General features: G+C 39.5%; 2 protein-coding genes across 4 annotated transcripts; one reads left to right on the top strand and one right to left on the bottom strand.

Annotated features, from left to right (window-relative positions):
- Positions 1 to 378: 378 nt before the first annotated feature.
- Positions 379 to 26,908, top strand: GPR137B (G protein-coupled receptor 137B). 2 transcript variants are annotated; one of them, XM_027750455.2, is made up of 7 exons: positions 379 to 885; positions 9,465 to 9,514; positions 15,314 to 15,536; positions 19,340 to 19,489; positions 21,536 to 21,664; positions 24,506 to 24,630; positions 26,187 to 26,908. In XM_027750455.2, the coding sequence occupies exons 1-7, from the start codon at positions 517 to 519 to the stop codon at positions 26,353 to 26,355; spliced, it is 1,215 nt and encodes a 404-aa protein (XP_027606256.1). In that variant the 5' UTR covers positions 379 to 516; the 3' UTR covers positions 26,356 to 26,908. The 2 variants fall into 2 exon arrangements, with proteins under 2 accessions (XP_027606256.1, XP_027606258.1); XM_027750457.2 differs by having other exon boundaries at positions 26,176 to 26,908.
- A 1,879-nt stretch (positions 26,909 to 28,787) lies between these two features.
- On the bottom strand, positions 28,788 to 57,857 carry ERO1B (endoplasmic reticulum oxidoreductase 1 beta). 2 transcript variants are annotated; one of them, XM_027750453.2, is made up of 16 exons: positions 57,530 to 57,856; positions 53,091 to 53,210; positions 50,057 to 50,140; positions 49,633 to 49,674; positions 45,470 to 45,552; positions 43,514 to 43,587; positions 40,793 to 40,913; positions 40,657 to 40,703; positions 39,559 to 39,570; positions 38,727 to 38,753; positions 37,229 to 37,321; positions 36,820 to 37,066; positions 35,952 to 36,021; positions 34,694 to 34,780; positions 33,158 to 33,291; positions 28,788 to 32,444 (listed from the first exon to the last, which is right to left on the bottom strand). In XM_027750453.2, exons 1-16 carry the CDS (start codon positions 57,632 to 57,634, stop codon positions 32,384 to 32,386), a joined length of 1,407 nt encoding a protein of 468 aa, XP_027606254.1. In that variant the 5' UTR covers positions 57,635 to 57,856; the 3' UTR covers positions 28,788 to 32,383. The 2 variants fall into 2 exon arrangements, with proteins under 2 accessions (XP_027606254.1, XP_027606255.1); XM_027750454.2 differs by lacking the exon at positions 39,559 to 39,570 and having other exon boundaries at positions 57,530 to 57,857.
- Between the last annotated feature and the right edge of the window lie 3,091 nt (positions 57,858 to 60,948).

Raw genomic sequence — 60,948 nt, 5'->3', positions numbered from 1 at the left:
TTTCATGAACACTTGAAGGTGCTTAAAATGATTTCTAACAAAATGCAGCTAAATGAAGTACTTGTTAAACAGAAGACAAGACAAAAAAAATACTACAAAGATACAGCGTGGCTGCCACTGGGAAAATGTCAGGTACTTGCTTCTTGTAGAAAATAGAACATTACTTAACTGATTTAAAATCCAGATAATTTTCCTTTGAAAAAAATCACCAGTAAGCTATTCAGGGGCCGGTGGATTTCTTTGTTTCTTAAGGATGGTAAAGATTTGTGCAGAGACATCAGCAAAGAGCAGCTTTCTGAGCTGTTCCCTGCCAATTGCTGACAAAGGCAGTCCTAATGAATCATTCTGAATTGTGATCATGTGCTACCAGCCCACAGTGAGCTGCCAAAGAGGAAGTGCAGCTTGTTTTCTTTCATTTTCTTGATTCCTATGCTGTAGGAAGATGAAAGGAGAAGGAGGAGGAGGCAACAGCGGCAGCCAAACTTAATAAATAATTCTGACGATTCCTGATATCAAATGGAGGCCCCAGAGTGGGACCCACTGAAAAATGACACCCTTCCGCCGACCCTGACGCCAGCTGTCCCTCCGTATGTGAAGCTGGGCCTGACCATTGTATATACTGTTTTTTATTCACTGCTTTTTGTGTTCATCTACGTTCAGCTCTGGCTGGTCCTTCACTACAGGCACAAGAGGTTCAGTTACCAAACTGTCTTTCTGTTTCTGTGCTTGTTTTGGGCCTCTCTTAGGACAGTGCTCTTTTCATTTTACTTCAAAGACTTTGTTACAGCAAATTCTCTCAGCCCCTTCATCTTCTGGCTTCTCTATTGCTTCCCAGTCTGCCTCCAGTTTTTCACCCTGACCCTGATGAATCTTTACTTCACACAGGTAAGCAATAGATATTTGATTGATTAAATCTGACAGAATGGTAAAGCAGTATTTTGTAAGAATCATGAGAAAAATGTAATTTACAAATCTACCTTGGCAATGCAAAAAGCACATTTCAGTTGTTTAGTAGTTTATTTTAACTTTTGATCTATTTGCAAGTGATCAATGTTACAATGAAACTGAAGCCTGAAGTGATCATTGCAGGAACGGCAATTAATATATCTACTGTCTATATAATGGGTGTCATTTAATTTAAAGGTTTAGGAAAAAATGTATAGGAGAGCTTGAAAGCTGGACACCCAAAATGCCGTTCTATTATTATGCTTTATTTTTGTTGTTGTTATCATTAGACTTTATAAACCTGCTGACTTACCAGACTTGATGTCTGTGTGCAGTCAGAATTGTAATTTCTAATTTTGCCAGCAACCCCCCTCCACATCCTAGTTTTAGTTAAGTTAGCTAGCAGGTTTCTGAGTGAGATTTCTATGTGTAGCACAATTAAAACTGTTGATCAAGTCTTACTGCAGACTCAAATTTCTGTAATTATCAGTATTATAAACAGATTTGAATCTGGACCCCACTAAGTGCTAAGTGCTGTACGGAGATACACCCTCTATTTCAAGGACTCTCTGATATAAAGGTAAATTAACTGTACAGTGGGGTAAAGGGATATAGTATCATCATTTCAGAAATAGCTCCTGAGAGTTTATCTGTGCCACTGACAGCTAAGGAGCCAGATGAATTAGGCTGCACAGTGCTCCAGGTTGCTGCAGTTAGAATTGCTTGGAAATATTTATGGTGAATTTGGATATCTTGCACTGGGCTGCAGGGTGGGATATTGACATGCTGAGGCAAAGAAAGCCTGCTGAGCTTGCCTAAGATCGCACAGGAAGCTTGCAGGAGGGCAGAGACTGGGTTCTCTATCTCCTCAATCCCACTATAGTGCCTGGAGCAGGATGCCAAGCCTGCACCCAGATGACCTTTGTCAAAGTCCACTTTCTCAGTGCAGGAGCAGTTGGTCGGGAGAGCATCAGCCAGCCCTGGAGCACACCAGGCAGTGCTCAGGATGCTCTGGGAGTTGCTGTGTGCCCCACTTGGAACCAGCTTGGTACCTAGGTCTGGATGCTTCTTTAGTCCCCATGGTGTTTAACAGTGCTCTGTGGTGATGACAGGCCGATCAATTCTGAACAGCCTGTCTGGAGAGATGAGCTGCTTGTAAGACCTGCCATCCCAGACCCGAAAAAGCAACAATGTAAGCATGACAGCTGTAAGAAGATCACTTGAGTTGTAGAGGGTATTAAATGCTTAGAACCACATACACAGTTTTGAGCTTAGGTTTAGTGTTCTGGATTCAGTGTCTGAAACACCTGTTAACTCACCCTGTTCCACTCCCTGAGACTTGAGATACATTAAGGGATTACAGAAACCTTTCATCTACATGCTACTCAAATCCAACGCAGGCATGTGGTGACCTTTGCTTTATCCCATAGCTATTGTGAGAGTTATTTGATAACTGCACAGTTTCCCAGGGCCAAACGTCCATCATCACACAGTCCATCTCCATCGTAGTGCTGGGATTAAGTCGTAGCCTTAAATCAGATCCTTCCCTCAGACACACTTGAAGGGCTGCCATGGAAGTCTGCAGGCAGAATGCAGCATTCTGGCTCTTGGCCAAGAGAAGCCGAGACCGGTGTGAGCACAGAGAGACACAGCAGTCTCTCATTAGAGTGTCAGCACTCAGGAGGCTTCGTGTTGTGGGTAACATTCATTTCGTCTGAGGAAGATCTAAAAAGAGAGCACACAGAATGCACACATATGTTCTTTCAACTTATTTTTAGCATTGCTGTCTGATAGTATTCAGGAAGCACAAGCCGGTGGTTGGAAACAGAAAAAATGCTTAGGCAAATGTTCTGCCTTTGAGACAATTCCTGCTTTGTCAGCCTGAGTCCTCATGATCTTCTTCTAAGCCCCTCTGCAAAAGAGTGTAATAGTTACCTATTTTGAAGGCTGTTGTGAGTCTTTTGAAACAATATTTGCAAGACACATTCAGAGTTTGTGATGTGCATCATAATCTTTAAATACTGTGGGCTAGTATAGATAGGTATAAGATTAGTATTGTTTACTCTAGAGCTGCTTGCTGTCAGTGAAATCTCATCTCAAATATCTCCCCAGATGAAACAAAGCTTTAAGAAATACAAGTACAGTCGTTGTAAAAATATAATATGACACAGAATAAGTGCACATATTTTTAATTCACTGCTATTAATTCTTTACTTCTAACCATTAAAAGGTGGTTTGGCTTGAAATTCAGCATCTTGTATTTAATGTGCATCTAGCTTTCCACAGTAGGCAAGCAAGAACTAGTGTGAAAGGGGTGGGGAGAGTAAATTTTGTTTTCAGTAATGGCTTATAACTTCACAGACCTGTTCAGAAACAACTTTTGTCCTTTCAGTCTCTAGAAGGCAGGCAAGAAGGGTCTGCAGCTGTGTCTCCTTGCATGAAAACCTTGCTATTTCACTGGTGCTTAACTATAGGGAAAGAAGTGAACTGTGTATAGGATAGGGATAGAGGACTGGAAGACACCCCATGGGTCTCTGGAATTTGCAGGTATTTATTATCTACTGTACAGCACCCACCATTTCTATATGTGGCACTGCTAGGGAAACTTTCAAACATAGATGTGAGAAGGAACAAAGTTATTAAAAAATACTGCAAATCCTCCTGGCCAAACAAAAACCCTCATTTGGCAAGTGCCTGAGGGTATTTTTCAGAATAATAAGCACCTTTGAACTTGACAGAAAGTTAGCCACAACTATTCTCTTTTTTAATAGGTATTCCAAAGCAATAGGGAAATTTTAACTGTGTTTTATGTGTAGCAAGACAAATAAGCCCTGATGACATCAGCACAGTGGAGTTTTGTTCCCAGACTTGAGCATCAGCAATTGCAGCAGAAGAAGCTGCAATGTGTTGAGGCAGGTTGCTAAAGCAGGGGACCTGTGGGCAAAAGGGAAGTTAGAATCAAAATAGATTTAACCCAGAACAAGGGACCTTTGGATTAAGAGCCAAGTTCAGGGTCTTTTGCTACAGTTTTAATGCCCTGCTTAAAGCAGAATAGAAAAGGTGCTGCAGATATAATATTAGTTCCTCTCAGAAATCCCATACTGGAGAAAATTAATGTGATTTCTAACGAAATAACTGAATATATTAGAATCTATTAATCCTGTGTCTGTATTCATTCTCTTCTAAAGAAAAAATAATAATGTGACCTATCTTCTCAAGGGGGTAGACCCTCTGTCTACTTGAAAATCATTAAAGTAAATCTCAACTGAAGGTGAGATCTGGTGGCACTTCTGTAAAACAATAGCACGACAACAGCAAGTGACTGCACTGTATCAAGCCACAGCAGCTCCGTGATCCTGATCCATCAGATAAGGAGTTGAAGTGTGAATTTCCACCTAGAGAGACCAAAAATCCCATAGATATATTTGCCTTACACGTGCAGCTTCCATGGGTTTATTTTGCTGCTTGATAACATATTTTTCATTTTAAAGTGGAAAAGACAATAAGGATCCTAGGACTCTTTCGTTTATCTTCCCTGCCCCTGACAAGAGGAGACAGAGTTTAGTCCTCAGACTTTACAGTTAGTGCTGTGGGCAAAAGAGTAAAGAGGCTCTGGGAAACAAAATTAGTTGCTTTTTTTGGTGCATGTGAGCGGTGGGCAGAAGGACTTGCTTCACTTTGTCCTGTTTGCTCAGACTTCGCATTTCCCTGGGGAACAGAATACAAATGAAGCAGGAGGGAGGCTAGGATGGGGGGTTACAGACTCAAAGAACAAGGTCACGGCCAAAGACCGTGAGCTATAGAGGACACTGAAAATCCCAGACCTCTGTTGTGGCCAGGCACAGCAAACAGTTTGCTGGACTGTAGATTTTATCATTAGGTTGGGAACTTCTCCAGGACCTAGAGAAAGTAGTGCTGAGCTAAAGAGGTGAGAGACTGTATGGGTGGAGAAGGGTTGGTAGGCAGATTTTACCCCTCCTTCCTCCTCCCTAACCACCTTCCCTTTTCTCTGGCATCCACATTGAGAAGCTTACCCTGCCTTCCAGGCAGAGCTGATAAAATCAGGGACTTTCAAATCAAGATAAATTGTACAGAATAAGACAGTTCAGAGGGGAGCTGGCCATGCCAAAACTGCCTGGCAGGGTGGGGTAGAAACAGCACAAGGCTTTCGGAGAGTTTACATGTATCTCAGTGGAACTGGGGTACATGTTAGCTCTGGGAGGAAAATTAAGGGAACTTCTCATACTCTAATTACTGAGGATAGCATTTCAAAAGTTCTCACCAGTGAGAGAACAGAGAGGTCTTTTTATTTAGAGAAATATTTATTTTTTTTAGTAGAAATGAGTAAACCGTGTATTATAAAGCTTATTATTAATTTAAAGCATGCTTTAGATGTACATAGAACTACACAGGAGTCTAACTACGCATGGTAAAGCATCAGCAAATATATTTGCTTTAAAATGTTGTCCTTATTATTGTATCTACAGAAGACAAATTGCAACTGCAGACTGGCTGGCTGTCAGCATCTGACATGAAGAATGAGATCATTTGACTTGGAAAATAATTTGATAGGAAAGCTATACATGAAAATTTACTGTGGCTGTCAGCCCCACAATCATCCCTGTCCTTTTAGGACTATTTTTACCAACTTACGGAAGAGCGAATGTGGTAGTGAGTCATGTTGCCTCTGTCTGTAGGCCTTACAAACTGTGCAGAGTTTAGAGAGCAGAGAGAAAACTTGCCTATTTTGGGAAATCTGAACCAAATGAAAGAATGAATATGGGAGAAAGAGAGAAAGGGGAAGGTGGGCCTTGGCCTGGAAGATACACAGCAGGAGAAAGGTACATGTGTTGTTGATGAGGGGCTCTGGGCCTGCATGAGGTTGTAGCAGATTTTCAAGGTTCAAAGAGAAGTCTGCATGGCCCATGAAAGAGGAAGAGAGGAACCATGTTGAAAGTAACTGGGAAGGAAAAGTACATGCTATGCTTCTTATAGGGTTTTTGAAATGAGAACTGGTGAATAAAGCTGAACTTCATTCCTGTGCAGAGGGCCAGCTTGAGACATATGCAAGTGCTTGTCACATACCTGAGGCTTTTTGGTAAGCTGAGCTGTGGTTCCTGTGAGTGTGACTTGATCAGCTCGTACTGGAGGTACTGTAGAGGTTTGTGCCATTGTCACTTCCACTAAATCAGAGCATGGACCTAAAATTTCTTCAGGGAGATTTTCTTTTTCTTTTGGGAATATCTGACTTGGCTTTGACACCAGTTTCATTGATACTTGTAGGGCCAAAGTGGCTCCTGATTGACGTTCATAACCGTAGCTGATACCCCATCAGCTAAAACAACCTGACCCTGTCCGCTTATTCTTCTGCCCAGCAGCTCTGCAGATCTCTGCAATCGAGCTGCTGATGGGCTCCCATGCCATCCCCACTGCTGGGGCCTGGCAAAATGCCTTTGAGGTCAGCTGTTTACATCAGTTCCTGCAATGGGAATTTTCCCTGGCTGTATGAAGGCTTTTTGGACTCCTTTTGAACTGCTGCAGTTTTCTATGCCAGACATATACCTCAGGGGAGTGGAGGAGGGAGTGTGAGAATCTCGTTTGAGGTTTCCAATCCTTTGGCAGAAACAAGGAGTCAAAACAGGATATTTCCCCTTCAAAAAACAAGCAAAGGGGGAAATACTTTTAAGAAGAAAAAGTAACCCTTTAGACATTAGAAAATTAGCAAGGATTTTCACTGAGTTTTCCATGTTACTGTTCATCTTCGGGCTCTCTGAAAGATTGCTTTAGAAGAGCCTGCCTTCTGCTTGCTGTTTATTCTATTCTTAGGAATAGTCTGGTTTGCTCTGGTTTGCTGGAAGACTTGCTTATATGACTCAGATATTGACTAGAAGCTTTCTCAACACTGCTGTGAGGAGGGGCCATTGAGCAACCAGTCTCTTGAGCTAAATGCCTGTTAAAAGCAAAAAGCTGCACCTACGCATGTAAGGTATATTGAGATCAGCTTCTGACATCCTTACTCCCACTGAACGGCCCTTTAATTTTTGACAATCACATTGCTTCTAGCAAGGCTGCTCATGAACTAAGGCCCCATCAGTGTTTAAGCAAAGGTGGCAGAAGTTGGCTGCCTGTGTTTCTGCCTAGCAGTGAATTGGTCAGAACTGTCCATATTGTAGCTTTCATTCTATACAACATTCATTTTTGGTACAGTGTTTATTTTCTTTCTTAATGGTCATTTTGCTCTGATAAAATTCAGAACATTTATGGTTGACAGGTCCACCAAATATAGAATCACAGTATCAGCTGTTTTGGTGATCTTGAATCTGGAGATCCTGCTGGATCTGCAGCAGGGTCGTAGTATTTCGTTTTAGCTAAGTTATCCATGGAGATTTTGCTGGGAAGTGTAGTCTTGGATTGGTTTATGTGATAGGACTGCTCTGTGACATTGTAGGGATGAGTGGATCATTTTTGGGGAACTACAGGAGATGGTATTTAGGAATTTGAAATTTTCTGTGTTTTTTGAACTCAGAACAAATCATTGCCCACTGGAAATTGCTTGTCTTTTGCGGTTCTTTGCAGGGGCACTGAACTCTTCTGTTCAGTGCAACTCCTGAAAGCTGTCAAAATTAACGGTACAACATATGTGAGTAAGTGCTACTCACAACAGGTGAGGATTGTGGAATGGGCCTAGAGACAAGTTTTACTTGTTTAGTTTCATTGAGGTCAGGGATCTGTTCCCTCCTGCTTGCTCACAGTCTCTTCCAGAATAAGCAGGGTAGGCATTAAGTCTTGTTCAAAAAGTAAGTGGAAAGTGTTTTGAACCCCATGTCTTCTCTAAAAGTGACAGCTACTCTTTATGCACAGCAAAAATGCAGAATGTTCACAAGGCTTCCTGAACTTACATACAACTTCCTGAACTCCTGTGAGATTTCATGACCCGGGAATTTGGAGAATGAATCACAAAAATCTTCCATAAGGGATACTGCCAGATCTATTTGAAAACAGTATCAATGGTTGCAGAATATTTTTAGAGATTTTTTCCCCCCAAGTTTTCAATTTTCTTCTCAGCCTGCTAAAAAGCTTAGTGTTCTTTGCTGCTTCAGCTAGTGCTAAGCAGGCTGATGCGTCACAAAAAAATTTCCGTGTCAAGGCAGCTGTTTATGGTGAATAGAAGTTAAATGACAAGTTGTTCCAGGAGCACTGGAACAAGTGGAGCCTGATTTTCTCCAGATCTATGTCTCATGATTGACTTTGTTTCCATAACTGGAGCATTTCTTACAATATTTTACTATGTGGACTCATACTGGGTGGTGTGTAGAACCATTATGCAGGGCTCTCCTCACTGAGATCATAAATCAGAAGCATTTATAGAGTTTCTTCTTTCTTTAGAGTGACTAATTTTTAGGAGGGTGATAAAGGATCATGCCTTTGATACTTCAAGTATTTTTCCATCAATTCTCTGACAAGAGTATTTTAAGATTAGTAAAGGACAGATAAACAGATTGACAGGCAGACACATGCCTACACATACATTGTGATCGTGTAAATCCTGTTTCCTTGGGAAAGCATCATAATCATAGCAAATATTATGCAAATGTTACTAAAGGGCATGCAAAACCAGGTTAAATGGATAAGGCAGGATAATTTGAGGAGAAAATGATTAGGAAACAACACAGAATAAGTCATACAGCATGGGGGTTTTGTAATACTAGCAGTCAGTGTGCTTTGGTGTTGTTTTAAATGAACATTTGTAAGCTGAGTTTGTTTGGAAACCATGTTAGCTTGTAAAAAAAGTGATGATGCTTTCCTGTAATTTTTTAATAAACAAGATATAAAATATGGTAGTATATTTTTGTCTAATTTGTGATGATGGTTAAACACCTGTGGCTGATATTACCTAGCTACAGAAAACATGTCAGTATTTTGTCTTTTCTGTTACATCAGGCTAACTGCTGGGCCTAGTCTATCTCTGTAAAAGCGCTATAGTGAAGAGGCAGTCAGCAGAAACCAAATAATACCTTGGAGTGAAATAATGAGTTTGGCTCTCAGTGGCATCTTTTTGGCAATCGAGATAGATACAAATGTATATATCTAATTTAAGGCCAGGGTACTGTGTTGGGCTCTACATGGAAACAGAGCATCGGACCTGGTATGAGTTGGTCTATGTGAGAGACATGGACTGCTAGGTTATGTAAGAGCCTATAATAATTTGCCTCTATAATTTTACTGGCATTGGTCCTCTTGTGAATACTGGTATAAAGGACCTTATTCCTAAGACAGAATAAGTGAAAATAATAGTGTAGATTATTTGTGCACAAGTACATCATGAACACTTGCTGAATGGTTTTAATACTTTACTTAAAGCTTGCCTGCCATGGGCAAGCAATCCATGCAAATCTGTTGTGTAATGAAACCTGTCATTACATTTCTTGTGACCTGTGAGACACGATTTCTGTGGATCACAGTATCTTTCTCTACTGACATATATGCTATGTTTGATGCAATATTTTTTTGTTTTGCAGGTGATTTTCAAAGCGAAGTCAAAATATTCCCCAGAGCTACTGAAATACAGGTAAAAACTCTGTAAACATTTAATGTGATATAGAAGAGTAGCCAAGCTCTTTGAGAAATGATACAACTTTTCTAATTTGTGACGCTCATGTCTGAGCTATTCATATTTCTATACTCATGTTTTACAATGGTGGTTCTGAGGTCAACTTCTCCCCGTGACATTTGGAAGACTGTGTCCTTTCCCAACACAAGGACTGTTTTAGATAGTCACGTATTTCAAAGGCAAATATTTCAAATGCAAGTGGAAAACACCCACCCTGGGGATTTGTTTACAGGTTCTTAACATTTGTATTGCCAGGTAAATTCAGATCCAGGGCTTTGGTAAAAGAAGCAGCGTGATGTATTTCTTTGACAGGAATGAGTAGGAGTGGGTATGTTTTAACACATAAGGTCAGTGGTAATAAGAGACTTAGAAGTTTTGGGAAGATGATAGAAGGATTGTGAAGGGAAAGAGGTAGAGAGAATGAATTCAAATTGATGGTGTGTTTGGGAGCTTACAGATAACCTCCCCTGACTTCATATAGTTGAGTTTATGGTAGCTTTGCATTTAGGTGGGGAGATTTGTTTGACATCTTGTTGAGCAGGAGGAACTCCCAGAAAGTACTTGAAAGTACACCAAATGTCCAGAAAGCTAAGGAAGAGCTCAGTAAATTAAAGTTTATTGTGGCAATGACTAAAAACCTCAGTTGGGCAATGTTGTTTAGGCAGAGGGGATGGAGAGAGGTTGTCACCATTCTAAAGGAAGAATTTACAATATGTATTCAGGATAGGAAAACAGAAGAATTTGAAACTGAAATCTGACTTGTTACTTGCTGACTGTTAGGAGAACATAAGTACTGTATCAACAGGACAAATATTAACGTTGTCCTTGCCCTAGAAAGTTTGTCATCCAATTGGTTTTGGTACAGCTGGAGGAGCAATCGTATGGAGCAAGTACTTCAGGAACCATGTCTGGTATAACGGCAGTACAAGTGAGAGCAGGCTTGGAGTGGGCTGTGCTTGGTCTGGTGAGGGCATGGGACATGCAGGGTGTGATGGCTGCCTCAGGAGTGTGTACTTTAGGCTGAACCACATCTTTGAACCCCCCTTTGCACTCTGGTTTCTATGGGCAGGAAATCCAGGAATATGGGCTGGGTGACAAGCACAGTACTCACTGAACAGGTCCCAGCCAGCTCCCAGGGCAAGTGTGCCAGCCCCTGATGGTGCACACAGGCAAGAGAAACAGAGCATCGCTTTGCACAAAACCTGGGCTGCAGGTCAGGGTGGTATAGGACTGTGTGGACGTGTTCCTGGATGGCTTTAGAGGTGAGAGCTAGAAGCTTTGAACCTCATCCATTACCAATACTTGTGTCAAGGTTTTATTTCTGAAAGCTGCTTGAAAATGTCTTTCTTGAGGCAAAGAGAGCTTGTGATATTTAGTCAATGCCTATGAAGTGACTACATTAGCACCCTGCATGTAGCTCTTGGAGTGTTTTCATTCCTAAATACTTATTGTGACTGGAATTACTCATGCACAGCCTACCCTCCCCACAATAGCTCCATGTCCACCCTGACTCTTGCCCACTGTATTTCTAATACAGATCATTCTAGGATGTGGTATAGTTTTTCTTTCTTATTCATCTCTGTTGGTAAAGGTTTTCAGTTGTATTTTGTTTTAATATCTAGATCTAAAAGAGCATATAAATAAAATTGACCTCACTTCCTATCTTATACTGGACAATCGAAGTGATGTAAGACGTGCACACCCACAGCTGATGTCCTGAACCTTAATTGTAACAGGCTGGTGAAAGATGACTGACTCACAGAGTGGTTTGGGTTGGAAGGGACCTTTAAAGATCATCTAGTCCAACCCCTGTCCTTTGGGCAGGGACATCTTTCATTAGATCAGGTTGGGAGGGAGAAATGGGTGATGGATCATAGAAAGATCTGAGGCTTACATACAGGTCTGTAGTCTGTACTTACTGAATCTGATTTTTCTTCATTTCTGAATTTACACTCTGATTTCCCCCACCCCCTCCCATTTTCTTTAATAAGTATCAGACTTTATTGCCTGGTATTTGCATTTTGCAATAGATAATGGCAACACAAATGGGACAACTGCAAGGTAGGACTGTGGTCTGTGTATTGACACAGGTCTCAGAAATCAGAATTATTTTAGGTACAAAAAAAATTGGTAAAATTCTATCAGGAATCCAGAATTTTAAGCAAACTTTACTCATCACAGCCTTCATGATGTTAGTAAAAGAGCTCAAGGTAAAGCCTGTGCCAGCCCAACTTGATATTTAAACAGTACCTCTGCATGTCTCCCTGGGCTTGGATATTTCTTACTGTCACTGGATTTGGATGAGGTTTGCTGTGTTATGTGTGCATGTGCAAGCCTCAGACACTGCATGGTTTTAGAGGAAACCACATACAAAATGCAGTAGTTGCAAAGAGATTTTCCTGTTAAACAAGGGAAATCTCACTGCATTTATCTGAGGTTTGATTTTAAGCTCAAAGAAAAACTTATGGATGCCTCCAGCCTGCCATAGAAAGAAGAGAAGACTCTGGCACATGCCTTCCCCAGCCAAACCAGATTACATACAGCTCCTTTAAAGGGACTATTCCCAAAGTGGTGATTAGGCACAATAGGCTTTTGAACTTTCGCTTGCACTTTTGCTGGTGCAATCTGGAAGCACCTCTCCTGTCCCACTTTTCTGTTTTCTAAAAAACTGCCTATGCTTCTTAATGCCTTGTAGGTAACCTTGTAGTTGAGCTGTAAAGATACTTTCTACCTTTAATCTGCAGCTGCTGAGACCCTAAAACTGCCCTGAGACACTCTGCATCTCCATCAGTGCTTATTCATAAGTTCAGCAACAATACTTCTATTGTCAAATCAAGCAGCCATTTCCCTGACACATCATGTTAATAAGGGGGCTGGGAGATCATTATGTGAAGAGCTGCACAAGTGACTGGCCATGAGAGCTCACCCTGGCACATACAGGAGTGTGTGGACAAGAGAGCATGACAGTGCTTTATTTTTTACTAAACTCTGTCAAGGAGGAGCCTGGCTTGGAAACCTCTAAGCCCTTGATAGTTGCAAACCAGCTTGATGCTACATGCAGGCATGCAGACTGTGCTGCAGCAGGAGGTCCTTCTGACTACAATGAGCAAAAAGAGAGCATGTACTTGCTGTTGCACAAGCAAGGCAGCATGTAAGAGTGTACCTTTCCTCATAAGCCCAAATTCCCACCAGGGGAGTAGAGATGAGACTGTTAAATAACCTTTGAAAGGGAAAGGAAGATACTTGACCACTATTTAAAGACTTTGAGACACTAATAAAAGCTGTAAATGTACCACCATTACAACTGGGAACTACATTGTCCGGAGGAAGCCGTGTAAGAGAGGAGCTTCAGGACTGCAATGCTTCCAGCATTAGACTATGAGGTTTGAAAAACTACATTCTCCTGCTGCTTATCCTAAAAACAGAACCCTGCCCTGGAAAGTTAAGAATGAGCACAGTCTTCCCCTGAGAGGGAATTTCCGTTCCTGGCAAGGAAAAAACATCATCCTTGCTCACTGCCAGATATAACCATAAAGAAGGGCATTGATTCACAAGCAGTGGCTTTTGGGCTTTCAGTTCCCTCTGTTAGACATTTAAAAGGTCTCAAAGATATACACCCTCCTTTCTTGCACTCTGAAGAGAAGCCAGCTATGCTTCAGCTTTGTAGCTGCATTGATGCTAAACCAAAAGAATCACAGAATCACAGAATATGCTGAGTTGGAAGGGATCCAAAGGATCACCAAGTGCAACCCTTAGCCTTGCACAGGACCATCGCTGAGTCACACCATGTTCCTGAGAGTATCATCCAAACGCTTCTTGAAATCTGATGCTGTAACCACGTCTCTGGGGAGCCTGTTCCAGTGCCCATATCCAACCTAAACCTCTCCTGGCACAACTTCAGGCCATTCCCTTGGGTCCTGTCACAAGTCACCACAGAGAAGAGATCAGTGCCTGCCTCTTTGCTTCCCCTCACACGGAAGTTGCAGACTGCAATGAGGTCTCCCCTCAGTCTCCTCTTCTTTTTGGCTGAACAGAACAAGTGACCTCAGCCACTCCTCATACGGCTTCCCCCCAAGGCCCTTCACCATCTTCGTTGTCCTTCTTTGGGCACTCTCTAATAGCTTAATATCTTTCTTATATTGCAGTGCCCAAAACTGCACAAAATATTCAAGGTGAGGCTGCCCCAGTGCAGAGCAGAGTGGGACAATCCCCTCCCTTGACTGGCTGGTGGTGCTTTGCCTGATGCCCCCCTGGACACCAGGGCACTGCTGACTCATATTCCACTTGCCATCTACCAGGACCCCCAGGTCCCTTTCTGTGGCACTGCTTTCCAGCATCTCATTCCCTACTCTGTCTGTATGTCCAGGGTTGTCCCTTCCCAGGTGCAGAATCCAGCACTTTCCCTTGTTGAACTTCATATGGTTGGTGATGCCCAGTCTCGAGGTCTCTCTGCAGGACCTCCCTGCCTTTGAGGGAGTCAACAGCCCCTCTGAGTTTTGTGTCATCTGCAAACTTGCTTAGTATCACCTCCAGTCCTGCATCCAAGTCATTTATCAAGATGTTGAAAAGCACAGGGCCTAAGACGGAGCCCTGTGGAACCCCACTAGTGATTATAAATGAAAAGAATATGAATGTGTGAAAGAAAAAGATGCCCACTGGATAAAGTATTTTTAAACAATCAGAACTGGATTCCTCAGGGACAATCTGTATATTTGCTGTCAGCCAAATTCCAAGTTCCCAGCAGGCATGAAAAACTGTGGCCAAAATCTCTTGTTCAGTGACTGCAGATTATGAACCTTATGAGTAATTGCCTTGGTCAGCAATGATAATGAAGTCAGCAAATACCTGAGATGGAAACATGCCTTTTTTTTTTTTTTCCTTAAGTGCAAAGCTCCCCAGCCTGTGTAGGAGTAAAGAGGAATTAGAAGCAGCTTTTCTGGAGTATGTGGTATACTCTTATTGCCAGGTATCAATGCTGGGTAGATGGGAAAAAAAACCAGATGGAGAAAACCAGTCCCACTCCTGGGCTTATGTTTGTCATGTTTCTGTTCTAGCTCTGCTTCTGTGTTTGTGGAAATGAACCTTTCTTTAGGTCGTGATGGCAAAATGCCAACCCAGAGTCAATATGCATAGGTAAATTCATTGATGTCTCTTTCAAGAAGTTGACTGTGACCAAAGTATTTAGGAAAAGGGAGGACAGAGAGAGATGCTATGAAACCAGTAACTCAGAGATTTTTCCTGCTGTTAGACACTTCCCTAATTTAATATGAAATCTGATGGCAAACATCAGCAGTCAGTGATGCTTCTCATGGCAGCAATGATGTAGTAAATCCAATCCATGGTCAAAACCAGTCCATTCCATGTAATTAAACCTTTTGAAAGGTTTCTCCTGGCAGTGAGTATCCAGGTGGCTTATGCTGTGTATGAAGTATACATGTGTATACATGTGTATTTAAAGCAGTTTTTAAGAACAGTGCTGTTGTATTTCTGCTGCAAACAGTCTTTCACATTTTGCTGCTTGATATTAGTTTTTTTTCATTACAGCTTGTTGTGTAACTGTGAAAACATGTTTGAAATGAGCTAGGTTAATCTCTCCAGCAATCTGGAGCACTTTGATTTGGGCTCAGGCAGCTGGTTACTCTGTCAGCTGTGGCAGCCCAACACATGCAGATTTCATTACTCAGAGCGCAACTTTTGTCTCATGACTGACACTTGCTGACCAACGACACTAAAATTGTTTTCTCCTCGCTCTCCCAGGTTGCCCCTCTACCTGGCTTCTCTTTTCATAAGTCTCCTCTTCCTCTTGGTGAATTTAACATGCGCAGTACTGGTGAGGACACAGAATTCAGAAAGAAAAGTCATTGTCTCTGTTCGGGTGGCAATTAATGACACATTGTTTGTGCTGTGTGCTGTTTCACTCTCCATCTGCCTGTATAAGATCTCCAAGATGTCTTTAGCCAACATTTACTTGGAGTCCAAGGTAAGGTACATTTTCAGTTCTTTTCAAGTACCTTCTGAGAGACAAGGACAGTGTGATATAAAGCCACACAGTTCTTTAGATTCCCTGAGAGCTGGAGGCCTTAAACTTCACAGCTTTCGCTTGGCCAGCCATCCTGTTCAATATATGAATTAAATACTAAGTGGTATCAAGGGAGCTTCTGGCTAGCATTAGAAATCCCAAATATTTTTGAGGCAGAGTTTGTAGAACTTATTGGCTGGAGTATCTCACAGTTCTTTTTCAAGTGGATACTGCTTTCTCCAGATCCCTGTCTGAAGATCAGTTTATTTCAGTATTGCTAAATAGAAGTGGCCTACACTTTGGGATCCTTCAGCTTGTCAAATCATTGATTAAGTTAACTGTCTAGGGTAGCAGCATGCTGAAGATAAGCCAGAGAAATATGAATTTCCCTTTATACATTTTTGTATTGTCCTATAGATAATGAGAATATGTTTTAGAAGACTTAATACATTATAATTTAGCCAACTGGGGAGAAGGGGTAAAAAGTTTCCCCTATTACTTTACAGAACATTCTTTAAAGAAATAATGTTAGTTTTACAGCTTTGAACACATTAAGTGGTCAAGGAGCTGGGTGGGATCACATGAGCATGCAGGATTTATTATATAATCAGTGAAGATGTTTTGTATCTATAAATAATGAAACAGGGCTTTCAAAGGTCCTTGCATTTGCAGTAGACAGTTAAATCTTAAATTATTAGTTTAACTAATTGCCATTACCACAACGAACCTTTGAAAAATGTTTCAGCTGTTATTTAGAAAATCTGATAATAAAATTCCTCTCTCCATTTACTTAATCCGATGAAATAAGTACATTTCCTGTTTAATCAAATCTGGCCGTACTGCACAACAACTGAAAGTTCAGAGCTGAATAGAAGATTTAAAAACACGGCTTAGTTTGTTTTGTTTCTTTCAAACCTGTCATTTGCTGACCAAAGGGCACAGGCAATGGATTATTTTTACTAGTAAGAAGAGTTTTTCTGCTCCTGCAAGTCACAGAAATATAAATCTCTGTAAAAAAAAGCAGTGTTAACCTAAGGGAGGCTTTGGTAGACTACTTTGTTCCATTTCCTCCTCCTACAGGAAACCCAATCTTCTTTATTTCAAGCTATTTCACAAAACCCAAACAAAATCTTATATTATTGCAGACAGGAAAGGATAGAAGACTCAGGCGAAGAAAGTTTGAATGTGGAAATGAGAATCAGAGGGTGCTTTGCTCCTTTCTGCTGGCCTGAAATGGGAGTTCCTCTTTGGGATTTCCAGTAGGGTTTGACTGCACATACTTTAGGGATACAGATGGCTCGAACTGGCAGTGAAAAAAACCCTGCTTTTATCTGTTACTGCTATGCCAAAAAACTAGCTAAAGAAGAAAAATCCATTCTCTGCAGTGATACAACAGAAATAATGTTGGAGATAAGGCACGCTTTGTGGTGCACGAAGATAGGCATCAGGGCTTCAGTGCTGATGGCCTTTTACTTGCATCTCCCATCTGCTGGCATGTACCATCTGACCACATGTGAAACCACATCCATCTCTGTGACCTGGCATGGGGGACCATCTTGGTTCTCTGTGCGAAGGCAACAACTGCACCAAGGAGGTGCACAGCCCTACCCTTAGGTGCTGACTTGGGCCAGCTCTGTGCTGGCCAAAAGCATTCTGTTGTGGGACATGCTACCAGCTTGGGGCTCCCCCTCTTTTCTGCAGGGTCCTGTGGCTGAAAAAGGATTCCTCTGGCTTTACTTTCACTGCTGCGCTCTTCCTTCCCTAGTCCACTAAGTATATTTGACTGGCAGCAAAACCAGGACACTTTTATCCCCTTTTTTGTTTTTGGTGGGATAGAAGTTTGGTGAATCTCTAGCATAACTATCTATTAACTATTAAAGAATGACAGCTATGTAGGGAAATTATTCAGGGAAATACTGACCCCGTTCTGCTCTTCACTTCTGCTATCCCCAGTCTGTAAATGCCACTGACTGGGATATGGTATGTGCCAGTCAGCAGCTTCTCTCTGCTCTCTCACCCTCCGTTTCCATGACAGCATCACTGACTTGTTAGTGTCGAAGGAGAACAGAGAAGTGCCTAGCAAACATTTCCTCTTTGAGGCATTTCTGGCTTTCTGGTTTTGTCACAGCTTTCACCGCTGCCTACTATGGATCTGGCTTCAATTGCTGTGTAGCAGCAGCCTCTTGGTTCACTCCTGTCATGGCTGCAGGTTGTGGCCTGGTGAGAGGTGATAGTTCCAGCATGTTGTAAGCAGGAATTCAGAGACATTGACTGCACTGGGGATTCTGTAATACTTCTGAGCTTGACTGTTTCCTGAATCAATGCTGTTTTGCTGGGAAAATAGGCAAGCTAGTTTTATGCAAGCTTTTCTGATTAATCCCCAAGCTACTCAACTTACACTCATTGGGGAGTGCAGACTGAGGAACTGGGTTGACAGAGCCGCAGGGGCAATAGCCAGCAGCATGGGTGAGCAGCAATGGAGCCCTGGTAGTCTCCTGAAGGCCAGGAATTCAGGACATAGTGCCTTGGTGACTTTCCCTGATACTTCACTAGCTATTCTACTATGTCTGATCTATCTGCTACAACACTTTGGACCTTTGCTCCTTGGCTGCAAACCTGGAAGCAGAATGTGTGAGCAGAGGGAATAGGATGCAGACTTTCCAGTCTCCAGCACTGGTATAAATAATACTGTGGTGGGAGGAGCAACTTGTCTCTTGGCCTCTCTCTCTCTCACAGAAATGAGAGGAGCCTGTCCTTGTGTGGGTGTTTGCCAGGAGAAGGAGAGGGCAGGGCTAGTGAAGCAAAGGGAACTTGCTTCTAAAAGCACACAGAGCTTTAACCCATCTTCCCTCCTTTGGCTGGGCAAAGCACTCTTCCAGAGCCAACTGCAAAAACATTGAGCTTCTTTCAAAGCCAGTCACATTTTTGTACATCTGCCTGCTCTGTGATCAGCCTCATAGAGATTCCTGTAGCCATGGCTCCTGGATTCCTGCCTTTCTTCCTTCTACAACTGCTGTGCTGGTTTCTCAGCCCCAGGCAGTGACCCTCTCCACATGATATAGCGGTCAGCTATCTCACTTACTCCTCTCACTGATGATTAGGCTCTTTTCCCTTCTCAGTTGAGTTTTCTCTCTAGGGCTTAGGAACTGTTGTGATTTCACACTTGTAGTCCCATCCCTCCCCTTGTGCCCAAGCTGCCACTGAGACTGCCCTGCCATGGTCATTGCCCACAGGCCATGCTTCCACTTTGTCTGCCCCCTCTGTGTTGACATTAGTTAAGGCAGGATGTTCTGTTCCTGTCTGTGCTGTGTTTAACTGCTGACTGTTATGACCTACTCTGTACTTAGGAAAGAGGAACACAGCAAGTAGTTGTAAAAAGATGCAAGGTTGCATCATGTCAGCTAGCCAGCACTTGATACAGGATGGTCTGTAGCTAATGCAGACCTGAAGGCTGAATTCTCTCACTCCACCTGATACCAAGTGTGGTTCTTATGTGTTTTCATGGCTCTGAAAATAGCACTTGTTCACTAAATTGTAGGAATTAGTTGCAGCCCATTTTGCTAAGGGCTGGAACTGCTACAATTGCCTGGAAACCACTGTACCGACAAAATACAGGAATATACATAGTATAGGATATACTGACCAAACAAGGAGAGGAAAAAGTCAGTTGCATTAGACAGTGTGACAGCCCTCGAAGTCCATGGAAAACAATGTTGTTCTCAACTTCTCTTATGGATAATAACCTGTGTTTAAATCTCTTCCAGGGCTCATCTGTCTGTCAGGTGACAAGTATAGGAGTGACAGTTATACTACTTTATACCTCACGAGCCTGTTACAACTTGTTCATCCTATCGTTTTCCCAAACCAAGAAAGTCAACTCTTTTGATTATGATTGGTACAATGTATCAGATCAGGCAAGTATGAAAATATTTGCTAATGAGAAAATCTCATTCTGTATGTGATGATTGATTTCTTAAATGCTATGACAAGACGAATAAATATATTCAAGTTCTATTATTTTTTTTCTTTTATTCAATGCCCTAAGATTGTTTTGCTCCAGAAATGCAAATTTCTGGTGATTTTGGTATAAGGAGAATAAAAACTCTAACTCAGTGCTAAAAAAGAAAGAAGTAATGACCAGCCAAATATTTTTTTAATCAATTTTTTATTTACGTCGATCTTATTGTCCGAAGAAAAAGTACTCTTTATTAAAAAAGATTGGTATCTTGTCCATTATTTCTGCTTGAAGAAGCAGAAAAACAGTACTTAATTCCAGTGAAATGCTCAGTTCTGAAATTATCATAAAACCTCCCATTGCCATCCAGGCTGTGGAGCTATTTACCTTAATTCTGTCATTAGCATGATAATTTCTGTACTTTGAGGATAAGGCTAAGATTCTTCCTAACCTTTAATTGCAAGTAACAATTTTGATTGAAAACTAATAGTGACAAAAACACTAAAGGAAATAATGGGGGATTTTTTGTTGAATTTTATGAAATTTGGGCATCTAGCTTCTTTCTCTGCTTTGAAACATATAGTTAGGTCCCAGTATTTTTCCAGCTATGTCAAGGCTAGGCAAAATGGCAGGGCTGGGTCTGAATCATGAGTATCTTTTCTTTAGCCTCAAAATCTCAGACACTTGATGTCTCCCCACTCTCTCAGCAAGCACCTGCAGACAAAAAGCAGTGTTCCCAGCCGTGCAAGGGCCTTGTATTGCCAGGGTGGCCAAGCAAACCTGGAGCCATTAACAACTTTCTGTTAAGCAGTAGATAAAACTGTAATTCAGAAGTAGGTAAACAGTAGGATAGGATTGCCCAGGGGACCTCATTATGAGTTAGTTGAGCAGGGTCTGTCAAGGGACCTCTAATCAACCCTGCTGAGGTGTGGAGGAGGGCAGCTAGGAGTTGCCAGTCTGTGTAATTAAAATACACAGGTTTAGGCAGAAAGGCACTAGGCTCTGACTTGTCTCTGGAATCAAACATTTTCCCTCGTCTTGAGGCCTGGAGTGTTGCTGCTGCTCCTGCTGACCCCTTGCAGGGGACAATTCTTGTGCTGACTCTTGCAGTCTGGAGCAAAGGGGTTGGAACTTTATGGCTAGACTACTTGTCCTGTTTCTCCGGTGGAGACAGAAGTTGTTCATAGGGAGCTCAATGGAACGCTTTAGGCCTTGGGCCACTACTATATTTTTTGAATGTCTGTTCTGACTTGTGACATTAGAGCTGCATGAATTTTGGAGTAAATTATTTGAACTATATGTAAAGGGTCTGGAACACAGGAGCGGGTACTCGATTTGGTACTAGAATCAAAAGTAACTTTTAAAATTACAGCCCAGTGTTTGTACTTTGGTATAGCCTCAGGTCACCAGTCAGAAACACGCTTTCCTCTTCTGTCCAAAACACATGAAAGGACAGGATTTGCCCTCTGTTGCTATAGGGAATGGTGGAAATCTAGAGAGAAGATCAAAGGTAATGCTACAGTAACAGCAGGGTTATTCAAGCTTACAGTGTGCACCAATTTGAAGAGAGCCAACCCTTTCATTTTTAAAAGCAATGCCCTTGAACATTGATTGTTCCTTTACTATTATTCCCAGCTGTAAAAGGACTGGAAAACTAGTTTCTCATTACTGGATTTGGTTACTTAATCAAATGGTTGCTTGCTGGGCTTTTAGACTGGGAAGACCCTTGTATTAAACTTCAATTTTGCTGAAGGAAAGATAGGAGGAGGAAGAAAGGTAGAAGGAAAGGGAAGTCATGTACCCAAGATAGCATATTGCTTTTTCTAGTATGCCTTTAATCATTAGCCAGGTTAATGTGACTCTACTGAATGGAATTTCTGGCCATATTGTCAAGCATTTCAGCCACTTAAATACAGAACTTCATAAGAAAACACGTTGCATCCTGGACCTTTAAATGAGCTACCAATTTTATTTGTAAACACTTTTCTCTTTTACTTTTCAATAGGCAGACCTGAAATGTCAGCTGGGAGATGCAGGTTACATAGTATTCGGAGTGATCCTTTTCATCTGGGAGCTCTTGCCTACTTCCTTGGTTGTGTATTTCTTCCGCGTCCGAAACCCTACAAAAGATCTAGTAAGTGGAATGTGTTAGGGTATTTGTTAGTGTAATGTCCAGATAAGTCTGGAGGGCTCGGATTCTGAAGGAGCTTTTGTTTATTTACATTCTGATTTCTCTTTTTCAAAGTGTCCTTGACAGAATAAAAGCAACCCAAACTTCCCACTTCTTTATGCTAACTCCTCATGAAAGAAGCTCATCAGATTTACCAAGGAGGAAGGCAAGGTGTTTCTCAGGCATTTTACCCTAAAAATCAGGAACCTTCTTAAATTTAGCGACATCTTTCCCTAAACTTAAAAGTTTCTACAGCACTTTACTGGAGTCAGTGGAAAAGGAGTTTGTTATCCAAACTTGGGATGTTTCATCACATGGCAGTGAAAACCGTTGTGTGCTAACTGTTCAATGGTATGTGTGAAATAAGAGACGGAACTATTTCAGCCATGGAATTGTTTCTAAGTCAAAGAGCAGTGGCCATAACAAGCACTTGGTGACTTTTCTGCCATTTTAGCAGAGCAGAGATTAAGGTGTGAGTTGTAAGCGTAGTTCCCTGTAAGTATTCTTAATATCTACGTAGTTAATATATGGACAAGCATCTTTTTATAGCTGTAGGCAATGTCTCCAGGTTAGCATAGGACATGCTGGCTGACAGGCACGTGGGGAATACCAGCCGTGTGCTAGGATGACTGAGGTAGTGTCTCTCTTTGTGTAGGCCAAGCCAAACCAAAGCTACTATTCCCAAAAAAAGATGTCAATAGTAAACACATAAGTAAGAGAAGCAAATAATAGAATAACTTTTTGGACAAGGTGATGGTTTTTATCCTCATATGAACATTTCAGAGACAATGATGAAACCAAGCTGAACAAGAAAGTGATACCTGACATTGCACTAAGAAACCCCAGGGACTCCAGTGTCCATCACCAAAAATACCTCAGCCCCACTTCTGCTTAGGACAGGACAACTGCCAAGACAAGAAATGTTTTTAAGTACAGGCCAGTGGTGCTGCTCTTTTAAAAAGTGACCACAGAGAGATCTCATTTTATTTAAACTGAGTTTAGTAAGGCTAGACCTGGTGGACAAGTTTGGATAGTGTGTGGGAGATCACAAGAGTATGAAAATAAGGGATGCAGTCTAATCACTCCTTTCAAAAAGCTGATCATATGAAGACTTGGAATCCTACTCAAATAAGAGTTCAAATGGAGTCAGACAGTATTTTCACAAGTCAAAGAGCACTGCAGTAACACATATAACATTATATTTCTGCACTGTGATTTGCAGAAAGCCTTAAATCTCCAACTTCATAAAGATACAGTTCAGAAGAGCCAGTCAGTGATATCACTTCTTTTATAGGTACCTTTTTTTAGGGTAGACATTATCTGTCGTATGTGTTAGGTCATCTATAGATTTTTTTTCTGCATATGACAAATATTAAGAGGAAAACCAGAAGCAACATTAGAATGAAACAAAAAATTAAGAGACTGTAGCAAGGGAAAACTGAACTTCAGTGCGAGGATGCCACAAGAGGGAGACCAAGGGCCGCAGAACTTTAGGCTAATGCGTTCAGGAGGCTGTTAACGGTTAAGTTAATACTTATTGAAAATACTTAGTCAGAAAGCATGGTGTTAGAATTAAAACAAACCCTCCTTTAGTTAAAAAAACCTTAACAACAACTTTGATTTAGTAAAAATCCAAAATATTCTTTATTTTTAATAAGGAAAAACCCCGAGAAATAGTTGTTCTTGGGTTTTATGTTTCATTCAGGACTTCAGAAACAAAAAGTTTGAGTAGAAGCATCCTGAGTTCAGCGTTGTTCAAATGTGAGGCTCCTTTCCACAGACGATTATAGCCTAGAAAGAGCTGTCTGTCAGCTTTGGTGCTTACACAGGGTCACTGCAGCGTGTGGCCCTTTGCCTTTCCTTACCTTCAGTCAGACAAATGTTGTAAATGGGCTCACGACAGAGATGTACCTATCTTTACTTCATCTCTATCAAAGTTATTTAATATCTAAAATAAAGGGGGAGGTTAATGCTCTCTTGCCTAAGGCTAGGGAGAAGATATCTTCCTGGCTTATCCACAGGTGCAGGGAACCCTGTCCCCAATGGATGGAAGCAGTGGATCAGTGGATAAGGCTCAGCTGGGTTCTAGATGTTCCTCTGCACTGTTTCCAGAATCAAACTGACCTTTTGAATCTTGTGTATCTTTTGTTTTGATTGACAAGGAAATAAAAGGAAAATGCTTTGTAAATAAAGGAGTTACATGTACGCCCCTTTCTCTGTTTTATTAAAGGACCTGACCTTGGGTTTTGACCCTCACAGCACTATAGAGTAGATACTGAAATTGTTCAGCGAGGTCCTAAGGGATTTTTCAAGCACAGTTTCACCAAGCAGGGTGCCAAGCTTCAAATCATCCATCCCTGAGGCAAGGGACATAAGGCACCAGGAGAGAGTGTGACCAATGTGGGAGGTAAAATCAAATCTCTTTAGGTGTTTCATATTCTTCAGCTTCTCAGCTGCTTCCCTACTGCTCACTTCAAGTCAGCTGGCTAAAAGCACAAAGTGCCAAAGGATGGACAGAATTCAGCAGACAGATTAAACGCAGACTGGAGGGTGGTTTCAGAAATGGGTCATGTGTCAAAAAAGAAATGAGGATAAGGAAAAGCTGTTGAGAGCAGTAGACTATCACTATACTGATAGAGACATACAGAGAATGCAAAATTATTTCTATTGTGTACAGTAAATGTTAAATTGTCTGCTTTATTTTGGAAACCAGGAGGTAAGTCTGCAGTGACTTCTTTTAGAAGTCAAGCACCAAGAAGTTTATCCATCTGGTGCAAGTACTGACTGAGGTTTCCTTTCCCTCAGGCCAGTGCAGGAATGGTCCCAAGCCATGGCTTCAGTCCCAGATCTTACTTCTTTGACAACCCTCGCAGATATGACAGTGATGACGATCTAGCGTGGAACATTGCGCCACAGGGGGCACAGGGCAGGTGAGATACAAGAGGGAACTGCTTACTTCCTGAAACAGAAACCGGAGGAGGAACAACTCTGACACACTGCAAAACACTGATGTAAATCGTCTAGCTGCGATTGTTGCATAAATCCCTGGGAGGGCGAGGGGAAGCAAATGGGGAAGCTGTAGTGGAAAAGTAGCACTGAGTGACTGTAGGGATCATTCACAAGAATGAAAACAGTTACATAGTTTAAGAATGGCAGGAGCATGCTGTGCTTTGAAAAATGCAGGTCAGATCTTTGGGTTGCATGTTTCACCCTCTGTTTCTTCCAGGAGTGGCTTTTAAGAAGTGCCATTTACTCATTCAAGTGTGTGAGCAATGCAGCATAGAAAAACAGCTGTTTCCCTGCTCAGGGGGAGCAGGAAAGAGCTCAACAGCACAGGCAGCAGCTTGTGATGGTGGCAGTAAGAAGCCTCTCAACTTAGGTTGCCCTGTAACATGGCTAAACGTCTTGAGGGGTACCTGAAATGAAAGGAGCATTTGCTTTCCCACATGCTGAAAGCTTAGGAAAATCCACCTAACTGCTGAAATGCCACACCACCCAGAGCTGACATAAAAATTCAGTTTGTGCAACTGGGAGCTTTAGGTAAGGATTCCCATCCAGGAAGGAGCAGCTCATGCCAACCATGATCGCACCTAATTCAGAGAAGGAAAGGCACTTCCAGGACTCTATCCTGTTCTGAAAGGAGGCTCAGGCATTTGCTGTTCCTGTATCTACACTATGCCAGGAATAGATTAGCATAATCACTCATCTTAAAATGCCAGCTAACTTGTTAATCATAGGTTACATACCCAGATCTAGTTCTTAGCACTCATTTAGCTGAGACTGTGTGGTCACTGTCTCTGAGCCCAGACTACGGTTCAGTAAAGTTAAATACTCACTATTTACAATTATCAATCATCCTACCCCTGCATTCATTAGTTTTTCACTTAGTAACTAGACCCAAGAGGATGCTGGAGGTGGTGTTTGCCAATCTGGTATCCAGCCTAGAGCTAGAGGCACCCTCCCCTCCCACACAGAGCCATCAGGGAACCAGCCACACTGGTAACATGCACAGCCCCCAGTGGGAACCAAGCCAGCCACATACATAGTCTCACACTGCTCATGGGAGAAATGCCAGCACCCCAGAGTTGCTAACCAATCACAGTCCCTTGGGCATGGACACAGGAGGTTTAGTTCTGTCACTGACAGGGCTCACAGTGCCAGGACTCGGCAGGGATGAGAGGCATCATTTCTGAGATTTTCAAACACCTTCTGGAACAATGAGTCAGAAAGGAAAGGGTCTTTAGTGAACTGGGAGAATCAGGAGACACGTAATAAGTTGAGAACACTTGAGCCAAAATAATTAACAGATCAGAAAAATAAACGGCTGCCTGAACCCCTGGTTGGGGGTATATCTTATTTTTGCACTTCAGCATGAGAACCTCCTCTATGTGATTTGCATTTTTCCCACAGGTATCTACAGAACCAACCAGGTTCTAATTAGTGCCAGGCGCTAATTCTTCTGTTTTCTTTCTAAGTTTCTCTCCAGACTACTACGACTGGAGCCATCAGAACAACAGCTTCATGGCTTACATAGGATCCCTCCAACAAGATCCAGCACTGGATGCAGACCGGCCAAGCCCTGTATAACATCAATCAACTACAGCATTCCAAGACATTCCGATATTAAAACTGATATTCTGAAAAACAAAGCTTAGCAACTTTTCCTCACCTTTTTGGTTTTTAGAAGCGTTCCTATGCACAGAATAAATGAAGAATCTTGCCACGAGCTTTCCATAGTTCAAGGAGAAGTATAAGCTAATGATTTAAAGTTTGAAGACTGTTCCAATTACTACCTTGTTCCAAGCCATGGTGTTTTTGGCTTTGAATAGAGTTGTTAGAAAGTATAATTTAATCATTTTTATGCTCATTTTAAAAGAGCAAATTTCATGAAGTGAAACAGCATAATTATTTTCTAAGTATTTTTATTTTTACACTGTGTACTAGGTTAGAAATATATGATTATGATGAATATACTGTAAACACATGAATGGGTTTTTCAAATGCATGACAGTTGCAATTCTTACATGCACATAAAAGCCTGTAAGGAAAAAATGCCAACCCAATTAAATACTGTATTTTCAAGTTACTGCTAGGTTCTCAGAGCACAATTTACTCCTTAGATATCACTGCTTACTCAGTGTGGCATAACAGTTGGAGGCTAAAAGTGATCTGTACACCGCTTTCTTCTAATAAAGTAGGAAAACTGTATCTTCTCAGCAGATCTAGGGACTGTCACATAAGAGTAAAGATGGGCATTTGCTCCAAGTGGAGCATTGTGAACTGCAAAACAGCCTGAAAACGTCTATGTTTGAAAAAATAAAGTTATGTGATCCTCTCCATCAATTAGATCTAGGTATATTATGTAGAAGAGTAAGTCAAAGGCCTAGCCAGGGAGAGGGATATATCTAACAGTATGTACCTGCCTAACTATTTATCAAGAACCCAAGAAGTGCAGTCTGGGAATAGAACAAGAGCCAGGAGTATGTAAAGCAAAAAAACCTGGAGTGCACCTTTCTACATAATGAGCAGAAGGTCAGCAAATCTGTGCTTCAGCCATGTATCTTCAGGGGTAATGTAGTGGGTTGTGGTGGAAATGCTGGATAAATACCATTCCAGGATGCAAAATTTGCACAGAGCAAGCGTAGAAGTAATTATTCCTAATCCAAGGCAAACAGAAACCCTGACTTCACTTCAGGTCTTTTTATTGTGCCCAGTGCTCGATGGTGAAGAACTCTGCAGCCCTACTGTCTTTCTCCTTCCCCGTGTAAAACAAATACTGTAACTCAATCCACACATCGCTTGAGAAAAATGTAGTACTTCTAGCAATTTTTACTAGATTACTAGAATAAAAGTAGTTCCTTCATGTTGAGGTGTACTACAGTAGCCCCAAATGGTGGACAGGCTTCATGTTTTCCTCATGCTCAACTTCAGGAAGCCCAAGTAATCAAGAATTCTTATGTACATTTCACCAAGTATCTACAGGGGAAAAAAAAAGGGATGGGGAATAGATCTGATCAGATCTGCTTGAAAGCCAAAAGCATAGTAGTGCCACACTCACACGTTGAGTCTTCCACAGGTTCTTTGGTCTTTAGGGTCTTCAAGTCAAAGCATGAACCTTGCCTCCAGCAGAAGTAAACTGTTTGCCCTCCCAAAGCTTCCATTGCCTTCTTCACGCATGTGCATTTAAGAAAAAAAGCCAATTAAACTATCAGTAAGAGATTAAAAAAGGTGCCACGGGGTTGAGAGAACAGAAATTTTATTAAACCCTTTGAAGTTCTACAATCATGTTCGTACAAAACTTCCCCAAGACCTAGTGCAAGAGAAGTCTGCAGGAATTACATTTCCCTCACAGAATATACAACTGCACAGCAAAAACTTAAGAGAATCTTGCACTTAAAAACAAGTTTAGTCCCTATACCACAGTATATGCATGCAAAAAAGTGGAATGACAAGTGACTATAACCAACCATAGTAACGAATTAAATACTCTCAAACACAAGAGACTAAAGCAACACTGACAGGTAAGACCTTAAATTTAAATTAAATCACTATAATTATCATCACCTGCGTAACAGGTACTTACCCACCTAAACTGGGGATGGAATATGTGTATCAAATTTTTAGTAAGATAATTTGTTAAAAATGCATACATGGAAAGAAACAGAGAGCTGCAGAAACCCTTCAGGGAAATAATTTCAACACAAAGAATCCCATTGGTTGAACCAACCAAAAAACATTATTTACAGATCTGATTTTATAAGCTATTACGAAAAAGGGACAGAACAAGCTTCATTTCAAAATAAGCCTTTTTGTCTCTTAAAACAACTGGTCTTAAAGAGGGGCTAATGGATTTCTGATGTGCAGACACACTACAGTGCACTGTAAACAGCAACAGATACACAGGTTACCTTCATCTTTTGAATGAAAGTGAAGTGAGATGAAAATCTGCTCATCATCTTAAGCTTAAATGAATGTCATAAAAATAATGTAATTTATATAATATCTACCAAGTGTAGTTGAAGGGTAAATGAAAAGCAAAAAATGTATTTTCAAATGAAACCCCAAAAATTACATTCACAAAAACAAGTTGTAGCAGAAAATACTTTAATTTGCATCTTGTAGATTCAAACATAGCAAAGATTCAGAAGTGTTTAGATCTCAGTAAGCAGTTTCAACATTGGTTTTGATTTTAATAAATATTACATTTTAATAGGGTAGCTATATGGAGAAATTGGAAAGTGATGAATTGCTGATTGCTACTTTATAAACATGAGCATCAAGATTATTTACAACACATTACAGGTCATTTCCCAGAAAAGCACAAAGCAAGGTCAGAGAAAGGCAACCCAACCATCAAAACACAACTCAAGAAAGTGTGGCACAGTGTATTTCATGCACATATAATGACAGACAGCACAGCTCATCAGCTGAAAAGTAGGAAAACACTTATTATTCCAGCTTACAGAAGTCTCTGTATTTCATTGTTTTAAATCTATATTCTGACCTTTCTCCTCAATTGAAGAGCAAGTTGTTCACAACAGTGCTCTATTTTTACCTATGCAGTTTGCACCAAGTCTTTTTTTACCATTTCACACAAGTCTTCTTGACTTAGGAACAATTAAACATTTTTGTCTTTGTCTTCTCGCTACCTCTGGGATTACAATCATTTTGTCATTTGTACAAGGAAATGTACTGTTACTCTGAAATGAATGACAGACAATGTTGACAAGCTGATCTCCAACAGGGAGCTGGAATTTAAAATAGTTTACAGGTTGTGGACAGTGTAACTAACCTTATTCTTTAGTATAAAAACAGCTGTAAATTTCTAAAATTTAATTGAACATATAAAGAACTAAGTCATCCAACCCACACAGCAAAACTTTATAGGCAGCACAGTCACAGAATGTACATTAAATACAGTAAAAAAAGATGGTGACAGGAAAATTGTTTCAACCAGATTTGTTACATGAAAATGTTATGTCCCATTTCTACAATGATAGTGAAATGAAACACCTTCCATATTTGATCACTAAGCAAGATGCACCTTCGAGTGCAACAGAACTTCCCCAAATGCAGAATTTGCTGTTCAGTTGCATTCCTGTGTTTCCATGACACAAACGAGAAGAAAAGCTTCCCATCTCTTTATGTCCTTACCCAAAAGAATTAACCTTGCCTGCACTGTGCCAGTGAGGGCTGCAAGGAGCAGGTATCCAGGATTTGCATACCCAAATCTCTCTCCTGTCTCATGAGCAAGTGCATGATGCTGCTTCAGTGTCTGTAGATTTTAGCCAGGCACAGGTGGAAAAAAACACAAAATAGCAAGTTGCATCCCCAGAAGGAGGTTGGAAGCAATTCACTTTCCCCACAAAGTGAGGGGAAAAAAGGAAGAAACATTTCTGAGACTCAGGTCCTTCCTGGGGTGGCACAGACAATACAATTTTTTTTTCCATTAGAAAATCCTGCCTAAAGCTTTAGGCACTGTAATATATAACAATACAGATAAATCCCAGGTGTACAGCATTCCTCACACAAGTGAGTCTACAGGTTCTAGCCCTTGCAGGTCTATCTAAAAAGCAAGGAATTAATGGCCAACCGAAAACTACACTCTTTCAGTATATACAATTACTCAGAAGATTTGGATACTCATTTACTAAACACAGCTATTCACATCTGAGCTAGTTACTTAGATTCCCACCTCAATTTAATGGAGAAAAATAAACTCTAGGGTGCAAATAGAGAGCTTGGAAGAGGCCAGGTGAATCCACCTAGACACATCCTGCTCTTCTGCATTAACTAGAAAGAGAAAACCTGTGGTGACTTGCTCAGATACAGTTGCCCACAGGTTAGAGAGTCTACTAGGTAAGAACATAACATTCCCAGACTGGCCTCAGCTTTCCCTAACACCACATCCAATTACCTATTGTCTTAAACAGGAACTTCTGACTGGATACCAGTTCATTGCCAATTTATGCAACTATCACCAAAACTTTGTGAGGGTGGTTTAGTTTTTGGTTGTTTTTTTTTCCCTTTTGTCTCCCCCCCCTTTCATTTAGCTTATCGCAGGTTGACTCAAGGGGACTTACTTTCTGGAGGAACAGTACTTTTTATAAAAGCAAGTGTCAGCAGGATAGTCTATTTCATTTCCAGTCAGGTAGAAATTTGAGACTAGTCTGGAAACAAAGGACAGAGTGTATTCCAGCCTTTGGAAAATCTCAGCGGTAAAGGAACACATTATGGAAGCCAATACAGTTACAATCAATTATATAAACAGGTCACTCAGTATCTGGTAGGGTGAAAAATGATTAAGAGCACTTAATTTCGTGAAGACTTGTTTTTAAAAACAAGAGATGTATCTACACTGTACCAGCACTTTCTACATTCGTAACTCCTAACTTCATTTTTAAACATGCTGGTTTAAAAGAAATGCCTACTTCATTTTAAATTTAAACCAATATTTGGTTGCTACTAATTGGCAATCTGTTTCTGAATTCTGTTCTGACACTGGTAAGTTATCACTGACATTTGTGGACAATGATACATGAATAATTTCTTATTTTATGAAACTAATGCTATTAACATACCCGTTTTTTTACTCTGAATATCCTTTTAAAGAAGATACAGGAAGGGTTTGCATAGATAGAGTATGTGGTATTAAACGTCACTATGATTATGAATTTTAAAAAGCATCTTTTTTTTAAAAGTGACTACAAAAACAAGTTCTTTTTACACTGATCTTTTAACATAGCACTCAGATATAACTCACATAGAGCAAATTTATTTCCATGGCTCAAAGACCGAAGTGTGCTATTTTAACATTTTAGACATTAAAAAGACAATTTCCGGAAACTGAACTTGTGATTACAATCCAGAAAATACTATGGAGCAAATTTGATTGACTGAGGCTTTTCAGATAGCAGCACTCCACTAACCATCTCCCCCTGCCCTGACCTCCACCCCCAAGCAAATGCAGGTAGCTAAGGAGCTGCAGAAAAGTCACTTCCAACTGTGCTGCAAAGACAAGGTAGTAATTTTAAAGAAAAGAAATTCTGAAAAACACAACTCAAGGGAAAAAAAAGTTGATCTCAGCATGATGCAAAGGAGCTCAGTATGAAATCAAATTTTCTGTTCAGTAAATTTGCTATTTTTAGGTAAGTTTCATTATTATGGTAAGAAGCCAGAACTCAGTAAGAGCCTTATTTCCTTTTTGTAGTTTGGTGGTTGTTGTTGTGCTGGTTTAGGTCCTCCCCCCCCTTCTTTCTGACAGTCAGAACTTCACCAAGTCCTCAGAATATACTGAAGCTCAATAACCAGGGAGAGACAAGAAGTGACCCCCCTCTCTCAGGACAGGCCAAGTCAGGGTGAAGGTACATATGTTTTCATACAAAGAAGCTGTCTCAGAAAGACAAGGAAAGGAGAAAATTTATGAAGTTTCAGTACAACAGAACTGTGAGCAGAGAACTTAAAAAATAAACAGATCAGCATAATTTACACATTTAAAAACTATATATTTCATTCATAAATATATTTTCTAATTAATAACCTTTTCTAGTTTAAACATAAATATTCAAGTTGGTATTTGATTTTACTTTTTATCAGTTCATGTGAGTCCTGTAAGGATCAGTTCCTTCTGCTCAATGCAGTCATGTAAATGATCTTCACTAATGGGTTGTGCAAAGGCCTTCATTACCTAGTTTTTTGTAATAGAACTTTAAAATTCTGCAACTCTTTTATACTTGTGGAAAGCCTGTAAAACAAAAACCACCTAAATGTTATTAAATCAGATGTGAAAGAGAAGTACAAATCATCACATTCATGGGAACTTTTTCTTTCTTTGGTTTTTTTTTTCCAAACACAATTCTGTTCCAAAGGTTAACACACTTAAGATACACTTTCTCTCAAAAGATCTCCTATCTAACTCCCCATTTACATATATATTTACATAACATACTACAGTAATTAAAGTTTATATGTTCAAATGTCCCAGCTTCATTAAACATATAAAAATCCATAAGCAGAGATAAAGTTTATTACTTTCTTTTTGTTTAATTAGATTGTTTAAACAGGAACAGATTGTTATAATCAAGATCTGAAGAACTAACATGATGAACAAAGCAAGAATTGTTTACAGCCGTTAAAACGTTCATCATCTGAATGCAGTAAATTTAAAAAAAATTAATCATAAACTCTATTTAAGAGACTAAAATTCACCTTCCACAAGATGAAATTTATGAGATTTGAGATAGAGAGATGAATTAGATCCAAATACAGAATGATGACCAAGGCTAATAATAAGCACTCCACATGCTCAGTTTGAGGGCATTAAGTTTATCGATATCACTAATGGTAATTCAGCCTTTAAAAAGCTATAGCTACATGTACACCACCATCTTTCCACAAAGCCTGAGCACTGACACTGAAGTTTTATGTTTCTCTACTACACAAATAATAACACCTTACCTTCCAAAGGCATTTACAAGAGCAACTATTTCTTGTCGCGTCAGTTGAAAACCTTTTGATGGGCTATTCTCAGGAAGGCTCTGTATTTCTTTCTCAGAAAACAAGATCTTCAGAGCAGTTCCTAAGCCTTGAGTCTACAAAAAAAAAGTTAGATCACTCCTTCAAACACTTGGAAAACCATAAAAACTTTCAAAAATTACTAATCCAGGCAAACTGTAGTACCAATTCTTATTTCCCAATATCTCAAACCAAATAACTGCACACAAATCAGAGCACTAATACAAGTGCATGCCACCAGTTGTGTACCAGGTTCAGTCAGTTATTTAAGAACATTTGTTTCCTCATGTAACTTGCTCTTCATATTTCTATTTTTAATATCTTCTTTACCCATCTCTTTTCTTCTTGGCCACATATATGAGAATATGCCCATTGCAACACTTCATCTCCCTCCTGCCCTTTACTTTACAGGCATCCCACCGCTGATGGAGCACATCTCCCCTTTTCCTCTCCCCTCTCTCTTATAGTCAAACTAAGTTTTCTTATAAGGTATCACAACATGAGTGCTTTTTCCACCTCCAAACCCAGTGGCAGACATTGCATTTTCACTTTCAACCCCTATTTTCTATGCAGAAATAGAACAGAAGCAGCTTTTCTTATTTTTGCATTTAATCTGGTTACAACGACAACCATTGGATTTTGACAAAATGTGGTTGGAGCTAGCTGCAAGGGAACTTTCTAGGTCAGGAAGTCTGGCCCTGTTTCATTTTGAGTGAGAAGGAAAAAACAATAGATCAGAAGCATAGGACAGGATAAGTAGAACTCGAAATTCAGCAGAGACCACTGAAATTTTGATGTTAGAAACTTCTTTGAAAACTGCACTGATAGGTTCAATGCAATACAGCAGTACAGTAGAGCAGGCACTACAAAATAACCATTCTCAGTCTGGACTTAATATTAGTCTTGAGGCTTAAAATATTGTTCTCAGTAAAATAAAAACAATAAGTGTCCAGAAAATGAAATTTCTTCAACATTCAGCTTTACTGTGCACGTTTGTGTTCATTTGCTGCCTTCTGCGTAAACTGTGAAAATCTGAATTACTTTTTCTTATGCCTTAATTTGTGGTGTTAAATATCACACTGGATTTTCTAACAAGTAAGTGCTGTATTTACAGGAAGGTTTCCCATAAGTGATTCTACAAGGCTCATCTGATCAATGAATACAGATAAGATATTGACTATCAGTAGTAATTTATCATGAAACGTCTGTTTTAAATGCATCTCATTCAGGAGAAGAACTCTACCTTCTAGTAAACTAAACAGCCTTTGACTAAATAAAATATTTTGAACTTTTTTTTTTTAATTGTTTAACAGTGAATTAGACATATGTTTATTTTTAATACATAGGTAAGGATATCAAAGACCAACTCTGTGTAGAAAGTCCGAATGCTAAGGTAAGAGGCATCCTGTCAAAATGAAATGGATGCTTATCTTGGAACCTGCCCTTGCCATGCACACACACACACAAAATAAACTGTACCTGCAGCTTGCCCCACAGCCTGCATTTGTCACATCCAACACAGTCCATTATGCGGGATATGTTCTTGAAATGCAATCTGAATTCTTCCTATCAGTTAAAAGCAAAATAAAAAATGTTAAGTTAATGTACAGAACTAGAATGTTAACAAATTTAGTACCATTAGAATATCCACTATCTCTTACCAAAACTGAATAAAACCATTGCTTTTTTAGTCAGGCCATAACAAAGGTACACATAAACCCAGAATCTTGTTTCCAAGCCACTCCTAACAGGTAATTCCTCAAAAAAACCTCCAAAAATATTGAACATGCAGGGTAATACTTGGATTCTGTACACTGACTTTCTACCAACTTTCTCAAAATTTTCCAAGTTAGAACTACTGTATCTGTGTCCCTACCCATTTTTATTTCCCTTTTTATTCAAATCCCTTTTGAACCATCCTACCTTTTTGATGAACAGGCAAACATGCTACAATTCACAAAAGATATTTCCTGGTCAAAGCTATGGGTAGATTGTTGCTTTGCAGCTTTAGAGTGGGAGCAAGCACAGCACAGAACTACTTAGGCTGATCTCAATTAATTAAGGCCCAAAAAACACTAGCTGGGCTGACAAAACACTGGCACTTTTCTAATAGCATTGTTTGTAATGATGATGAGATTCCATACTGCTACTGAAATATTAAAAGTGTTACCAAATATTAACACAGCCATTTATTACTGAGCCACACAAACTGTGGAATTGTAATGTATACCAATCTGAACACTAGCATGTTAACACTGGAAGTTGCTGTGCAGTTACAGCGCTCACATTAGGTTTCCATGTCTAGGAGCTATGCTTTTCAAACGTTAAGTATAATATTATATTACATGATAGTATACTGTGTATTATAAGCCATCAGTTTTTAAAACAAATGTGACTGCGCTGGGGTTTTTTTTTTGGAGATACCTATGTGAAACAGATATTCTATTTAAAAATAAACACTGCTGCAGATACTGGTAATACTAATTCAACTCATTTGCCCCACCACAGTCCTGATGGCAGACTCAAGGCACAAAGCCAGAGATTTCAGTCTGCTTGGATCAGGACAGCAACTGATTACATACAGTGGATTAAAAGGCCTCAGATACAACTCTAAGTTTTTATCCCTGCCTTTTCTACTGTCAGCAGTATGATTCTGGTAGGTAGAAGGGTTTTCTAAAAAAAGACAACTTAATTCCAAAATGGGTATTTTGGGTGTAATTCAGAAAACTAGCTTTACCTTTAATGACTTGGCTCCTTTTTTATCTCCAGCAAACATGGACTTTTCATCAAAGTGCATATGGAAGGACCTAATAAAGACAAAATGCGATCAAAACAAATGCATAACTACAACGTTCAATCGAGCTTGGTGAGCAGCTGATGCCATAAGTGTAAAACACATTTCAGAGTTCCTAGTCTTTGCAGATTAGCCTAAAAAAATTACTTGATGGTATCAGTTTTACTATTTAATCACTGTAACTTGAAATCTGCTACTCACAGCTTTATTCTAATATACACTGAAACTGGCTAAAGTTTTTCCTTCCAATTGATTGTTATCTGACCATATGTCAAATATGTAGCAAGACTATGATTAGGGACAGCAATAAAGCCGCACAACATGTTAACAATCACAAAAACTAGCAAAAAGGAGAGCAAAGGAACTGAACTTAAGAATTTTCCAGAGCGAACAGAAGAAAGAAGGGATGGATAAACCACCACACGTTAAGTCTATGATAAGAGCTGGATTACTCAGTGGATCATTAAAAGACTGCATGTAGTACTTTCCTTTTCAGAGTAAATCATGTGCATCTTATATTGAAAAAATCAGAAAGAGTAACATACAGGGAGTAGCCCAGGGTGTTGTGTGGTTTGGGGTTTTTTTTATTTTTTTTTCCAGTTTTTAAAGATTGATATATTCAAATCTCGAAAATATTAATTTCTCCTGTCAAACGTACAAATTCATGCTGATCTCTCCCATTACTTAATTTTATGTCTTCACTCCACTCTGATTCTTGTCTTATCCTATCAAGAGGTTGCCTATGCTCACTTCCAAATATAACTGAGAATTTCAAACTACTGAAAAAAAAAAAAATAATTCTATGCCTTACTTTGTATCCCGGAAGATATCGAGTAAGAGAGCTTTAGATTCAGCATCCTCATGGCCATTTCCGGTGTAAAGGTCAACAACTGAGCGCTCAAAGTACGGGGCAACCTTTGACAAAGCACGCAGCTCTATCAAATATAAGAAATACAAGTTTTTGAGCCTCCTTGGTCCTTCTCCTTTCGTTTCGACAGGGTCAAAGCGGCGAGTGAACTCTTTCACATTTGGTCCCCAGCGAGGCTTCCCCCAGGTTTCTACACAGAGGGGAAAAAAAAAAAAAAGGGGCAGGGGGATTAAAACATATGTATTTAGAAAAAGAAAGCAACTAAGTATACACCAAAAACTTTCAGAAAAAAACAAAATACATATTACAGATACTGTAATATAGTAAATTCAGTAATTTTACCTAGACTTACCTTCAAGAAGGTAATTTGCACACAGATGCAAGTTGATGCTAGCATGAAGTCCAGAAATGAGTTTATAAAACACTCTTTTTTCAAGACAAAGACCTGTCCAGGAAAAAAGACAAACATATCCCAAACTAAATACTGGAAATAATTTATTAAAACGAATATACCTTGCCATTTTAGTGATGCAAGTCTGCATTGTTAACTTCCAAGAGTCACAATTACAGCATTGTTAATAAGCCCTTATATCCCATCATAGGGAAACTTTACCTCCTATTTTTTATATAAAGCAATACTGAGAATGAAGTTTGACATTTCTTGCTTGGTATTTCAGTGTTCTTAAACACAGTCAAATAAGTATCAGGTCAATTGTGGTACAGATAAATTGCCATGCAAAAATAAGATGCTTATATTGTTTAAGCAGTAAATTTGAAATAATGAATTTTGACAGTATGGATGCCAGAAATATACTGTGACCCATCTTAATTACAACTAGAGCTACCACTGAGTTAGAGGAGTGGCCTTACATAAAAACATCAGAAGCCCCAGAAAACCTCACAGCATTGGAAAACAGCAAAAGTACTTCTTCACAGCTCTACTGTAAATTCACTGAAGACTTAAATGCACAGAACAAAACCTTGGAAAATATGACTTTGATGAATATAGACTTCAAGAATGTACATAGAAATACAGTGGCATTGAGTGGTCAAAATATAATTTATATGTAGATACTACTTATAATTCCACTTAGAACTGAAGATAGAGACTACACTTGAAATTTAAGAGTTTGTTCCTTTCTCAAAGATACATTTGGGTGACTTCCCTGTCACTCCAATCTCCACAAAGGGAAGCCTATCTGCAAGGCTGAAATGTGTCCTCATTTACAGACATCACATTTTTAAAGGTATGTAAATTTATATGCTTTCCTACAATACCATCAGCTAAGAGATTTCCAACTAGACAAGTAAAGGCTTATGAAATGTAGAATGAACTAATTTTAAAATTAAGTACATTTAACCCACTTAATTTTCTGCACACCTCCAAATGAGATTTTGATTGCTACTACTGCCGTAATAAAGAGAAAATTGATTTGCCTTCTGAACACACGTTATACTTATGTTAGATACACACAGCATACTTATGTTAGATTCTATAGTGGGAAAAGAACCATCAAAATCTTTAATGTTCTTTAAAGCTGTTTCCAAATAATAATGCTTACCCATATTACTACTAATAATGTCCCTGCTTAAATGTCTAAAATAACCAGAAAATTCAAAGTAACTGGAAGTGAACTCCCCCGTTATAAAAGACAAAACACTTAAAGGTTCAAGGAGTATACCATCTAAGTGAATCAGAAGATTTCCAAAGACCCTCAAGTAAAGAAATATTCTTTGAGTGACAGAAGATACTGAAGTTATAATTTACTAAGAAGCCTACACTATGAAAAACGCTACAGCATTTCTTCTAGTGAATTTAACATTATATTAACTCATCCAAGAGCCTTTACCTTCTAGCCATGTGTAGAAAGATTCTCCTGTAAATACAAAGCACACAGTTAAATGAAGAGTATTCATTTCCAATATTACAGTATCTTTAGATTACTACGGATACTAACGTTAGCTGCCACCTGGACATAAAGCTAAATAATTTAGCTGTTAAATGAGAATAGGCACTGAAATGGCTGAACTTTGAGAGTAGTTTAAATCTATTGGGGTCAGAATAGGAGAAATACAAGAATGAGCATGACTAAGCTACTGATGAGGGCATTCAGCAGTGTATGGAAGCACAAGTCTGATGATATGCACTAGTGGTGAAAGATGTGACAGTAGAGTGGAATTATGTGTGACAGCCTTTACCTTAACAGTATCAGTCAGAAGGCTTTACTTAGACTTAGATCTTTTTGCCCAAGAGGTTTCAGTTGACTAAAAAATCTTAGTCTGTCACTGTAGACAGACCAAACACTTTCCTCCCACTCTCTTCTCATCTTCCCAAAATCATGGACATTCAAGAAAGTACACAAAAAACTGTCCCTTTTCTTTTAAGGGATCTGACATCAGAATCAATGGGGTTCTGGAGAAGCTAATAACATTATTACAAACACATATTCTGTTACAAGGATAAGAATCAACAAGGGAACTGTATTTTGCTCTTATCCACTCCTTCCCACTACTCCAAATGCAAGAATGATCCAAATAAAAATATTTTCTGATCAATAATCTGCATAAAAACATAACTTTCCTGCTCTCTAAATCAATAACCATAAAGTGAACAAATCACAAGTCCAAAACTCCCTAATGCTTACTTCATTTCTGCAGGTCAAGCAAAATAAGATGACTTACCATCATCTCCTCCTTAAGGGGGAAAAAAAAAAAATCCATAAGTATTAAAAGGATAATTTCCACAGCAAAGCAGAAATGAACTACAGACTTTACTGAAAACACTGAAAAAGCACAAGAAATCTTATTTAATCTACAAAAAATAGGCTACTTTCCATATTTCCATTTTCCTCCTCAAGACCACGCGAGACTTAACACATTATAATAATGAAAGTCATTAAGAAATTGAAATCTTAGTAGCAGCTGATTTACATATTCTTGAAAGCTATGTTTTAGGTTCAGAAAGATGGTTAGGAAGTAATTTTCTTCAGTCCGCATTGTTCAACAATCTGACCAGTGTTTCTTTCTGAAATTCTGATCTCTGCATTAAACTGTTCTTACAATTCTTTTTTATTTGTGTATACCAGCAATATATCAGCTTTTAGTAGTTATAAATACTGAGAAATCTTGATTTTAGAATGGATGGTGCATTTTTTTTAACTCAGTCTATTGGCTAATAGTTAACTTTTAAGGGAAATGAGACCCACTGACAGGGGAAAGCTGATTCATTTAGAACACCACGTTATAGCTTTCAATTTAAATTTAAAAACCTAAACCCCAAGTCATTAGCATAATTTTCTTAAACATTCTTGCAGATAATTATGCCTAAGGGTTCACTCCTCCTTCAAATAATGCAATTATTTGTACACTTGTAACACATTACATACTATGGATCAAAAATTTACAGCTCCATTACACTAAAGTAAGTATGAGCTACAGTGATTAAATTAAATGCTTCAGGAAAAAAGAAACAAGGTAAGAATACAAGAGTGCATCCAAATTGGAAAATCAGTGTGACACTAAACAGCTTTGAGACTTACACTACAGTTTCCACATCAGCTCCCCTGACATTAATAAGCCCATTCATATGCAGAAGATTAGGCATGAATGTAATCAAATACCACAAGCCTTAGTCTAAATATTGAAAATGTACAGCTACTTCTACAGAGGAAATTAAAAAAGCAGAAAGCACACCTACAGACTGAAGATTGCTATTGTCATCACTGCAATAGTCACTACGTTAAAAGAAATGCATTGGAAAATAAAACAGGCAAGACCCACCCCTACTAGGTGCCAGTGGATTTAAAGGACGATAGACAGATCGAGGCCTAGAAAATAAGTCAGAAAACACAAAGATCAGTTTTAAGCTAAACTGAGGTGCAATTATAAGAAACAGACTTCCTCTTCCCCCAATTACTTAAAGCAGTTTTCTTCATAGATGCTGTTCCATACTCTCCAAGCAGAAGGCCCCTTGTATCCAGTGTAACGTTCTGGGTTCAGCAGCAAGTCCACATACTGGGCATCTGGAGATCTCTCATCTAAATAGGAAAACTTCTGTTACGTATGCTAACTGATCAATTAAAAAAGATTTAATTTAAACAGTCACACAGAACTAGATATAAATAAGAGGTCTCGTATAATACTATTCAATCTTCCCGTTGGATTATAAATGCCTTGTACATAAGAATACAGCAATATACAGGCTAAATACAAAGCTCAAAAGTATATAATTTATTCCAAAGTCTCCTGTGTGTCCCTATTTTGTACAGTATCTGATCATCATCTATGTGGCTTCTCCAAGTCCACCATAAACACTTGACATGCAATGTGTTCTCTCACCCTATGCTAAGATATAAACAGTGTTTTGTTTTAAATGGGCTTCAAATTCAGGGTTTATTTGTCTGGCAGTATTCAGTTGAGAGGGTCGCTTTTTTGAATGGGTACACTGCATATAGGGGATTCTTAATAAAGACAGGGTCAAAGTAGTACATCTTGTAGTTGGTACATACTGTATATTTATTAGCTAAATCCATTATTTCTTCAAATACCCTTGTATACTGGCAGAAAAGTCTGAATCACATTGCTTAACTAACCAGTTTTCAGCATATTTCATAACAGTTTGTTAGTTACAGCAAGAAGCACATTATTTAAGCAGCATTTCAACAAATTATACCCTCATCTCTGAAGTTCACTACAAATTCAGGCAATTTATCCAAAGAAAACTGTCAAACTGCTTAAAAACTCTGTAGAAAGAAGAACTTAAGTTTTGAGCTACAACCAATAAAAAGCAGGAAGAATTCTACCCTCTTTGAAATTCTAGGTCAAAAGCAATTCATGCTTAAACAGACCCCACATACAATACAAGCCAATAGTCTTATTTACAGGAATAGGCCAAGAACTGCCATGTAGTATTTCTTCAGACATTAAAAAAAAGCCACAGAAACAGAGAGCAAAACTGCTCTAAACAAAAGGGGATGATTCTGCATGAGCACTTAAGCATCACTTCGGCAGCAGTAGCAAAAACAAAGAGACCCACGGCAACACAATGAGTGCCAGGTGAAAGAAAGTCAAATTACAGCTTTATTTATTTATTTGGCAGTGTGGCTAATCCAAGCAGTTACTACACTTCCTGGTCACTTCAGGTCTCCGCTTTTTCTTCTTATTATCCACATACAACTGAGTATACGTGCACTGAGGAGTCATGCAACAGAAAGATGGAAAGCTGACCTGGGTTACTAGGTATTTTTCAGCTAGATCGAGTCCCTTATCTAGTTTATCATTAAGCCTCCCAAAAAAGACAGTGAAAAAGTAACACTGATTATGTGGTTCTGTGCTACAGCTGAGTTAATTAAGAGCTCTTTCACCACCTGGAAGAGAGGAGAGGAAAAGAGCAAAGGTTTCTACTTCCTCCCCATCACTCCCAGTGCTTATTCTCTCTCACTCTCCCTGCTTCAGCTCACAAACGCACACAATAAGCCAGCTGATCACAACAATGTGGGAGATGGCAGGGAGATGTCAACTTACTGTCCCGCTGTTTAATTAAGCTGAACCAGTTTACCATGCAGAAAGATGCACTCCAGAGCCAGTGCAAAAAAAAAAAAAAGGCACCAGAAGAACATAGCTGGTTCTTCTTCAGCAGGGCATGAGAGATGGAGTTAAAATCAGGAACTACTTAAGTTAGCATTACTTCTAAAAAAATGCTCCTGAACTACACCTTTCCCAGCTGAGTACTCTTAAAAAATGTACTTAGACAACTTGCAGATAGTAGAGAAAATAGCAGCTTATTGCATATAACAGGTCAGATCTGCAGTAATGCTCACCAGCTCCTACAGAAACAGCCTAAATAGAAAAGGTTTACAGATCAGACACAGCAGAAGCGCTGAAAGAGAACTGCAATTGGTAAGTCCACTGCAGCTGCTACTTTCTCAGGTGATACCAAACATAAGCCAAAAGGTAAGTGAAAACATCTAGCATTATGCCCTAAATATTCCTAGCATAGAAAGCTTTCTAAGGTGTTTATTAAAAAGGACTTAAGCAGTCATTTCTGAACTTGGCAATTCTCATGCTTATCTGAAAAACATTCCTTTGAGCTTTGAACATTACAAGCAAATAAAAAGACTCACATACGCGGAGCAGAGGGAAGACAATCTAGTATCCTAATGTTTTAACAATAAGAAAGTCCTTACAAATAAGCGTGCAGAGATCATTTGGAAACAGGAAGGCTGGAAGAAGAAAAAACTCAGTCCAAGCATAGACAGTAGAATAGCAACAAAAAATAATGCAGTAGTAAGAAACTGAATCAGCTGCAAGTAATTTGTCCTATATTTGTGCTAAACGCAATTTCTTGAAAGAAGCTTTTAAAAAAATATATATGCTGCCCCCCCAATTTACTTCCTTTTTCACTTCCATAAAAATTTCCTGTTCACTATACTAACAAGAGATAACAGTGAATGTGCACTGTGTAAGCTACAAAATTCTTCTTGTAAAATTACAAAAATGATATGAATTGTCACACTTCCACTTAGGACAAAATTAAAACCTTTTAGAAATGATTATTTGCGGAGAAACTATGATCTTTTTTGGGTTTTTTTAAGATACAGTAAATAAAACAAACACTGAAAAAGCTTAAACATTTTACCATCAAGTTCACAAAAATGATCCTGTGAATCATCGTATCTTGCCCAGTCAATGAAAGCCTCCTTACTTTGGTTACTGAGGGGAGAAAAATACATCTCATTTTAAACTTTTAAATTAACAACATCAATAAGAGCTACTGAAAGAAATACATTCCACATATAGCAGTTAACTCAGAACTGAATTCTGAGTTACTGTATCTGAAACTCGAGAATATATGGAGTTTCAGCTTAATTGCCTAGAGATTCAAGCAGGCATCAACTGCAATACTTTCAGAAGTCACCTTATTGTTGACACATAGATTTCACCATCATTATTTGAATGAACTGTGCAGTGGGTCCTCTTCCTTCAGTTAGAGCTTGGTAAAAGACATTCATAGCATTCATTTTTAACACTTTTCAAAGTACTAATTTAGCAGAAATCCTGTTTTCATAACCTATACTTTCAATGAAACCTACAATAGTTAGCCTTGCTTTTTACTGGGAGACTGGGTGTCTAAATCCCCCTTCCAAGCTAAATTACTCTATGAACATGATTTGTCGTAAGCCATTTAAATAATAATGGTATTCCACTCACTCTAGCATTTTCAGAAGTGCTAGAGAGACAACTGTACCAGAGAGACAAGTGTTGAAGTTCCCATACTATGAAACACAAATAGTGCCAAAAGCTTACTTCTATGCCTATGTGTAGCACAGAACTACTGATGCTACACTACTGACAGCAAAATGTAAGCAAAGTTAAGGTTCGGAACTCTGCTCCAGGCTGATGTGAAGCACCTTGAAATAATGAAAACTACCTATTCCATTTGATTGAATCAGTAATAGCTCAATTTTACAAACAGAGGCAATTCTACAACAAGATAAATTTCTAACCACCTGCCAAATCACAGTAGGAGACTTTATACTCAGCATTAAGTGAGGAAATTCTCTGGTAATTACTAGCAGGCAAGATTTGATTATTACAAGAAACACAACTGATAAAGGAAAATAATTCAAAACCATGAGGATGATACACTCCTAGGCAGAGAACACGGAGGTTTGTGCTTTGCCTACAAAGCACAAAGTCTTCCTGCACTTGCAGGATCCATTACCTGCCCTCTCCCAACTTTAATCGTCTATCCTACTCTCACAAAGGCATTCTCTTTAGGTCTCCATTTGTATATTCAATCCCATGTTCTTTTGTCCTACAGAAGTGGACCAGAGCTAATAGTTTCTTATTTCCCCTAAAAAACCTTGGATAAAGGCTCTTCCCAGTTTGGTTTAAAATACCACACACCAGGCAGGAGCAGTTGGTTTTTCATAGAACAAGAAAGTTTCAACATCTCTATCAGGTAGAACTGCTGCAATTTCTGGCCAAAGACACCACATGTCTCCATCAACAGTGAAGAATTCATTTTTCTATTTTTATTTTTCAAAGGTAAGTAACCTAATAGAATGCTAGGTTTCCTACATGCTGTTCCTCACACTTTTGTACTCAGGGGCAACACCATCCTGCAGAATTCCTCCCACCCCACCTTGACAGTGCCACGCAATAAGCAAGATCAGGGAATTGATCCAACCTCCAAATAACTTTGCCAACAACAAAAGTAACTCACAAGCTCCCTGATCTGGTTCACTGAATGACCACAAACAGGCACATCAGTGTAACAGTGGGACACAGCAGGACAAAATCTCTTAATCCATTACAGTAGTCAAGAACAAAGAGTAGAAAAAAGGTGGGGTTATTTGCAAGTTTCCTCTGACTCTTGATGCTCTTTTAATGATATCAAAATGTACTTTAACCAAAAAAAAGAAGTCTACTTAACACCTTTACCTTTAGATGCTCATGTATCGTTTCATATTTCCTTTCTAATGGGTTACAGAAAGAATGAAGAACAAAAACCAGCACATTGCCCAAACCAGATAGACAAAATAAAATGTTCCTTACTATTTTTGTACTGTTGATGTAAATCACAGCATACCTTAAGGTACTGTTAACTGCTCCCAGTTTGTTAGCTTGCTCACAGTCTTCCAATTCTTTGGAATTGTTTGCCACTTTTGAATACTGTAAAAAAGGTCATATTTAATATGTAAATTAATTACTTAAAATACTCTAAGGACAGGTGTTGTGAAAATTATTTCTAAGTTTAGCAGTGAATTGCCTGGTATCAGAGAAAATCCTCAGATTCTAGAAGCAGCAAGTAATTCTGAAACACTTCTTACTTCTATTTTTTTCTTCACTTAATTTCATCAGGCTGATTTCACTCATTATTTAACTACTACAGAAAGTTCAGCTAAAGATGTCAAAATTTTGTTTTGCCTTTTTTTTATGAAAAAAGTTATGAAACACCCTAAATGGAATGTTTCAGATAGTTATTCAGTCTCATAAAAGGACCTTGAAAGACAAGCAATGTCACACCTTGTATATTGCAAGTATAACCATACCTCATTTTATTTATCATTTCAGTAGGTATATTTACCAGTTTTGGCTATTTTACTCTCATGTTTCATTTAATCCAACTCACTGGCTTGCTTTCGATGTGCATAGGATTGGAAGAGAGGCTTTTCCCACTGAACTCAAATGTTGTGTATTTTAAAGAGACAATTTAAGTATTAAGCTGAACTTTGATTCTAAAGTATTTTTTAAAAAGTAATCCACTAAAATAGACTTACTTCTGGAACACTTCTAAGGAGAAAACTTAAAGAATTAAATATTAAATTCCATTACTCTAGGTTATGTTAGCAGGGAATTTCAGTCTGTCAGTTTAAAGCTCAAAAAGTTCTGAAGCTTAAAAGGTAGCAACAGTGCTCTCTTAAAAGATAAACAAACTCAATTTCCCCTTTTTTGGTGTTTTTGGATAATAAATGATGATTTTTAAAAGAAAGAATAATCCATTTCTGAGGACAGACTTGTGGTCAAGATGCCAGCGCAAAGTACCACCCCAATACTTCTCAAAAAAAGAAAGGATTTAATTAAAACTGTTCATATGAGTAAGCAAGATGACTTGCTTTAAAAAATGCATTTGCCAGAACTAATACAAGAGATAACAGCAGAATCTACTGAAGACCAAAGAAGTGAAGGAGATTAAAAAACACCAAATAATTCAAACCTTGTCAGGGCCCTTGACCGTAACAAATATTTACTCTAGAAGGAACTTCTCACTCAATTTTCCTGGTTTTCACAGATATGGGACCTCATTCTTTAGCATCATATGGAAAAATCTGAAATCGTTAAATGGAAAAATCTGAACAAGGAATGGATCTGACCTAGACTGAAACAGATACTGCTGATGAAATAACGTACTGAGATGCTGAAGTAAACATTCTGCATGTCTAGAGCTGCAAACCAATCCCTACCCTGAAGTGAAAAAAGCTAACTGCCAAGATTATACTCCTAAATTTAAGGTTTCAAATACAATGAACATTCAAGTCTCAAAACATGTTTCCAGCCTTCCCTATTCTCCTGTGTTTAACAGCAATAGCTATCAGTGCTCTGTGACCCCTGACAAGATCAGGACAAAGAATCTGTTCCTGCCAAGCAGGATCTCCTAAGAGCAGTTTCTGGAAAAAAAACAGAAAAGAGAAGGGTAGGAAGCAAATTACTAAGTTAAATGCTGTAACCTCAAGTTACTGCATCCTGCCCCTTGCTTCAAAGATTTATACAGCACCTGTCATGATAGTTCTTTAACGTGTAGCCCCAAAATATGTGTTTACCCCTCAAATGAAACAGGACTATAGAAGGGGAAATTACTGTGTGCCCCTCCCGCACTATTTCAAAAAGCTAATGTTGGTGTGCAGAATTAAAAAGAGATCCTTTATTGCTAACTGCACTCCTATGGAGAAGCTGTGCAAGTGTAACCTTGGTCTTTGCTGCTAGATGAGCTTTCAAAAGAACTGTTCTCTTTATTGCTCAGCAAACAAACAAACAAAAGTTTACAAGCTCCTCTACGTTAGAAGAGAAAGGCAATGGGAAACTGCACAGAAACCACAGAAAACCACTCCACAGGATTCTACCCCAAGTATTTCTACTCAAGAGATTATAGCTCTCACTATTAAAAAGATGCCTTTGGTTGTTTTCATCTTTCCCAGGCAGACATTATCAGGATGAAAGAGGGAAAGTGGACATGTATGTCCCCAGAGAAAAAAGACCCTTTTTTTTTTTTAACCCAATACCTTATGGATAAGCAACAAGACACAAAAGTTTCCAAAATGGGAATTAGCACAGGCTAGTAGCATAGTACTCGCATACTCTTTGAAACAAAACTCTCCTACTAAGATGAATTTGACATTTCCTTAAAAGGATATTAAATCAGGTTGTCAATTTCTAATTGGCTCCAATAAAGACTTTTTAACTGAACCAAAAAAGTAAGAAAGTGGTGTAGATAAGACTTATGTCAGTCCTGATGACAATTTTCCTGCAGAAATACTTGCTTCTCCGACAGAAAATCAGCACATATTAGTGACTTCTACTGCAGATTGAAGGTGCAGAATCACCCAATGTTCAGTACTGTAGCTCGTTGCAACAACCTGCAAAGCAACTCAAAGGAAACCACTGTAGCAAACACACCAGCAAATGACAGCTTCCCAAAGAAGCTATCCCAGTTTCTTTATTGTGGTGAAAGCAAAGCCTGCTGATTTTTCACTTCCTAAGTCCAATTTGATATGCTCATGTGAAGTATCTAAAGATCAGCATAATCCTTGGCTACTAATTAACAACATACTTATGGCTCTCAAGATTAATCCATTATGCAGCTCAAATGCCTACTAGAAGAATCCTTTCTAAAACAGTCTTTAAAGTTTCACAATGCCTCTTTAGGAGGCATTATGGTATTCCAGGAGTCAGTTTCTCTACAATCAAGCTCGGGAGAGAAAAGAACCAATGAAAAAGAGAACTGGCAACAGATTATCCAGCTAAAACACATGATCTTCCTCTCCGAAGCAGTGTCAACTTTCCAGAACAACTACTGCTGCTTGTGCCGAAATGGTGAATGACTGACATTTAAGTCATGTCAGTGAGAAAGATGTTTCTTCTCTGATTATCGGGAATCTTTAAGTGAAGAGGCAGCATTTACATCAGAGTGAGTTAACAATATATGTATAAACAGGAGACAAGACTTCTCCTGAGCTAAAGCTTGAGCTGACTTGCCTGCACTGCTCAAGACAGCAGGACACACAAGTCACCAATTCATGATAAAGTATTCCTCTCAGCTATCTTTGATAACGTTTCCGTGCACGAAGTCTAAACCTAATGCCAATGGTCATTTATGATACGATGAACTACACTCAGGCTGCCCAGTGAGGCAGAAAGCACTGGGGAGGGTGGAGGCAGGATAGTTAATCAGGACGTGAGCCTACAAGACAGCTGAGGCTCCCAACAGGAAGATCTCTCATTTGGGCACCATTATCCCATCAACTGCTAAAATCCTATTCTTGGGCACTGTGTTTGGGATTTGGGGGTGGGGAAGGGTTATTTGTCTTTCTGCTCTGACCTCTCTTCCTAGGCATATATACCCCCTTTACTTTTTTGGCTTTGCTAAGATCATTTGGTGATCTAGGAAGGATGGCTTGGAGAAAAGCAAGCAAAAGCCAACAGCACGAACTGACTACTTGAGCTTGAACTGACCACTTTGGCCTAAACTGTCTTTAAACTAATGACCAAATAATCTCTGGAGTAATGACCTCCTGAAAATTAGACATAGAAAAACTGCATGTAATTGTTCGGGTTCTTTTAATATTAGAGGTTGTGATTATACACGATTCTTAAAAAAGACTGCACTGCTACAGCATCTGTGCATCTTAGCCTATAGCTTTATAGAAGGTGGCCTGTACTCAGAAATGAATAAACAATTTTGCAACAGGCATTCTGTGGCCATGTACTGCTCTCCCTGACCATTCTTTGATTCAGTCTGCACCAGCTCTCAAGCAATGACAGACTAAAAATGACATGACAGCACCAGCTACATCAGAAACACTATTATATATAAAGGTAAAAAGGTAAAGCCATATATGGGAACTTATCAGTTATCTTAAGTATTTCATCAGTATGCCAACACTGAAGGTTTGTACTAAAAAGTCACTCAGCTATTGTAATGTTAAGATTAAAAAAAAAAATCAGAAAGAACTCAGAAAATAAATGAGTACTTACTTTATTAGAGCTCCCAGCCTTAATTCCAACAGGTATTTTGCTCTAAAACCAAAAAATAAATCACAGGTTTTACGTTGTTCATAGAAATGTTTATGCTTGATTAAAACTGACAAATTAAGCATCATCCCTATAGAGGTCAAAGTAAACTTTTAAAAAAATAATGAACTTTACCTTCTCAACATGTTATATCCCAAACAGTGCTAGAAGAGACTTATTCTTGAAGTTAGCCACTTTGTTCATAAGAGGACTATGACATTAAAATACTTTGGTTGTATTTCTACTTTTGGAATGGCAAAGGATTGTTGTCATTATTACTTAAATTTAAGTTTCATCAGTACATATTATTAGTACAGTACTAGTCACCAGAAATTAGCAAACTTGTAGCTAAAAAACCTTTTTCTATTATATATTATTTGATTCATACCTCAGGACAAGGCTCTACATGACAATCTTTGATAGAACAATGGCCATCATCAGCCCAAAATGGGCATGGTCTCTTCAGATTGACCTAAAAATACGAAAACAAAAGTTTATAACCAACACTTACATAAGGCAACTGCAGAAGAAAGAGGTCTCAGTATCAGGAAATCCTTTAAATTAAAGGAGAAGATACAAGGTAAAAGAGCTATATGTAATACTTTTTTGTGGGGGTTTGGTCAGTCTGTTAGTTACTTTTAATTACTCTCTCTCTGAGTACATAAGCTGAAGCTTGCTGCAGTGCAACTGTTAATGACAATGGTCTTCAGTGACTGAATACAAACGCATGGTATATTAAACCACAAATTAAATCTCTAACCACTGAAGTTTACTAATTCAGATATGTGCTTGCATGATTTTGGATTTCAAGCAATGAAAACAGGTTATTATTTTAAAATGTTAAACAGATTCCTCAGTTAAAAAAACCTAACAAGACACTTAGCAGATGGTACGACTTCTTAGGAGTGATGACAAATATCTTCTAGTTACAATTCAAACCATGCTAGCACAGATACATTAAAAGCAGAGATTTTAGGTTGCTTCCCCTCATTTCCTCTATTCAATCCAAAACCACCATCCCTAAGAAAAAAAATATAAAATTTTTTTGGTACTTGTTCACTCATCTTTTTTTTTAAATAAAGTGCAAAATAGTTTTTCATTCTACAGTAAGAGCTATTATATAAAACTTTTCTCTCCCACCTATTTCTACCGGAAAAAAGAAGACCAGCTAAATTACAACCATCTTCAAAGTAAACTCTCGCAATAAAAAACACTTACATACTAAGAAAGATACAAGTAAGTAGGCAGTCACTGCTTTTACACAGAGGAATATCGTAAATAGAAGAACACTGCTGTATAAGTTGCAGATTAATTCAGAAAGAACACATGCAAATCAAGATATACTAGTCCCAGAATGACTGAAGAGCACTAAAAACCAGCTGATCCACAAACTGAGCTTGTATAGCACTTGTACTTTAATCAATACCGATCATGCACTGACTACGTAGAACATCCTTCCACTTTCTTCAAGGTCTGAAGCATTGAGTTTCATTATTATAATTTAGAGTATTACTCAGTAGTTTTCACAGATTAAAAGATAGATTCTTTATCATGAGGCTCCCATAGTTTATGTGTTTTAATGTATAAAACTAAAAAGACAAAAATTTTTATTCCTTTATTTCTTTCATTGAGAAGTATTCTACTATCTAGAAACCACCTAGCACAATTTCTGCAGAAGTTTATAAAGGAAGTTTTATCTGGCCTTTAAATAAAAACTACCTCATCCATTCAGTATTATACATTAAGATCTGAGATCTTTTATGGCTACTGAACCAGTAACACCATAGGAATACTGTTGTGACTGTAGTTACACAAGTTCACAATCCAAGTTCCTACTACAAATTCAATGACTTCAGGGTAGGAGTGTTTTCACTCCAGAACAAGTATATTTCCCCTATGCTGTAGTTGACCTAGATGGTCATTGCCTACCTCCACAATTTCCACATCCATTCTGTGCAGGGATATTAAAAAAAATGTTGCTTATTCAGACAGGAAGGAGTGAAGAACATTCTGACTTAATTACTCAGTTGGCTTGTAAAACACAAACTCTTCCCTGTCACAACTGGAAGGACTAAGGGAAGTGTGGTGATGGGTGGACTGCACACTGGCCCTTGTAACTGCCAAGCTATTAGGAAGATCAGTATAAAAGATGAGGCAGGATTGTAACACACCATTAGAGTATGAACTGCAGAACTGCTGTTGAAATAAAGATTAGCTCTAAATTTGCAGGGTGAAATTACTTTGTATGAAACCTTGCATACTTGTTGCTCCTCTTCAAGTACTTTGTTTTCTATCTTGCTGTTGCCTCTGGACAATCTAATTACCACTACTATGTCATGTATTAGTACTGAAGTTGCACATATCTTGTTTCTCCCAGAAAGCAAATTTAGAACTATATCATGTAGCAAGAGATTCAGGGTGCAGATACACATTACTGCTTGCTCAGAATAGAAAGGGAAGAGTCTAGTACTTTTTTCTCCTTCCTCAAATTCCTAACCCCATCTTGCATGACGTTAATACTTGCGTGATTCCAGACCAGCTAGATAACTTCCTGCACCCTGAGAAGAAAAAAACCCCAAATCCAACAAAACCAACAAAAAACCCCCAACAAAAACCCCTATCAAATGACAAATCCAAACATCCAAACTAAAAATCTACCAGGTTAAAGAGATGCATTGGCCTAACCAAAAGATAAAAGTAGGGAAGGGGCAGGATGGTCTGTCCTAGAGGAGTGTAACCTTCTTTTTCCAGGGACAGGCAACCATCTCATTAGCTCAGTCAAAATACAACCTTACTCTCACGTTAGGCATATCTGTAAAGAAAAATATCAGGCTTCCAATCTTCTTTTGCACATCATATTCTAATACAGAGGGAAAAAAAAACATTTAAAGTAATAAAAAAGTGATATTACATACTAATTGAAAGTGGAATAGTTCTACCTACTTTTCAAAAGAATAACAGTTCTCTAGATAGCAAACGCTAAAATCAGAACTAAGACAGCAATTTAAAAAGAAATCATAGCAATATTTCCATTTCAAATTACACACATTTCTTAGAAGACAAGTACTGCATGCTGTCAGAAAGTTGCTAATATATGATCCTTTTCTAGATGCAGCAGTACAAAGGCACTATCTTTAAAATTACCATTTATCAGTTGAATGAAAGCAGTCATGATTTACTGTCACTGACTCCAGGATTAACACAGCAAACGAGACTTATTATCAACATTTGTTTTGTATCTTGCTGTTGCCTCTGGACAATCTAATTACTGCTACTATGTCATGTACCTGTTACAACCAAATTAAAGAGCTGTGGGTTTCTTACAGACAGCTTAACGTAAGCAAGTTGATTTGATATATAATCCTTCCTATATTTTCTGCATTTTATTTAAAATATTCAGGAAAATACCATTATAATTGTACCTTGTAATATCTGAAGTAATCACGTTCTTGTAGTTTCTGTATTTTGGGGAAGATCTTGAAAGTATTGAAGTCATCAATGCTTTCTATGTCGCATAAACAATCATCTAGGACTCCTGTGAGCTGTTGAAACAATACACAAAAATGTTTTAATATAGAAATAGAATATTAACTACAGGAAAACCCTCTAAAGAGGAAAAAATACGGCAGTTGAAAGAAATACTAATGAAATGTAGTTCCATGGCAAATATTTTATTTCTTATCATTAAAATGCTCAACAATATACCTTACACACTCAGAAAATAAGACCTTAACACTTTTTTGAGCTTAAGTCCATCTCCAAATGCAATGCTGAATCAATGTTAGCCAGATTAATAACTGCAGCCCCGAAATTTGTTGACAGTTTCTGTACTTTCTGTAGAATGAGCAACGAGACTTTCCAAACTATGAACACGTGGTATATTAGCAGAGTTGCATACCAAGTATTCTTCTACAAAATGCTCATGAGTTGAATTGCCTAAAAAAACCCCTACAGTCACACACTGTCATTTTTATACTTCTCAAAGTGTAAGAACATCTCATCTAGTTTCTTTAGAGGCATGGGGAAAAGGGGCATAGGTACTTCTGTGCCCACGAAATTTGTAACTTCATAGTTAAATTCTACAAACGAATCCTAGGAAAACCAGGTGCAGGGATCTATACCGTAATGCTGTAAATCTATTGTGAAACTTAGTCTGAACTTCCCAGGTCTCATCCCTCTTCTTGTGCCAGGACAGCAAGCTGGTTCAAGGTACTGCGCTAGGTTAAGACCAACTCTATGAAAGGCAGCACACAAAAGTGTAGAAGTGCTACTGCCAACACACAAGGGCAAGGCAGAACTGTGCATGTAGCAGAGGACAGGCCCAACTAACTTTGAAGACTAGGCTACAGCAGCACTTTTGCCTGAGAGTGTCTTACTGAAAGATGGAAACACTGAAAGTGTGATTCTATGAACACTTGTATGATAAATTTCAATAAATCTAAACTAACTGCTCCCAAGCACAGTTTCTTAAACTGCTACATACATGTTTGAAAGGCCTTAGACCACTTCTAATGAAATGAAACCAAACACTGCTGTTTACTGCTACTATTCGTCAGCCAGGCAGGAAATTCACTGACATCTATGATGGCCTAGAAAGCATTTAATATAGGAACGCCCACACATCTTATATCTTGCATGGGATTAGAAGAACTTTTGGCTATTAAAAGGTTATGTGTAAAAGGAGACAAATATTTTGTAGCTTATTTTTTCCTCCACAGATTTCACATAGATGAGATTATGAAATCATCTAATCTGTTTTATGCATGATAAATCACTCCAGTACTTTACAGAACAGATACCCTTATATAATCAAGCTTGATGTAAAGGAGCCACTAGAAACCCAACTGTAGGCTTCTGCTCTTTTATGAAGCCTAAAGGAGGCCTGGAAAATGGATTTCCCCTAACCCTCTGTGAGAATAAAGAGGCGAGGGTATGGCAATAAAACACATAAGTGGAAAATTCACCTTATGTAGATCCTACTTTTCCTGAGGCGCTAAATAGGCTGTCACAATTCTGTAGAGTGATATGGCAATGAAGTAAAACTAATTTAAGGAAAGTTACTTTACCCAAAAGTTTCCATGCTGTTATGCTTGCCTTGTTAGTGTTATCTAACTTCAAACCTGGGCAAACAACTATGAAAGAGCCAATGTGCAATTACAGGTTTTTCACAAAGCCAAGAATGCTCACAGCCCACATGACTGCCAACTTCAAAGTCAGGAGACAAAACATGTTATTATTGATACTCACAGAAATAAAACCCCCATGTATTTTAATCTATTCATTAAAAATTTCAAATTTTCTTATTGATCGCACACAGGCAGAAACCTGTAAAGTTATGGCCTTTACATGTAACACCATAGCACAAAACAAACAGCAGAACATTTCATTACAATATATAAAGGCAAAAAGATAATTCTCAACATTTTGCTCAAATAATACTAAACTGCATAGATAGGATGATACGAGAAATTTTCTTTGGACTCAGAAGATAAAGAGTAGGAAACTATTTTGACGACCAGCTCATGACCAGCTTACAAAAATAATTTTACCATCTATGCAAAACAGAAAATGCTTTTTCAGGAGGAAAACGTCCCAGATAAACATGTAGTAGTTACACTCAGTGTCGAATACCCATGGAAAAAATAAAAAGCTGCAGCCTTTTTATTCAACTAAGATCTCAATCCAAAAAATGTCTCTAAAAATGCGGTACAGTTTACTTAGATCAATGAAGTTTAAGAAAGGAACCCTCCCTAAAAACTAGAACTGGTCTAAGAAATTATGAAGAGAAAAATTAATTCAGAGTAACAAGTGCAAGCAAACTAAATTCTCCATTTTTTTTCCTCACAACGTTTTCAGAACTGGAACAGTTAGCTCCTTGTATATATAAAATAGCAAAATCAATGTTTCCTTGAAAAGCATGCTCTAAAATTAAACTGTGCTATATCTGTACCAAACCACAATTTATTAAATAGTTTCACAGCACATATGAAGCACCAATACTGCACAGCAGTAGAATCAGTTCATAGCACAGTAATACAACAGCAACACAGCCTTCAAGTACTCCAGTCAGAGGGTTTCTTTATTAGCCCAGGTATTGTCTCCAGTGCTCTCACTCGTGTGAGATGGAACACTCTAAGAACATGCAGAAAATTGTTTTGTTTTTGTCAACACCTGGGTCTTCCAGTGAATTTTTTTTTCCAACTGGAGACATCAAAATAAGAACAGTGTACTACACAGTTAAAATCACATATTGCAAGACCTACTTTGTTATTCACACAATTGGTATGTTGCCTTTTTTAAATTGAACTGCACTAGTTAACTTAGTCCACAAACATAGACCCAACTGTACTGTGAGCTATCACAACTTTTATTACAATGGACAATTACCAAGATTTCTTTTCATCTTTTAATTACTTTGAACTCTACTATAAATTCTAAAATAATTAACCTGTTATAATTTGTATACAAGAAGTCGCCTGACATTGAGTAGCTACCGGTTTGGGGTTTTTTTACATTTCCAATATGCTTATCAAAGTATTTCCAAATATTGTCAAACCTAGTTTAGTTCTTGAACAAGTACCAGAGCTATACTGGAGACATAAAACTTCTTATTCTCTCCAAGATAAATCAACCTTTCAGAAGAAAAAGCCAATGTCCAACCCACATCAATTTCTCCCTATGAAATCTGGAAAGAGAAATGCATTCAGCACTTCAACATTAAGAAAAACCTGAAAAAATTCATATATTAAGAAGCAGTCTATTTCCACAAACAACCGTATTCGTGTTAACAGGTTGTTGTCCTTTAATTGCTTCAACAATTAGAAGACCACCTGGGACATCTTGTTTTGTTTCTTAAATGTTTTACTTGCCATAGCTGCAGAATGTGAGAAAAGCTTTAGGTAACGTGACTTCGAGAACTAATGGCTAGCTTATCTTTTTCCTGTGCAAGTCAAACTTCGAATACAATATGTTAACAATTTTATGAAATAGCAACAACTAATTTCTCTGCCAAACATCACAAGAAAACCGTGCCAGTTTATGAATGGCTTCTTTGAGAATTCCAATTCCTTAACATTTAGTCACACTAAAATAGCTACTAAAGTAATGGGTTTTTAAACCTGAAACAACCTCAACTTACAATAAAAAAAGGGCAATTCGGAGGACAAACTTTGTTCCACGTGGACGTTGTATTCCTCTATAAACTCACTCTGATGTCTTTGGCCAAGCTAAAAGCCTTTCCCACTTGACACCAGCTTTTCATTTCAGTCACAGTCATGCAGCTGATAAATAGCAAACTCCCAACTACAGACGCTTGCTCTCCTGAAGCTGTGAAGGCAGCTTATAGAAAGAAGGAGCGTTCTCACCCTTCTCTGTAATGTGGGCAGACAGACACGACCTAAGCACAAGCCAAGTCCGGGCACTGGCATCACCATTCGAACATATGGTTTCTCATGGACTTCATCAGGACACCCAAGTTTCTGCCTGAAGTCAACGGCACGATCCCACCTAGAGCTCCTCGGCACAACATCCCACTGACCGGTGCTTTCTGCGCTTCCCAGGTCAACCAACTTCCCCCCGGAGACAGGAGGCACCGGCCCCAGGCTGGATGCCGGCCGCAGGGGATGGAAAGGGAAGGACGTGGGCTACAGACTTCAGCGAGAGATACCCGACTTCTCCACGGGGAGGCTGCACAAGACACGGCCCGGAGCTACCCCCGCGACCCCCCGAGGTGACCTCATCTCCAGCCTGTGCTCTCCTGCCCCCCAAGGGGGTCCGCAGCGCTGCCTACGGCCAGCGTGCACCCCTGCCCGGCCACGCTCTCCCCGCGCTCCTTCCCGTCCCGCCCGCCGCCGGTCCCCACCTGGGCCTCCGCTGTCAGGACGCAGCCGAGCAGCGCCAGCAGCCGCACCGCCAGCCGTGCCCCCGCCGCCGCACTCCGCCTGGCGCCGCCGCCGCCGCCGCTCATGCTGCTGCCGCCGCGGCTGCCGGAGGAGGGGGCAACCCCCGCCCCGCCGCCACCGGCACAGGAAGGAGAGGGACGCGGGGCGGGTCGGCGGCGGTGGCAGCAGCGTCTCCTCCTGCCGGCGCGGCCGCTCCTGCGGGCGGCGGGACCCGTCGGGCGGGGGCGCCGCGCTCACCGCGACCCGCCCGGGCTCCTCTCGCGCAGCACCGGCACCGCCGCCCGCTGCCCCCAGCGCCCGCCGCTCCCCCGGCCGCGCCGCGCGGCATCCCGGGAGCTGTAGTTCCGATCCCGGGCCGGGGCGGGGCGGGACACGGCGCGCGGCGGCGGCGCCGCCCAATCGGAGAGGACCACGCGCGCCTCCAAAACAAACGGCGGCGGCGCGCGGGCGGGGGTGACTGAGCGCGTGCGCGCGGTGGCGGGAAGGGCCGCGTGAGGGGAGGCACGAGCCGGGCAGTGGAGGCGGGCTGTGGAAACCAATTTGTCCCAGTGAATCCCAGTGCATCCCGCTATTTCCCAGTTCATTCTAGTCTAACCCAGTATAAACTGAGTCCAGTATAACGGAGTCCAGACCAGTATCAACCACTTTGGCCCAGTATCATAAAATCACAAAATATGCTGAGTGGGAAGGGACCCAGAAGGGTCATTGGAGTCCAACTCCTGGCCCTGCACAGGAGAGTCCCAAGAGTCGCATCATGCATCTGAGAGCATTGTCCAAATGGTTCTTGAACTCTGTCAGGCTCGGCGCTGTGATCACTTCCCTGGGGAGCCTGTTCCAGTGCCCAGCCATCCTCTGGGTGAAAAACCTTTTCCTGATATCTAACCTAAACCTCCCCCAACTCAGCCTTATTTTGAGTCCTGTCACTGGTCACGAGAGTGATCAGTACCTGCCCCTTGGTTTCCCCTCGTGAGGGTGTGGAAGACCGCAATGAGGTCTCCCCTCAGTTTCCTCCAGACTGAACAAACTAAGTATAACCTAGTCAATCCCCCTAAACCCAGTTAGTCACAATCTAAACCTGGTCAAACCCAGAACAACCCAGTCCAGACCTGTATAAGCCAGTTTGGCCCAGTATATCCCAGTCCATCCCAGTCTAACCCAGCAGTGCTGTGCTGTCCCAGCACTACAGGGGTGAGTTGAGCAAGGCTGCAGCTCCCCCGCCCCGCTGTTGGGTTTATGGCGTTAGTGGTGCCCACATCCAGCCTTCAGCTGGGTGTCCAACAGAGACTCAAACCACTTCCAGAGGCTTCCCACCTCCCTGCTGCTGGGAAGTGCCCTTGAGGTGGCTGTGTTGGTCGCTCAAAGGCTTTTTTTCTTTTACGTTAAACTGCCTGTTTTCCTCGGCATGGCTGCATTAATGAGAAGCTATTTACATGGAGATGGGCACACCTAATTAATTTTTTTTTAGAAGCATGAAGCAAGACAGGGAATAGAGCTTTGCTTTGTCTGGTTCTCTCACCTGTTCCCTTTGAGAGCAAGGCTGGAAACTAATGAAGAAGCTCCAGAGTCCCTCCACTGTTTTGGGTTTTTTTGTTTTGTTTTGTTTGTTTGTTTGGCACCCTCTACCCCCCACGCTATTTTATTTTTTTTTCCAGTGGAGGCACAGCCTCCTGTGTAGCAAATTGAAGCCTACCAGAGAAGAAGGAGATGCTTTCAGGCATTGTGTCAGTAGAGCTAACATAATGAAATACTGAGTTGTTTGGAAAGAGGCACTGCTGTTTCCCTCTCTTTCCCTATCCCATGTATCTGAGCTAGCAGTCCTGAAGTTGTATGTTGAATCCATTCAGCTCCTTAAGCAAATGTTTGGGGTTTTTCCCTGCTTGGGATAATTTTCTGCCAGAACAGCCAACTAAACTGACTCACTGTATGTCTACTTCATTGCTCAACCTGATTCAGGGGAAAAGGCCAGGGTACATATCCCGGTAGGAAGAAGATAAGGTAGGACCCTCCCTTGCAGTGGCTACTTGCTGTTAAGTCACTTCAGCTCCATCTGATTTTATTTTACAAAATAATAGTTTTTTACTGACCCCATAGGGAGACTGTATGACACTTGAGAGGTTGAAAGTTCCAGTATGACATCAATTGAATTTGTCTACCTGTGCTTTACCAATAGCTATTGGATCTGATCGAACACTTACTGTGGCTTCTTCCAGTTCCTTTCAAAATATTTTTTTTTTAAAGCCCAAACAGATCAGAACCAATCTGTTGCTCCTGACAGTTCAAAGTTTATATGTAAATTATTTCCAGAATTGCAAAAAGTGATATTCCTGTGGAAAAACATGAGTGTTGCACTGAGGTAATGTGCAGGGTTGCTGAAATTAGGATTTTGTTTTCAGTTCAGATGCCAACTCAGGCTCTTCTTACACCCTTTCAGTTAGAGAATACTGCTTTACTGGAATATGGAGATGAGCTTTAAGCTTTAAGGCTGGAGTAACTATATCAGAGAGCTGAAAAGTTTTTAGATTGACCATTTTAATTTACTTATAAATTAATTCAGATTAATTTTGCATTATATTTGTCCTTAAGTGCCAGTATGTCACAGATTTTTGTATTGCTGAAAATGGCTTGAAGAAATGGTGTCTAGGAATTCCAGAGACCATGAAATAAAGTAGGCAGTAGTTTGATTCTCTGGTTCCAGAGAGTTGATGTAATTGCTCCTTTCTTTCCTCTCTGGAGTACAGACAGTACACCTATCATTTGGAAACGACTAAATGAGAACCTATTCCTACTTTCAGCATCAGTGGACCAATAAATTTGCTAGATATTTGAGAAGAAATGTCAGAACAGCTGATATTAATGTTTACATTGCCATAGTTTGCTCTCAATATCTGTACTCCATACTGTATCGCAAGTGGCTTATTCTTCTCACAAAGGAACTGTTTCTGTTCAGCAGATTAAGGTGAATGCATTTTATTAGTTTACATTTTGTGCCTTTGATTCTGGAACAAAGTTTCTATGATGAGTATTTTAAAAAAGCCCCAAAACATTGGAAGAATCAAGCATATGCACTGTCTCACACTTGGTCTGCATAAGGGATTATACAAGTTAGATATAAACTACCATATTTTTTAAGTCATACTGTTCACTTAGTTGTCAGTTCAGAACACTTTATGTTAATTATAGAAGGTGCTTTATTTCTTCACCTCTGAAGTGCTTGTATTAGAAGTCAGTAGTGGTTTAGTTTTTTACTGCCATTTTACTCACTGTAAAAATATATAATGACTTATTTTAAGAGGACAAAAAATTACTTCTTGTTTACATAAGTATTAACTGCTATACCAGAACTGAATGTAGCTGAATACAGTTTTCTTAACTCTAGGGT

This window comes from Pipra filicauda, unplaced genomic scaffold, assembly GCF_003945595.2.
Source record: "Pipra filicauda isolate LSUMZ 115617 unplaced genomic scaffold, ASM394559v2 scaffold154_size2910363_pilon, whole genome shotgun sequence".
Lineage (NCBI taxonomy): Eukaryota > Metazoa > Chordata > Aves > Passeriformes > Pipridae > Pipra > Pipra filicauda.
This window is presented reverse-complemented; position numbering and strand designations above follow the sequence as displayed.

What these genes read in the sequence shown, in the direction of transcription:
- GPR137B (XM_027750455.2), top strand. Translation starts at nt 517, where the DNA reads ATGGAGGCCCCAGAGTGGGACCCACTGAAAAATGACACCCTTCCGCCG. An exon ending in TGAATCTTTACTTCACACAG is followed by an intron (nt 886 to 9,464) that starts GTAAGCAATAGA and finishes TTTGTTTTGCAG; the next exon opens with GTGATTTTCAAAGCGAAGTC. An exon ending in CCAGAGCTACTGAAATACAG is followed by an intron (nt 9,515 to 15,313) that starts GTAAAAACTCTG and finishes TCGCTCTCCCAG; the next exon opens with GTTGCCCCTCTACCTGGCTT.
- ERO1B (XM_027750453.2), bottom strand. Translation starts at nt 57,634, where the DNA reads ATGAGCGGCGGCGGCGGCGGCGCCAGGCGGAGTGCGGCGGCGGGGGCA. An exon ending in AAGGAGCCAAGTCATTAAAG is followed by an intron (nt 34,781 to 35,951) that starts GTAAAGCTAGTT and finishes TTTAACTGATAG; the next exon opens with GAAGAATTCAGATTGCATTT. An exon ending in CTTGTAAATGCCTTTGGAAG is followed by an intron (nt 32,445 to 33,157) that starts GTAAGGTGTTAT and finishes TTTGTTTTACAG; the next exon opens with GCTTTCCACAAGTATAAAAG.